General features: G+C 34.8%; 2 protein-coding genes across 2 annotated transcripts; one reads left to right on the forward strand and one right to left on the reverse strand.

Moving 5' to 3' along the window:
• Positions 1 to 38,177: 38,177 nt before the first annotated feature.
• On the forward strand, positions 38,178 to 48,387 carry LOC132289058 (putative 1-phosphatidylinositol-3-phosphate 5-kinase FAB1C). Its single transcript, XM_059789901.1, has 11 exons — positions 38,178 to 40,085; positions 40,579 to 41,376; positions 41,510 to 41,663; positions 41,749 to 42,087; positions 43,520 to 44,257; positions 44,349 to 44,680; positions 44,822 to 44,948; positions 45,289 to 45,453; positions 45,663 to 47,159; positions 47,328 to 47,594; positions 47,837 to 48,387. Exons 1-11 carry the CDS (start codon positions 39,595 to 39,597, stop codon positions 48,089 to 48,091), a joined length of 5,163 nt encoding a protein of 1,720 aa, XP_059645884.1. The 5' UTR covers positions 38,178 to 39,594; the 3' UTR covers positions 48,092 to 48,387.
• A 1,667-nt stretch (positions 48,388 to 50,054) lies between these two features.
• LOC132289059 (uncharacterized protein At1g66480-like) lies at positions 50,055 to 50,907 on the reverse strand. Its single transcript, XM_059789902.1, has one exon. It carries the CDS (start codon positions 50,896 to 50,898, stop codon positions 50,251 to 50,253), a length of 648 nt encoding a protein of 215 aa, XP_059645885.1. The 5' UTR covers positions 50,899 to 50,907; the 3' UTR covers positions 50,055 to 50,250.
• Between the last annotated feature and the right edge of the window lie 2,609 nt (positions 50,908 to 53,516).

The raw sequence follows: 53,516 nt of genomic DNA on the forward strand, positions 1-53,516 counted from the left end.
TCTCTTTTGGGTGCAAAGATCTTTCAAGAATTTGGCATACGCCAGAATTTGTCTAATTATATCCAAGAGGGGAAGATTGATCTTCACTTGCCTAAATACTTCAATTATTTCATTCGCTTTGATCTTTTGCTTTTTAAGAAAATTGGATCATTTTAAGGCATCCGGAAATGGAGCCTTTGGCTCAAAAACTTTTTCAAAGTCTTATTTCACAACATTTTAAACACAAGGATTTTTCAAATCATTTTTCACCACTTTCTCAACAGAATGATCATGCACATGCAATGAAAGAGGAATAAAATGTGAAACGGGACGGGTGTCAACTTTTGGTTGCACTGGTTCAATCATTTCATTTTGGACACCAACTTGATTATCCACAATTTTTTCACTTCTCAAGGTTGTCACTGCATTAATATGTTCAATTGTGTGACCTTCCGATGAGGGGTTAGTCTCCATAAAAAATTGTTGCTTTGGTGGGGTATTTAAAGGCATCTTCCCTTTTTCTCTAGCATTCAAAGTACTAGCTATTTGCCAAACTTGGGTTTCTAACTTAGCAATAGATTGGGAATGGGAATGAAGTAATTGAGTGTTTGCCTCTAAAGTGCCCAAAGTGGTCAACACTTTTTCCTCAAAAGCAAGACTCCCAAATTTTCCTTGAGAGTAAGATGATTGATTAAGAAAATGAAAATTTGAAAATTGGTTTGCATGTGACGATTGAAAAGATAATCTATAACCTTGGGAACCTTAGCTTTGCATTGGAGGTGGAATATACTTGCCTTGAAAACCACCTTAGGGAGGGTTCAAGCCTTCCCCTTGGCTTTTCCAAGAGAAGTTTGGATGGTTCCTCTACCCAGCATTATGATGTGTGCCATAGGGATTATTCCCTTGGTTAACAAATGCAACATTTACTTGTTCATGGTTCTCACTTTGCACATGCCCATGTGGACAATTGGAAGTAAAATGTAAGACACTAGAGCAAGTCATGCAGGATTCATTTGGTGGATAATGAACATGATTAGAGGAGGAAGACACTTGATTCACTGAATTTTAGTTGATCAAAAATTGATCAAACCTTTGAGATAAAGACTTGACTTCGGCGGCTATGTCATTGGAATTGTCAACTTGATATAAGCCGACATTCTTCCTTCCACCTAGAATTCTACCATTTTTTGATAACAAAGACCGATGCATGGAATTTTCACTCATACTTTCATACAATTGCTAAACATCTTCTTCATGCTTATCAAAATAAGAACCTCCCATGGATGCATCTACCATTCCTTTGTGGTTATCCGGCAAACTTTCAAAAACATATTGGACTAATTGCCACTTAGGAATGTCATGATGTGGACACTTCCTAAGCAAATCATTAAATCTTTCCAATGCCTCATGAAACAATTCCCCATCCCCTTGAGAAAATTCACGAATGGAAGTTCTCATAGCATTGGTCTTTGATACCGGATAGTACTTTTTCAAGAACTCTTGTTGCATTTCTGCCCAAAAGGTTATTGAAAAAGGCTTTAGATTGTTGAACCAATATTTTGCTTTATCTTTTAGGGTAAAAGGAAAGAGTTTGAGTCTCAAAACCTCTTCCGATATGTCTGTGTATTTCACGGTGGAACACACTTCAAGAAACTCATCAAGATCCTTGTAAGGTTCTTCACTTGGAAGTCCATGATAATTAGGAAGCATTTGAATAGTTTGCGGTTTAATTTCATAATAATGAGCTCTAAATGGGGGTAATTGAATGCACGTCGGTGCATTGTATTCATTTGGAACATAATGATCACGCAAAGCAATGGAGGGTTTCGCAACCGGTAGTGCTAAACGAGCACCATGATTAACTTCAACTATAGGAGGTGGACCAAAAATTGGCCAAGGCATTCCCAATGGAACTTGGCCTTGTTGTTGTGGTGGAATGAATGGTCTTGGCATGCCTAATGGGACTTGAATGTTGTCATGATGCACATTAGGGTGGAGGATGCTTTGTTGGTCTATGTGACCAAGGTCCTCCACATGGTCCTCATTTTGCTCATCCATTAATAAAATGGAGTCGTTCAATTTACCTTTTCCCCTACAAATAATGGATTCAAATCAAGTAGGACAAGAGTAGGATTTAATAATTTACGACCATGCATGCACTAACAAAACAAATAATAAGTAACCAAGCAAATAGCAATCACTTCGCCTCCACAACAAATCTACCAACAAATCTCCACATACGATGTTCCCATACTCCCATGCTTTCAACAAGATGCAAGCAAAATAAAAATTGCCTCCACGCGGGCTCATGATCTATCTAAGAAATTAAAGACTTGCCTCCACGCAGGCTCACGATTTAACTAGAGATTGAGTTAAAAAAAGGCTCACAAATGGTACTTAAGCAACTTCAAATTATTTTCCAATTTTTGCTTTGCCCTATTTTGCTTTGCAATTTTTTATATTTTTGAGCTTTTTATGCTCTTGCTTAGCTTCACTTGGTTTTCTCCTTTGCTTTAACTCCTTCTGCTTCACTTCACTTGGCTCAATGCACCTAGCCAATCAAGAACAAACACAATAAGTAACCAAAATAAAAATAAAGTAAAGACATGATCAAAAGAGTACTAATTCCTAATTATTTCCAAAGTATGGCATTACCTAATCCCCGGCAACGGCGCCAAAACTTAGTGTCATCTCAAACCAAAGCATGCAAAAGTGTAGTGTGCCAAGTTTAAATTTATGAAATGCCACTACCACTTCTAACTAAAAATATAGTTAGGGTGAGTAGGGATCATCCTAATGGATTGGAAGTGTACTTTTGCTTGGAAACAAGGTCGGATTAGTAGGTCGAGTGATCAAAAGGTGGTTTAATTGGTTAATTAAACTACAATTTTAACTAAGTGAAAGCAATGTGAAACAACTAAATTAAGTAAAGTGTAGAAATTAAGAGAGATGTCTTAGGACCTAGAGTTCACCACTAAGCACCACCTTCCTAGACATCTAATGTTTATTGGATAAAGGGGAAACATGTGTTGTAAATGAAATTGTGTGCAATTGATTAAAATAATAGCTTGAATGGCTAAGTAAACATACATTGTCTAACCAATCTAGTGAATAGCACAACATATCAAGTTAAGCCATTATTCCTTCATTTAAGCCCTCAATCAATACACACCCACAATTTAGAGAAATATACTGCTTGCATTCATAAGTATGGAACATTAAACAATAAGTATGGATTATCCTCTCATCTAAGAAAGTAAAGCAACTACACTACAACTAAGCTAGGGACATGAAAACTAAACTAAGTAAACTAAAGAAGAGGCAAAATCCATCAAGAAATGAGTATGAACCATCAAACAAACCACAAGAGTATTCCATTTAAGCACCATACCTTAATCATCACTAGATTCATAGCATCAACACACACAGACATGCATCAATATCATAAAACCTAGAGATAAATACATGAACATCTATTCTAACATGCATAGACATATGAATAGAATGAAATGATCAATTGGAAGTATTAAACTACACAAATCATGGTAGAAACAAGATTTATATATATCAAAGGTCAAGACAAGAATTACAACACTAATCCCCATTAATTACAAAACATCAAAGTCTAAGAGGCATGCTTAGGGCTAGCTCTAGCCCCAAGAAGATGTTTAGCCACCATTGATGTTGTCATCCAACCCTCAAGGGCTTTCTCCATGCTAGAAAATCTTCTTCCTCCTTGGTGGAAACCTAGAAGAGAGGAAGAACTTTCCCAATTTGTGTATTCTCTCTCTAGTCTCTAGCCAAGTCTCTCTCTCACTAATCTCCCTTTTACTTAAAATAACCAAAATCTTTATATAGAAGGCTCAAATGTCACACCCAATGGTCAACCCTCGTGCACTAGGACCTCCAAATGATTGTACCACGAACACACCTTTTATTTGGCTTGAAATCAACTTTTTCACTATTTTGAGGATGTTCGATCAATCTCAAGGTTAGTTCAATCGATCGAACTATATTGGTGCCTTTTTAGAATAAGACAAGGCTGAGATATTTTTGGGATATTTTGGGAAAAAGACAAAAGTGGTAGGTGGGGATAAGATCAAGGGTGTTCGATTGATCAAAGAATTGTTGGATCGATCGAAGAAGGTATTGTGGTGAGGAAAATGAAAAAAGGCTCGATCTATCTCAGCCTTGCTGGAATGATCACTGCGTGATTGATCGAAGCTTGGTATGATCGATCGAAGAATGTTGTTTTCCACCTCTTTGCTTCCACTTTGCTCCTTTCTTCCATTGAGCTGGAGATTGCATCTTTTATGCTCTAATTCAGCTGGATTAACTTATTTTGGGGATAAGTGCCTGAAAAGGGCAATAACATGAAATTAGTATAAAACGGGAAAATAAAATAGATAAAGGACCTAGAATACTTGAGCTTAAGGGGTTTAAATGCGCACTTTTTAGTGCTCATCAAGCCCTAAGCCAAGTAACTTGTAGTTTTACTTTTAATTTTTGGGATTTCCTAAGTGTATTTATTGTATAATCTTATGTATTGACTTGGTTGTACCAAATTGAGCTTTAATTTTATAATTGATCTTCTTTTATTCTTTGTCTTGTCTTGGATATTGATTATTGTGGATTGATCTCAACATCCTCACTTTTTATAAATGTGATGATGTTGATTATACAACGGTGCTTTATGGATATGATTTTAATCAACTAGATATTCCATGCCTAGTGAAGAGGAATTATGCTAAAAATTTATATTAAAAGTGCTAAGATAGATTATACATGTTAATGCCAATTGTAGTTATTGCTTGAACACAATTGTGTGCTTGTAGCCATAATTCATAAATACATATTTGAATTCTTCAAGATTGTTGGCAATGCTATGGTTACAAGGCTAAGGGTGGATTTCATGCCCTAATTCTCTCCTCATTATCTTCTTTTGCTCATTGTTATCTCATTTTACCTGCATTCTTACTTATTTTTATTTTAGTTGTTAATTAGGAACAATTCAACCATTCTCTTATATCAATTATTCATTGAGTTTGAATTTAATCAAGCCATGGTCCTTGCGAATGATACCCTACCATGCTATACAACCCGTTTTATTATGGAAATAGTGGTCCTACAAATATTAAAATTGAGTTAAACCATGGACTACACACACCACACGTCAACTTTTTAATGCCGTTGCCGGGGATCATGTTTTAATTGATTTAATTCAAAAGTAATGATCATTTGATTCTTAGTTTAGGCATTGTTTATATCATTTTCTTATTGTTAATTTTTGTACAATTGTAGGTACTTGATCGAGAGAGGAGCAAGCTTGGTGATCATACCTTTGGCTTGAGACCTTTGTAAGCTTTTTTTAAAATTTAGAACTTATACTCGTGCATTTTGTAGCTTAGTTGTATTTTAATTTTGGATAGCCCTTGTTGAGGCTATCATTGCTCTTTGTTTTTCTTGTTGAAGCGTAAGCGTATATCGAGGCCATTTCTTTTAATTTTCTTAAACTGAGAAGGAAGGAAACATCGTATGTGGATGAATATTTGTGGAGTTATTATTCATGTTGTTGATGTTGTTATTGTTGTTGCTGTGAATTGTTTTGTTGTGGTGTATGTTTGGTAGGTGATCCTTACACAATCCTCTTATTCCCATTGACCTTGAAATTGAATCTACTCTTAGAGAGGTTATAAGGCGTGTTAGGAAACCTCAACTTTCGAGCGATCACATTCCTACTCCAATGGTGGAAAACAAAATTTCACAACCACATCCTTTACCTCAACCTCCACCTAGGGCTCTTAGAGACTACTACACTCCAAACAAATATAATTCACCCGCATGTTATCAAATGCTAAATATGCAAGCCAATCATTATGAAATTAAGTCCGACATCATTCATATGTTACCATCTTGGTATAGTAATCCAATTAAGGATCCTTATAGGCATCTAGATGACTTCTTGGAAGTGTGCTTAGCCGTTAAAATTAATAACTTCCCAAAAGAGGTCTTGAAAATGAAACTTTTTCCCTCCTCAGTTAAAGATAAGATAAAACATTGGTTTAACACCTTAGCAGTGAATACCATCACTTCATGAACTCACATACACCAAGAATTTCTTAAGAAATATTTCCCTATAGGCAAGACCAATCAAATAAGACGTGTTATAATGAATTTCTCCCAAAATAAGGGAGAACAATTCTTTGAAGCGTGGGACAAGCTCAGTGAGTTGCTTAAAAATGATCCTTATCATGAAGTACCAAAATGGAAATTGGTAAAATATTTCTATGATAGCTTATCCGAATCCCATAGACAAATGGTGGATGCTTCATGTGGAGGTACTTTATGCTTAAAAATGAAGATGAGGCGTGGACGTTGTTTAACAATTTGAGTGAACACTCCATGCATCATACCTTATCTACTAGGTCGGGAAGGATACCTATGGTAGGAGGGAAGAAAGTGGAAAAAATTTTTGAAGTACTAAACTCCCTAGATGTGTCCATTAAGGTTTATGTTTTAACCAGAAGACCTGATCAATTCATGGCCATAGGGACCCCTCTGGTGTCTTAAATGTCCCCTACTCCTCTAATGTCAAATGAAGTTTGCATGATTTGTTCCAATCCATTTCAATTTACTCGGGATTATCCCATGGGAGGACTAATTTTCGATGATCCCCAAGAGTAAGTTCGTGTTACATTCTTTAGACCCGGTAACAACCCTTTTTCCAATACCTATAATCCCCAGTGGAGAAATCATTATAATTTCTTGTGGCGAAATCAAGGCCCGAACAACTCTACTCCTTTTCAAGGGCAACATGTGCCCTCTCATCATCATCAAGCCTTTAATCAAAATCCTAATCCTCAACCATATCATCAATCATATCAACCTCAACACTTTCATCAACATTTTGGTTATTCTTCCAAACAATATCATCAATCATCCCCCGCATTTAATCCTTATCCCCACTCTTCTCAAGGTCCTCCCAAAAATTTAGCTTTTGAGGACAAAGTATTGGCCGCCTTAGGTAATCTCGAGGCTAATACACAATTATTGCATTCCCATTCCCAGTTAATTTCAAAGCTTGAGTCCCAATTAGGGCAACTAGCTAATTTATTGAGTGCTAGGGAAAAAGGTAAACTTCCGAGTCAACCCGAGACCAATCCAAAAACTCAATACATGGTGGAGGGACATACCTCATCAGGACCCTCCCACCATAAGCAAGTGCAAGTCATCACCACTTTAAGAAGTGGGCGAATCATTGACAACAAGGTCCAAGAGAGACTTATTGAAGAGAATGACCCAATGAGATCACATGAGTATCCATTGCCCATTCCAAATTTCATTTCTAATCCATCCAAAGAGAGTGAGCATGATAAGAAAGGAAGTACATCATCTTTTTCTCCTCAATTAGAGAAACCATATGAGCCTAGGGCTCCATTTCCTCAAGCTTTAAAGGGCTTTTTTCCTTTGGGAAAGTATAAGGGGAAAATAAATGATATGATGGAATTTTTCCAACAAGTAAAAAATCAATCTCCCTCTTCTTGCTATAATTAGGCAGATAGTACCGTATACCAAGTTTTTTAAAGATTTATGTACTCAAAAGCGGAAATCTAAGAGTCAAGTGCCTAAGAAAGTTGTTTTTACCGAGTAAGTATGCTCAATTATTCAGCATAACACCTCTCCAAAGTTCAAAGATCCTGATGCTCCCACCATCTCATGTATTATTGGTGAACACGAAATTCAAAACGCTCTTTTAGACTTAGGAGCGAGCTTACTCAGTGTATCTCCAATTAGGTTTGGGTGAGTTGAAACCCATGTCAGTTGTCCTACAACTTGTCGATAAGTTCATTAAATAACCACGGGGGATCGTTGAAGATATTCTCATCAAGGTGGGAAAGTTCTACTTTTCGGTAGACTTCTTAGTGCTTGATACGGAACCAGTCCACAACCTTCAGAGTTACATTCCCGTCATCCTAGGCCGTCTCTTCCTAGCCACCGCTAATGCTACCATCAATTGTAGGTCGGGGTTTATGGATATCTCATTTAGCAATATGATGGTGAAGTTAAACATTTCCAATACAAGACTACACCCAATGGATGAAGGAAGTTGCTTCCTTATGGACTTGGTTGATGACATAGTCGAAGAGTCTCTTCTTTCCATCCTTTCCAAAGATCCTCTACAGGCATACTTAGCTCATTTTAACGTGGACGACTTTGATATTGATCATTCAATTCATGAAGTTAATGTCTTATTGAAAACTGTTGCAATGATCGATTGCACCATGTGGAAGACTCTAAGTACCCTCCTCCTCTAATCTTTAGTACTCCTCATATTCCATCCCTAGAACCCCCACATTCCCTTGAGCTCAAGCCACTCCCCGCCAAACTCAAGTATGCATTTTTAGGTCCAAAAGACACTCTCCCGGTTATCATAGCTGCCGATCTTTCTAAAGACCAAGAGAGTAGTTTATTGAATGTGCTTAAAGAACACATGGAAGCCATATGGTAGAGTGTGGCTGATTTGAATGGGATTGACCCTTCCATTTGTATGTATTACATTCATTTAGAAGAGGGTGTCAAGCCATCTCAAGATGCCCATGATTAAATCCAAACATGAAGGAAGTCGTTATGAAGGAAGTGGTTAAGCTACTAGATGTTTGGATCATTTACCATATCTCTGATAATGAATGGGTGAGTCCTACCCAAGTACTACCAAATAAATCGGGGATCACTGTAGTTGAGAATTCCAAGGGCGAATTGATTTCTCAACGCACCACCACTACGTGGTATGTGTGCATAGATTATAGGAAACTCAACTCCGCTACTAAGAAAGACTATTTCCCTTTGCCATTCATTGATCAAATCTTAGAGCGGTTAGCTGGCCAGAGTTATAATTATTTCTTGATGGATATTTTGGCTATAATCAAGTGGCCATTGACCCCGATGACCAAGAAAAATTACTTTCACTCGTCCTTTCGGCGCATTTGCATATAGACGGATGCCTTTTGGGCTATGTAATGCCCCTAAAACATTCAAATGGTGTATGATATCTATCTTTTCAGACATGGTAGAGAAGTTTATTGAGGTCTTCATGGATGATTTCTCAAGTTTTGGATCCACCTTTGATAGTTGTCTCCATCATTTATCTCTTGTGCTTCAAAGATGTAGGGTAACCAATCTCATTCTTAACTGGGATAAAAGTAATTTCATAGTCCAAGAGGGCATAGTTTTGGGACACATCATGTCCAAACGGTGCATAGAAGTGGCTAGGGCAAAAGCAGAGCTTATTTTCAAACTTCCTCCTCCAACCTCAGTGAGATAAGTTCGCTCTTTTCTTGGGCATGTCGATTTTTTATTCATTAAGAATTTTAGCAAAATCGCTTGACCCTTGTGCAATCTTTTTACCAAGGATGCACCATTTATATTTGATGATTCTTACCTTGAAGCTTTTCACAAGCTTTGTTCTTTTCTCTCTTCTGCCCCAATTATGAAGCCCCCCAATTGGTTTTTATCATTTAAAATCATGTGTGATACCTCTAACTATGCCATGGGAGCAATATTTGGTCAACAGGTAGACCAACTTCCTTATGTCATCTACTACACTAGCAAGACTTTCTCGAATACTCAACTGAATTACACCATAACTGAGAAAGAATTCCTAGCAGTAATATTTGCCCTAGATAAATTTCGATCATATCTTTTAGGCTCTAAGGTGATAGTGTATTCTAAACACGTTGCATTAAGACATCTTTTGTCCAAAAATGAGACCAAACCCCGCTTAATTTGGTGGATACTCTTATTACAAGAGTTTAACTTTGATATTAAAGATAAAAAGGGCTCCAAAAATGTGCGGATCACCTATCCCGCTTAATTGTTGATTCTTCCCCCAATGAAGTGTTGGCCCATGATACATTCCTAGATGAGCAATTGTTTCATGTTTCTAATGGAAACTTGCCTTGGTTCACGAATATCATGAACTATTTAGCCATTGGCAAGATCCCTATAAATTGGTCCAAACAAGAAAAGGATCGATTCTTTGCTAATACAATCTTGTTCAAGTATTCTGCCAATAAAGTCATTTGTAGGTGCACTCTAAAAAGTGAGGTCCCGAGTGTCTTAGTCTTTTGTCACACTCGTGTATGTAGCAGACATTTTAGTGTTAATAATACCACCTTCAAGGTTTGACAATGTGGACTATTTTGACCCACGATCCATAGGGATGCCAATAAATTTGCAAGGCTGATGTGTCAATTTTTCAATCATAAAATACCACTCGCAATACTATGAATCATTTGTAGAATGGGGCTACTTGGAGGGTTCTGAACCTCAGGGACTATGGTGGTCTATCGTGTTTTCAATTACTTACTATTTTAATTTAAAAGGAATTTTGATTTGTTTTGTTGTGATTCAATAACATGAACAAAAAATTAAGCAAAATAAATAGATTGAGATCAAAGAGAGAAGATCTTAGGGCTTGACTTCACTACGAACCTCATACTATGGTCAATTGTCTCAACCTTAGGATTTTAATACTTATGTATAACTCGGAATTAAAATCAATAACATTCATTTAATTCAATTTAAAGAAAGATAAATCATAAATGTTTATTAATAATAACCTATCTTCGGTTGGCACGAATTATCTACCTACCTACTTCTAACTAATTTTGCAGTATAATCTGTCTTCCCTAAGCATAGATTATGAAAACATTCATTCACAAAAACAGTTTACGCACCATTGCATGATCTCTATTTTTATTGTCATGAGAAGCCCTTAGCCGCCAATCTCAAACAATAAGAATAGGTTGATTTTGATTTTAAAAGAATTAAATCTAAGATAAGGTATTAATTTATCAAAAATTAATTTGTTTAATTAAAATCATAATTGCTTAGAAGATCTAAGTCAATTGCTCAAAATCATGCAATCAATTACACATTAATACTGAAAATCCCAAAGTATAGAACAATCAAACCATAGTAATCGGATTCGGGTTACATCTATGCCCTATGAATGGATTTAGTTATACTCATAATGATAGAAGATATCATCTTGGTTGGTGTACAACTCATCATCATGGACTGCACTTCTCTTCTATGGATCTTCGTCTTCAGCTCTTTAGAGAAATTCCTAAAAACCCTAAAATCTGCCACTAGATCTAGAATTATTTGCCAGAGAGAAGAACTTCTTTTCTATGGCCTTATACATCCTTTTATAGAAGCAACTGACTTATATCCACGGTTGGATGGGCTTTAGGTCTTCTAGGTTATCTGGGCCCTTCTGGGACTTATTGGGACTTAATTATAATTAATCCCGCACTTAAAAAGCTGCCTGAAGAGAAAATGCTCGAGCAGAGAATCTTGTGCTCGAGCTTTTCTACTTGTGCTCAAGCTTCTTGGAAAAGGCTCAAGCAGGAATTCCATACTTAGCCAAATTTCTTCAATTAATTTTCAAAGCATCTTTTTTATGAACACTTAGAATATTTTAAGACTTTTTCATCATGGTGCTCGATCCTTGGTTGGAGTGCTCGAGCAGAGAATCTTCTACTTGAGCTTTTTGGGTATTATGCTCGAGCTTTTGGGAAAATACTCGAGCATTTTGGTCTCGGACTTCCGACGTAACTTTTCAACTTCCCAAGTGAGTTGGTGCTCGAGCACTATGAGAATTGCTCGAGCTGTGGCAGCTAGAATTTCCAAAACGTCTTTTTATCTTCCCAGGGGAGTTTATGCTCGAGCTCTTTGGAAAAGGCTTGAGCACCTTAGTCTTCTACTCGAGCAGAGAATATATTCTATGCTCAAGCATTTTTTCCTTAGTGACTTTTCTTGCTTCATTCCACTTTGTGCTCGAGCTAGGAAATTTTTGCTCGAGTTTTTGCACTTGAACTTCTCCAGAATCACTTGTTAGGCTCCAAAATTGCTTCAGATGGTCAAGGACCACTCGATAAGCCTCGGTAACAGTCTTTAAGTCTCCAAAATCACGATTTTATCCATTTTTTTTCTTTTTTTTTTGGGAAAGTACCTACAAAAACAAATAAACTAAATTCAGTCTAAAACTGGATAGAAGAATCACTTAAGGTCTTAACATACGCACGTTTAGGGGCTCGAATATGTGATATTCAATACTTATCACAACCCCAAACTTACATATTGCTAGTACCAAAATAGAATTTTTTCTAAGTGTTAAACCTTATAGTTCAATACTGGCCATCTTGAACCGGTTCAAGCTTCTTAGAACCGGTTCAAGAATCAAATGCTTTCTTTGAAAAAAAAACTCTGGTCATCTTGAACCGGTTCAGCTTTCCTTGAACCGATTCAAGTCTTTCAGCAGGTTTAGTTTCCTATTCTGATTACTCTTCCTAATTGGTTTAGAATTCTTCCAACAGTCCTCTGCACGAAAAATACCTTTCCCTATGCATGTCTAAGTCTTTGAAAATTCTATATAAACCTTTATTCACATCTAGGTTAATACGGCTTTTGCATTACATCTTCAGATTTCTTAAAAGCATATTAGAGAGAGATTTTGCAGAAAATCAAATCTGATTTTTCTATTTTTCTTTCTAGAACACACACATAAACACAAGAATGAGTTTAGACTGTTGTTCAAATCCTGATCATGATCAAAGTATTATTGGATATTGCGTCTACAATGATCAGAGAAAGCAGATCTACTTCTTCTACATCAAATTCAGATCATGAAGAACAAGAGTGAGGCAATCACAATTTGAAAGGGTTAAAGCATTCGAGGAGTGTTGTTTAATCTAACAGCAATCATTCTACAGAGATCAAGAGTAAGTCTGAGGTCAAGAGCTATTGGATGGGACGTCGTAAAGCTAGAAGATTGTCAGCGATTGGTGTTTAATTGGTAGAACGATATGGTGTGAGTCTGAGTCAAAGTCTATTATACTTTGTTTCAAACATAGTGGATCAGTTTACTTTGGACTACACAGTCCATGAGGTTTTTCCCACAAGAGTTGGTTTATTCTACCAATTGGAGTTTCCTCACTAAAAATCATCATGTTATCCCTAACTCTATTTACTTTACTTTATTTTATCTTGCATGAGATTGATTGATTAATTGCTAAAATAAATAAAGTTTATTAAAATAGAAAAGACATAGATCTGTTTTTAAAATCAAAATCTTTTCACACAAGTAATCTTCCGCTACACAACTCACAAATTGGTATCAGAGCCAATCTCTACACATTGAGTTGATTCTTATGGAAAGTTTTGATTGTTTTCAAAAATTTATTTCATCATGTCTTATGCGTTGAAAGAAGGTGGATCTAATCAACGTGGTCCTTTATTTGAATGAAACAATTATAATTTTTGGAAATCTAAGATGAGAGCCTATTTGCAAAATTCAGGAGGTAAAGTTTGTGTTGTAGTTGAAAAAGGTTATACACCACCTACAGAAGAAAAAATTGTGGATGGTAAAGTAACTCAAGTTTTGAAAGATGTTTTTAGTTTTACTACAATTGAAACTGAGCATAATGATGCTAATAGAAAAGCCTCATATGCAATTATAAATTAGGTTGTTCCATTTGAATATGCTAGAATTTCTGATTGTAAAACTGCTAAAGATGCTTGGGATATTTTGCAGGCTACTCATGAAGGGACTTCAAAAGTGAAGTTGTACAAAATCCAAAAGCTCTCTTATAACTTTAGGAACATTATGATGAAAAAAGATGAATCATTTTCTGATTTTTATTCTAGTCTTCTTGAAATTATTTCTGAACTACGTCACTTAAGCAAAAGAGTTAGTGATAAGAAAATTTGTGAGAAAATCTTAAGGTCTTTACCTAAAAGATTTTATATAAGAGTAGAAACTATCATTGAATACTGGGAGTTATCTAGTTCTAAATTATATGAAGTTGTATGTTCATTGAAAATTTTTGAGATGCAGAATTTTGATTTAAATCAGAAAGAAAAGAATCTTGATTTATAATCAACTCAGGTTAACAATTTTATCAATGAAAATTCTGATGAAGATGCTGTCTTTATCACAAGACAATTTAATCAGTTTTTGCAAAGACAATAGAGGAGAAGGAATGACAATGGGGCCAATCCTAGAAATTTTGACAATGGGTCAAAATTGAGGATAAATGGAAAAAAAAAAAAAAAAAAAAAAAAAAAAAAAAAATAGAACAGTCAAAAGAAACTGAATTCACTTGCTATAATTGTGGTGGCTAAGGTCCCGCGGCAAATATTTGTCCTAGTCCAAAAAAAGATCAAAATGATATGAATAAAGGAAAAGGAATGAAAGTTTCTATTTCTAAAAGTTATGCTTCTAGTAATAATGAATTTCCTAATGATGATTGCAATGATTTTTCTTTTGTAACTTTTCTTGATAAAGGTCCTCATGTTATTTCTTTGTCTGATTCTAACATTTCAGATGATAAAGCCAATGAAGTTCTTGATGAACATGTTCAAAAGGATGAAAAGGATGAAAAAAGATTGAAGAAGATGTTCGAATAAATTATTGAAGTCAAATTGACTGTCAATAAGTTAGCAAATGAGCTTATTTAAGCAAAAGAAAGTAATGAAGATCTAAGAAACCAGATTGATGAAGGAAAAAGAAAGGCTTTTGAAAGCGATTCAATCATCTCTGATCTAAATAGAAAAATCATCATTCTTGAAGATAAGGTAAGCAGTGCAAACTCCTTAAAAGAATATCTTGCTCTGAGAATTGAATATAGTGAACTTGAATTAAAAAAGACATAGGATAGACTGATAGGTTTCACTGCTGGTCAAGTGAAATTGAATAAGATGATCAACATGGGTAAGAATGTGAATGATAAAACTGGATTAGGTTTTATTAAAGGCTTATCTAGTAATCAAGATAAACAGTTTTTGTAAAACCTGTTGATCACATTGTGCCTAATCCTAGTTTGGTTAATGAATTGCATTCTGATATGTCATATGTGCCTAAATTGTTGCATTGCACTTTTTGTGGTAAAAATTGACATAACTATCATTCATGTTTTCACAAGAAAAAGAAATATTTTTCTAAAATTCATTCTCATGATGTTCATGCTAAGAAAAAGGTGCATTCTAAAAAGAAAAAGAATTTTGATTCACATAAAAATTCTAAAGCTGAAAATTTTCCTAAGAAATAGGTAAAATCTAAAAAAGCTTTTTCAGGAAGTGAGAGTGAAAACTATGTGGATCAAAAAGGATGATTTGATTAATTATGTATGTAATGACCCGGTCATTTTCCTTCCCTTCCTTTTTCTCAGATTTTCACGGATATTTTTTTATATATATATTTTTTTCCTGTTGATCTTTTCTTTCTAAGTTTGGTTTCTCGTTACTTAGTGTCGTCTCGAATGCTCTGGAATGGTTTTCGAGACTTTTTTTTCTTTGGATTGACAACTTCCTTTGAGGATTGCATCAATTCAACATTTTCATTTTATCGACACTATTCACTTTTCGTCTTTTTCCCGTTTATCGTTTTTCTTTGCATAACCTCACTTTTTGTGCTCGAATTTGATTACAGCTTTACATGCATCCAAGATATTTGATTTCCATGATATTAGTATTTTTACTTTTGTAGAAAAGCATGCTAGTTGCTTTTATTTTTCGTGAAGGGCATGGATGCATAACTTTTTAGAAATATTCTTGATTTTTGGGGTTTTAGTGTAATTATGAAAAATAATTACTTTTCGTCTTAGGGACCTTTTTGCAATTTAATTTGTAAGATATTTATAAATAAATAAAAAAAGACTTTTTTGTAATTTTTGAAAAATGTGACAAGTGTCACATTCTCATAGTACCACTTGTTGGCATTGGGGTGAAGTGACTTGGATGCATCATTTTGTGACATTTGGAGGGTGGAGATTCACCCACTTGTTAACCTAGGATTGGTGCACTTGTTGGCTTAGATGGTTGACATGTGTAAGTTTAGGATTAAGCCTAGGAAGGAGCCTTAGATTTGTGACAAGTGTAGACACTAAAATAAGTCTTGCATTAGTGTGTGTGTGTGAGAGGTAGTGTAAGAGCATATAGTGAGTGGAGGAATACTAGATCCTCCACTCACCATTTTCATTTCATCTTTTTTATTACACTTGTTCTTCAAACCCTAACCTAGCCACCATTGGAGGAAAGCTTGGTTAATAGCTTATTTCTTCATTTTGGCTTCCTTCCATTCATCTTAGACCATCAACCTTGGGAGACAAAAGTTTCATCTCACTCCCCTCTTCAAAACCCTTGTTTTGTTTTCCATTTTTGAGCTTGGTTGCTTGGGATTATAGAGATTCAATTCTCTATTGAGGCAGGGGGTATTATAGTTTATTTTTCCAAGTATTTTACTTGTTTTTGTATGAAATATAAGTTGTATGCATGTCTTTTATTAATTTCAGAAATTAATGATTTATCATAGCTTGCATATAACTCATTTTCGACTTGGTATATGGCATGGCCATTACATAATCTTTGATATATATTAAATTGAGATGATTTAAATGAGTTTTCAAATCTAGAGAATTAATGAATTTAATTTGATTTAAATTCTACTTAATTGTGTTTTGCTTGTATTCCATTTTAGACTTAATACATGGTATGATCATGACTTAGTGCTTGATATATATTAATTTGAGAACATTTGAACAACTTTTGAAATCTAGAGATTTAATTGATTTAAATTAATTAAATTTTATTTGATGATATCTTGCTCATTTTGCACTTTTGACTTGATAAATGTAATGAGCATGCTATGTTGTTTAACATATATTAATTATAGATTATTTGAATTTGATTTGAAATCTAGAGAATTTAATTATTTTTGTTTAATTAAATTCTATCTAATGGCTCCATGGATCTATTTGTGTTTTAGAAATTGTTTCTATATTCAAATCATGGACTTGGACTTATCGTGTATTCACTTGGTTGTGTTTTGAGCATTGGATAATATTGTTGTTATATTTATATTCATGAGAACATGTTTTCTTTATGGAATATATTGTTGCCTTGTGTAATGAATTGCACACTTTGTGATTGACATTATATATGCCATTTTAAAACTTAAACTTTAAGGCATGGATTGTGTGGTTTCAACCTACTTGTGCATGGAAGGTGGTTTCGTGCATTATATAAATTATGTATAAGTTGTGAACTTATTTATTTATTTTGGATTCTCTTGGGACATTGTTACATGTGACATGGCTAGAGTTTGGCTCTAGTACAGAAGATAGAGAGCTCCTTATATTATAGCGCGCACTTAGGGTGGTATTCCCAGCGGGTTAATGCCCGGAATAACCATAAGTCTCGGCTTTATCTGAGATTTGATGTCCAAGTCTTCCACTATTTGATTTCGCATCCAATTCCAAGTTGACAGTCATGTTTAATTGTGACTTGTGGTTTTGGTTATTGGCGATTTTAATGTTGTTAAGTACATCTATACTTTATGATTTTAATGAATTATTGTAAAATTTTGATGTTGTCAAGTACATCTATGCTTTATGATTTTAACGAATCATTGTAAAATTTTGATGTTGTTAAGTACATCTATGTTAAATATTCAAATGTAGCTTAGGAATGATCCTATAGGTTCATTTGGAACATAGACGTTACGTTGCATGTTCCACTTTAGTGGTTTTCATATTTTAGATTTCAAGTTGATAACTTTGAGAATTTATAACTTGTTGCTTTGTATAGCATGCTCTTATGTTATTTGGAATTGCATGAAGAATGTGATTTATGCTAGAAATGTTTTAAGGTAGCTTAGGATGCTCCCTGAGTCTAACATTTGACATAGACATTAGGTGGCATGACCCTTTTGAATTGTTTCATGTTAATGTAAAAATCTGTAAGAAATCGAATCGTTCAAGTACAGGATTCAAGATTTGGAGATTTGCATTTGCCTTGGGTGGTTTGGAGATTTAAAGCTTCGTTTAAAGTGTTCTTGTTAACATGCATGTGTTTAGCATGCTTTACTTTTGAATGATATATTTTGTATACCATGGATGTATGGTATTTTAGAAGCTAAGATGGCTTCTTTCTTGTAATGTGTATCTACGTATATTTGGAAGTCTTCATTTTACATGTACGACATGAGGCCAAGAGCCATTAACTTTAAAGATTACAAGTATGCTTTCCTTAAAACTCAAATATTGCCATTGTAGCTTATTTGTGAGAATTTAGGGCTTAGTATGCCAAAACTTGTAAATGTATTGTGATGAGGCCATGGGTCATTGTACCACATCTATTTTATCATATTACATACACTTGCATGCTCACTTTGGCAAACAATACCCTTCTTGATGGAACAAAAACTTAAGGTTGCATTTTTTTGAGTTTTTACCATATTCTGTTCCAGGGGCATTTTGGGTATTTTATAATATGTTTTTTTCATTTTTACGCAAGTTTCCAAGTAGAAAACTCGATTTCAGAGGGGGTTTCTTCTTTGTGTTTTTCCAGAAAACGTCATCTTGGCCCTCAAAAACCTATATTTTTCTGAAAAATCCTTGCTGCCAGGTTTTTTGCTGATTTTTTATACAAGTGTACTTAGTACTATTCATCGACTTTTTTTTTAAAAGTGTGACGACCGATCCGAAACTTCTGGGTATTTTAAGATTGTATTTTCAATTTAGGCAATTTAAAAACCTCCCGAAGCCCCATTTCCTTTCCTTGGGCAGTAGCTCGGAATGATTTTTACCCTCTTGACCTGATTTTCTTGGGGACATTCTGGGCATTTTGCAATGCATTTTTTTTGTTTCCGTTTGTGTTTCCGTGTAGAAAACTTGATTTTAGGAAGGGTTTATTCTTTGAGGTTTTCCAAAAAAATCCGTTTAGATGCCCGTTTTTACTCTCAGTTGCAACAGCAGTGGGCTACCTCGTCAAGCCGCTGCGACATCATTTTTGTTTTTGACCTTTCTCCCCCGTCCGGACTCCAAATCTAGTAAAAAAAAGTTTGAACTTGACTAATTTGTCGTCATCTATCCAACAGTGTGCTCGGCCACACCCGAATAATTCTAAATAATTACCAGTTTACCCTTTTTGCTTTATATGTTCGTTTTTCTTTGTTTTGCCGTTTCTCCTTCGTCCGGACTCCAAATAATGTGATTATTGAGTCCATCATAATTAGTTTTTCATTGTATTTCTAGCAGTGTGCTCAATAGCACCTGAATCCATTTTTACAAAATGACTATTTTGCCCCTGGGGGCTTCTTTGTCATATATTTTATCTTTTGCTTCCGCATCTGGATCCGTTACTGGGTCAACTTTCGGTTCATCACTAACGCACCGGGTTAAAAAACTTGGGCCGTCACAATGTACCAATTGAGTCCTTAGAACTAGTTTCCAAAAGGACTTTGGATGCAAAACCTTTAAACTAAGTCCTAGGGAGATTAGTGATCATGGATTGTGTTTAATTGACGTATCTTTTACCATTGGATCACTTTTTAGGGTTAGGGTTTGGTTAAGGTTTTGAGTCGTTAATCATGTTTTTCATGATAATATATGTGAAAATTCTTTCAGTTGAATTTATGATCTATCTGTGAATTACAAATTGAAACACGTGATGATTTAATAAAAATAGATTCTTGGATTGTAATCTATACAATGAAAAACAATTTGCATTGATTAGGAGATTTTTAGATTTGAATCTCTTAAGTTCATAATTTTTGTGCACTAGTCCGTCTTTGAGAAAATTGATTGAAAATCATTGAATTGTTGACTAGGTTATATTGATCACAAAATTTATAAAGGTTATTGTCTAAAAAAAAAAAAAAAAGAATAAATATATATATATATTAAAAATAAAAAACAATATTCAACATGAAAAGAAAAGAAAATTTGAAAATTTGCTAAATTCTTTGTTAAGGAAAATGCTACCTATTGAGTTTGGGTTAAAATCTCTCATTAGACTTTGAAGTGATTAAAAAGAAAGGTGGAGACAAGTTGAACTGGGAAATTGTTGTCTGCTTTTTAGAATGAAACTCACCTTACTTTAAAAAATTGCTCAAAAAAATACCAACAAGCCTATGACTTTGCGGTACAAAGCTCCTACTTCCCAAAGGGAGGCCAGGGGTTCGAACCTCAGTGGAGGCAGTATATATGAGTACCAACTAGGAAGAAAAAAAAATTGCTCAAAACAATCTTATCTTGATATTTTTCGATCTATATAATTTAGACAATAATTTGATGAATTTGATTGAAAATTGATGAGAATGGATCCCACACACACATGAACTTGCTAGATTAACTTCTAAATTTTTCGGTAAATTTTGCAAGTTGAATTTCATGTTGTGATTTTGAAATTAATTGAAGATTCTGTGGAATCAAAAATTCGTGTTCATAAATATCTTATAAAATTCTCTGAAAAATTTGGATTATGTGTGGACTTGAAGATTATTATGCTCAATGATATGTTTCTTGCTTTAAAAACAAATTAAAAAAAAAAATGAAAAAAATTTTAAAAATTCAAAAAGATTTTTTGTTTCTAGGTTTTAGAATTTTTTTGATCATTGAGTGTTTGAAATAATCTGGAAAAAAAAAAAAAAAAAATTTGAAATTTTTTAGTCTATGGATTCAAGTCTGGAGTACTTGAACCACTTCCACATTCCTTGAACCGGTTCAAAAATGAAAGGTTTCAATAAAATTGAAACTATCTGACTTGAACCGGTTCCAAAATTACTGAACCGGTTCAAGATGTTTTTCGTTCCTTCCAAAAGGAATTACCAGACTTGAACCGGTTCCACATTTCTTGAACCGGTTCAAGCCTGCGCTCATGGACACTTAAGGTCTACCTTTTGAGCGCCGAAGGGTCATTCTTAACCCTCACTTGTTGCGATTTTTGCCTCTCCTCTCTCATATACTCTCATATATTCATATATATCATCATATATCACTTCATACATTATTTGTTCATCATTCCATCTCTATAATTGTTCAATTGCATGATTGGAATTTTGAAATCATTGAAGATTGAAAACAAAGATTTGAAATTGTGAAGTCGAAATTGAATTGGGAGTTTGGGATTTGAAAACTTAGAGGATTGGTTAATTGATTGATTATTGGGTTGTTGAAGATAATTGAAGCTTCTAGTTGTGATTAAGGTTACAATCTTGCACTATTGTTGATTTTTGTGCAGTTTTAAAGATTAAAATAAAGCCTTCTCAAGAACACTTTTTGGGTTGCACACCAAGTGTTTGATAAAATTCCTCAAAGAAGTTTGAAGCCTCAAACCAAAATTTTCTGTGATTCAAATGGCACCGAGAATATCTAAAGAAGCTAAGGGTAAAGGAATTGAAGTTCCGAAATCTCCTAAGAGATCTAGAACTGGAATTGTCATTCGAGAACCCCAGGGAGGTTCTAATGCTCTAGTGGACACATCTTCTACTCCTATGGCGACTGATTCTCCATCATAAGCAATACCAGCTGGGTATCCTTCAGTTTCTGCTACTGGGAAGGTCAAGTTTATAGAAGATCACTTCTATAATGCTCTTGCTTGGAAAGCGTATAATGATGTCTACAAAGCCGGTCCCATTAAAATCGAGTGGAATGTGAATCTGAAAAAGCTTCGAAACAGTGTTGGGAAGAAGCTTGTTACCTACATTGAGACAAACAAGTGGATGTTCTTCACAAAGCTTAAGGGTGCTTTTTCTCTGGATATAGTTCATTACTTCTATTCCAATATCTGAGAACTCTTTGAGATGCATTTTATCGTGTCTATTTTTGGGACAGACTACATGGTTGATGAAAAAGAAATACAAGCAAACTTGCATATCCCGGATAGAGATCCAATTCCTAGAAAGGTTTTACCTTTGGAAGGTTTGGGTCCGGAATTGCCTCAAATTGCTAATGCACCTTGTGTTCCTAGATCTTCAAGGAATGATCACTATATTCCTGCTCGTTTTCTCATAGATGAAGCGGCATTTTTTAATCTGTTTGCGATGGCTAATCTGGGCTACTTTGGGAAGAATGATGAGATCACCTTAGAGCTAGCACAAGTGCTATATTTTTTTTTGCTACAAGTGAACACATTCAGCTTGCACCATCTATTGTGCAATTGATGATGGTTCACTACAAGAAAAACTTTCATCGTTATTCATCTCCGTTTCCCATTATCATTATGAATTTCTATAAGAAACATAAGATCTTGATTCCTCCCAGGGCTTACCATCAGACTATCATGACTGAACTGGATCTCCGTGCTCTAAACAAGTCCAAGAAAGAGAGAATACTAGGAAAGCACAGAGAGGATCCGAAGAGACATCGTCACAGATTCCAAATATTACACAGCTATTCCTCCCAAAGGAAATTTTACTAGAGAAGATGCAAACCTAATGTACTCTTTTCTTCTTCAAAATCAGAATACCTTGTTTGATAAAATGATGAATGAGATACGAGATCTCAAAATTGAGATGAGGCAGATTAGAGGTTAGTAGACAAGTGGTTCTTTAAAGGATGTCTACAGACCTACTCCTTCATATCCATCTTTGGTGGCTGAGGAAGATGATGAGAAGTATGATGATGATGGTGATGATGGTGGTGATAAGGATAATGGTGGAGATTATTGATGTTCTTCTGACTTTATTTCTGGGAGATGTTGATGCTTGATATTTTGTCTCTAATCATGCATTCATGACATCATATTTTGTTAACATTGTCATTATTCTTTGGATATTATTATTTTTTGGATGAATGACATGTTTAACTGCATTGATTATTTCTCTCTATTTTCTCTACTCTGAAATTCATAGCTTTTTCAAGTTGTACCAAAAAAGGGGGAGAAAACTGGATAAATTCTTAAGGGGGAGTCAGGGGGAGTTTTATAAATTGTAATATATTAAACTTTCACTAGTAGTTTTGCTTGATCTTTGTGCAAGAAATCAGGTAAAATATTTTATCCAATAAGTGAAGAAAACAGAGAATAAGAAATTCTGGAAATTCCATGTCCTTTGACAAAATTGTAATTTATTTTTTCTGCTTGAATAGATTACATATTGTTTTTAGGGTTTTGTCACGAAATTGCCAAAGGGGGAGATTGTGAGATAAATTTTTTGTAATTAGCTAATTTCGATGTCAAAACAAGTCTGATCGAGTTGTAATTTCAAGTTCAAAATTCAAGATCGAAATCGACTGCGGAATTGAAAAGTTATTCTAATTTGATATACTGAGATCTACGAAAAAGGAATGAACGATACTTTAGGAAGATTAGTTTTGAGGTTAGGACACTTTTTATACTTGGTAACTTATTCCAACTTACCAAAACAGAATTTTTACCAAGTGTCAAGCCTTATAGTTCAAGACTAGCCATCTTGAACCGATTCAAGCTTTTTGGAACCGGTTCAAGAATCAAATGCTTTCTTCGATAAAACTTTAGCCACACATAAACACAAGAGTGAGTTTGGACAGTTGTTCAAATCCTGATCGTGATTAAAGTATTATTGAATATTGCATCTACAACGATCAGAGAAAGCAAATTTACTTCTTCTACATCAAATTAAGATCTTGAAGAATAGGGGTGAAGGGATCACACTTTAAAAGGGTCAAAACATTCGAGGAGTGTTATTTGGTCTATCAGCAATTCTTCTACAGAAATTAAGAGTAAGCCTGAGGTCAAGAGCTGTTGGACGGGACATCGCAAAGCCAAAAGATTGTCAGCGATTGGTGTTTGGTAACGATAGGGTGTAAGTCTGAGCCAAAGTCCATTGTACTTTATTTCAAAAATAGTAAATCGATTTAATTTGAACTGCACAGTTCACGAGGTTTTTCCCGCAACAGTTGGTCTATTCTACCAAATGGGATTTCCTCGCTAAAAATCATGGTGTCATCATTAACTCTATTTACTTTACTTTGTTTTATCTTGCATGAGATTGATTGATTAATTGCTAAAATAAGTAAAGTTTATTAAAATAGAAAAGACACGGATCTGTTTTTTAAATCTAAAACTTTTCACACAAGTAATCTTCCGCTGCACAACTCACAATGTAACTTTGCTCATTTTTGCTTCATTGAAGACATTCTTGAACATGTGATCATATCTAGCACATTATACAATATAGATATTAGTGCCTAAATACCATTAATGATTTGTAATTATGAAAATTATTAGATTGCCCTTAGGTTAAAATCTTTAGGTCGACAACCATGTTAATGCTAAGCATGAGTGAGTTTATTGTGCACTAAGTATATAACAAACTACTCGAAGATGCAACACCCATGCAACACTTTTTCATCATTGTTACATCATCAATTTAATGTTGGAGTTGCATTAATCTCGATTTATTTAAGTGTAAGTAAAGTACAATTGACAAATATATATTGAGAGGATCTGGTTCCATTGGCAAATGAACTGAAACATCTTTGTCCTAAGTTATGGGAATACTCTCGCTCTCTCATTGTATTGAATCTTTAATGTGAAGACACATACTACTAGACGATCCATCACAATTTAGGTAGTTTTGGATTAAAAAAAATATTAAAACAAGTGAAGGATTGAAATGTCATTTACATGAACTGTTAAGGGCTTCAAATGGAATAACCTGACATGAAATGTCTGTGTTATTACTAAAATGAGAGGAAATGTTCTTGTTATTTAAGTAGAAGATGTCATTGAAAAAAAAAAAAAAAAAAAAGTTACGAAAATATTTTTAAAACCCCCAGGCAAAAAGATAGGAGAACCTTTCCAAAACACAAGTGCATTCCTCACTCTTTATTCATTCAAACTTTCCTTCATTATTGTACTTTGTCGTGCGTTTAAATTGAAAATGTAATAATATTACATTCAGACGGTAATATATTACATTAAAATGGAATGATATTACATTGAGACTGTAATATATTACATTAAAAATAGAATGTAGAATGTCAATGTAATATTTACATAACACATGTACATTCATGATACATCATATTAATGCAATAATTTTGTTAGGAAAATAGGAAGAAAAAAAAAATTAAAATTTGTTTGGTTCTCAATTTAAGGATAATAATTCATGGAGGATCTAGGATTCCTCCTATTATAGCTTTTAGTCTATCAATAGGAAGTAAAATCAATGACTTAACCTTGAGAGGATCTATGATACCCTCCCATTACGGCCTTTTTAGTCTATAAATAGGTAGTAAAATCAATGACTTAACCTCATCTTGGTCTATTCAAACCCACTCATTAGATCCTTTAGTAAATCACATGTGCATTCTTCAAAACTTTGTCACTCTTTATCCATTCAAACTTTCTTTTATTATTGTACTTTGTTGTGCGTTTAAATTGAAAATGCAATAGTATTACGTTGAGGATGTAATATATTACATTAAAGATATAATGTCAGTGTAATATTGATATAACACATATATGTACTTCAATGATACATGCACCATATTTATCTTGTGATGGAAAAATTTTGTGATGAAAATAAGAAGGAAAAAATAAATAAAAAAAATTGTTTGGTTCTCAATTTAAGCTACACATCAGAGTAGAATATATAAATTTTGGAGGATCTATGATTCCTCCTATTTTATATTCCTTCTGTCCCATTTTAAATGTCGATTTCGAAAAATTACTTCCTCCGTCTCATTTTAGATGTCAATTTCAAAAAATATTACTCACAAAATTATGAATCACATTTTTCGAAATCGACGCCTAAAATGAAACGAAGGTAATAACCTTTAGTCTCTGAATAAGAATTAAAATCAATGACTTAACCTTGACAGGATCTATGAATAGGCAGCAAAATCAATGACTTAAACCTTATCTTTGTCTATTCAAACCCTCTGATTAGAGCCTTGAGTAAATCTATGATATAATTGATAAATACAACTAATCCACGCCTTGCATCTGCACTTCCATCACAGCGATTGAGAGATTTACCGACTAATTAGAGAGAAAATTACAAAAGTTGACATGACACTAACGTTAATGGGATTCCATGCCAAAGTCACATCAGTAGCACACAAATATATATATATATATATATATATATATATATATCCTTAAAAGTCCTTAATAGAAACAAGATTCTGTTGGATTCATCCTCTCTTTTATTGGATTAAATAAATTTTTAACAAAAAAATTCACATTATCTAAATAGATGACCGGATCAGTATTGCAATCAAAGATTATAGTAAACATTTCACTTATTCTAAGTAATCTTGTTCAGAATAAGAGATGCTAATTACAATTGCAAATTCTACCATCTCAGTCTTTAATATATGAATTTCACTGTGAGAATCGCAAGATTCAAAGGTTGAACTTGAATAATATATGAATTTAATATTTTTTTTTTTTAAATTGAAAAAATAATCATGATTAATATTTGTTCTAGGGATGAAATAAGTGTGTGTTTAAAAACATTTGCGTTCAAATAAGCAAAATTCAACCGACTAATCCCAAGCATATTGGTTGGACAGTGTCAAGTAATTTTAATGAATTCTCTTTTCTCTTTTCTTTTTCTTTTTTTTCTTTTTAATTTATTTGGACATAATTTAAAATTAATGATTTGTTAGGGTGTAAAATATTTTGAAAAAAATATTTTTTTTATTTTTTGATATTTGGTTGTCCTAAAATATTTAATAAGAAAAAAAAATAAAACTTAATAAAAATAATTTACTCATTAATTTTTGACAAGTTATTTTACATGTCCCACTCAATCTCAATTTCGACTTAAATCTTTACTAAATACCAAAAAATAAAAATAAAATATATATATTTTATCTAAAAATAATAATAATTTTAAATATATATATTTTATGTTTGAAACAAACGATGCCTTAAATGTGGTTGCAATAGCATAATCACCAATTGCAACAAAACATGCATAGGATTCCAATCTTAATCATGCACAAAATAGTTCATTAATTACTAGATAGCTGTTGCATTATGCATGGTGGTATTAAGATCAAGTTGAACAAACTATCAATGACATATTTTAAAGGACAAAATGAGAAAAACACCCATAATATTTAAATTTAAGACAAATATCACTTCTAATGTTATTTTGGGATATATAAGTGTGTTATGTTTAAAAAAAATTATCAAAGAAAGATTTGAAGTCTCAATTTTGTTACAAATTTAGTTGTGCATGTTGCCGACGGTAAAGAAGAAGGAAAAAAAATAAAACACTTTAGTCATATCAAAATTAATTTTTTTATTACCTTTTTTTTTCTATTCGATCAGTTGTAGAAAGACATTGTAGTCTTTTAAGCATTTAAGTTCTCGTCCGCTCTCAAAAACGTAAATGTTGAGAATGTTTTAAAATGTATAAGAGTTATACATTCTATAAGCATGCTATAGAAATTGGACAAAAAATCAAATAAAAACAATTAATGAGAAATTAAAGTAAAAGAATGATAACAAGTAATTACTTAATTAAAACATTTGTATATTACATGCACACTTGCAGATGCTAACAAAATAATCCAGACCTGAAAAGTGGACTTTACAAACTTGTGCAGAGAACCTTTGGCCTTTTGTCCTTGTTTGCTGTAGGATCAATAATTTTTTCCATTTTTCCTTTCTTTTTTTTATTTTTTTTTTGCAAGTTTTGAGTACATAAAAATGATATTGAATTGTAGTTGCCGACAAAAGATTCATAGTGAATTTACCTAAAAAAAAAAGATTCATAGTGATGATTTATAGATTCATTGTGATGATTTATAGGTTGAATAATATGGACTATGGAGTTGCCTTTAATTTCTTAATCATTCCTATAGATATTTCTAAGATTCAAAACAATTTTTATTTTTTATTTATTTGAGATTTATTCATCCTAAGAAGAAATTTGCAGGAATAGAATAAAATGAAATATCCATTCTAACTATTTATTTATTTGGTATACAATTTAAAATAGGAATGGTTATTCCATTGGAATAAAAATCCATTTCACAACTAAACCTATAGAATGACTATTTCATTCCAAAGCAATTTTTTTTTTAAAAAAAAAAAAAAAAATCAACTTCCCCAAAAAAAACTCGCATGTTCAAAGTCCAAGAACCACCACCACCATTGCCATCAACTCCATTGCATTCCACCACCTTTCACCACAACCACCATTGCCACTGCCACTTCCACTATCGCCACCACTGCCATTATCACCTTCGACCATCACCACCACCACCACCATCACCATTACCACCACCACCATCATCACACCCTCTACCTTCCACCACCACCATCATCACCACCACTACCTTCCACCACCACCACTACCTATACCAATACCACCTTCAACCACTTCCACCATCGTCACTGTCATCGCCACCACTGTCACTGTTTTTTACCACCACCAAACTGCCACCACCTCCACTAGCTTCCACCACCACCTCCATCGCCACCGTCATTACCACCTCCGCTGCCTTCCACCACTGCCACTACCACTAACTTCTGCCACCGCCACGACCACCACCCCTGCCAATGACTTTCGCCACCGCCTTCAACCACCACCACTTCCGTCACTGACTTTCTCCACCGCCATCGCCTTCCACCACCAGTACCACCTCTACTGTTTTCCACCCCCACCATCATCGCCAGCTCCAATACCTTCCACCACTGCTACTGATTTTCACCACTCTCTCCGCCTTCCACCACCACCACCTTCTACTACCATCACCTTCCACCACCACCCGTCACCAATGACTTTCACCATCGCCACCGCCTTCTACCACCAACACCACCTCCACTACCTTCCACTACCACCACCACCGCCACCACCGAATTTCACCATTGTTATCGCCTTCCACCACCACTACCATTGCCACCACCACTACCATTGCCACCACCGACTTTCACCACCACCTTAATTCCATCACCACCATCGCCACCTCCACTACCTTCTACCACCTACACCACTATCTCCTTCCATCACCACCACCACATTACGCCACTACCTTCCACCATTATCACCTACACTATTGCTTCCATCATCACCACCACCACTACCGCATTCCGCCACCACCACCACCGCCTTCCAACACCACCACTTACAACATTGCCGTTTTCCACCTCTACCACCATTATCACCGCCACCCACCATTGCCGCCATTTGTTTTTTAAAAAATATAGAATAACCGCTTTTCACCAACACCACCACCACCTCCACTACCTTCCACATAACCACACCTACACCACTATCTCTTTCTACCACCATATTACTACCACTGCCACTGCCTTCCACCATTATCACCTACATCATTTGTAATACCCCGTAATTTATTAAAGAGTTTAGTTATTTAAATTCAATTATGTGTGGATTCCTTTACCTATTATTGTGCATACTGCATTGTTATATTAAGTTCATTTAATGGTGCATGTAAATTAATTGTGTATGTTAAAATAATAAATTTATTCATTTAATTGTGCATGTATTATTATAATTAATTTTATTTGTTGATTATGTTTAATTAAGCATTATTAGTTAATTAAAGTATTATATTTGTGTTATAAAGTATTATGATGATATAATGTATTCTTATGTAAAATTATAATTATAATAATAATAGTTTAATAATATAATAATAATATTAATATAATAATAATAATTATAAAAGTTTATTAATAATAATATTAGTAATAATAATAATAATAGTTATAATAATAATAATAGTATTAAACCAATGTCATGATGAAATTAGAGATTAGGATAGGATTGCATCAATGTTTATGGATGGAATTGAAGCCTTATGGTTGGGAAGATGGTTAGTAGATGAAAAAAATTAGATATTTGTAATATTTATATTATATATTTTGTATATAAATTAACTAGCTTACCTTAGAAGAAAAGAAAGGGAGTTAGAAGCAAAGTATAAATTCTAGTGAGCTATTTTATAAGAGTGAAAGGAAAAGAGAAAGAGAAAGAAGCTTGGACCGGTGTAGGCGATTTTACCCGACTACGCGCAGACCGACGGATTTATTTTAAATCCAAAAAGGCAAGTTATTATCTATTTTTCCCCTTTGAATTAATAAATTAATTGTTTAGTTTATTGATATTATTTTAGAGCATAGAGACCATGTAAGGAGTTAAATAAATTAGGGATTTTAGTTTATTAAATTAATGAAATTTTAATTATATAGGATGGTATATATTTATTTAATATCCTATGAAATTAATAATGGCCGAAAATAATTAAATAAGGCTTTAGGGATTTTTCTAGAATTTTCTAGATTTTTCCGGGGCTTTTCTGCAATTTCCGGCGAACCTCCGGCGAGGATTCCGGCCACCGACAGTGAAGAAGATGACCGGAGTGATCCGGTGTGATGCGGCGCATGGTAGGTTAGTGCGTGCGTGCATCCTGGCCATTGGTAGGGTCTGATTGATCCGGTGCATCGCGGTCCATGCTACCGCGGTACACCCGAATCTATGAGCACAGGATTGAGTGATGAGAGGGTGAGATGATTCAGTGTAGCGCACCCATAGTAGGATGATGCAACCACCGAATCAGGAGCCGCCGCGTCAGCAAGGTACCATTGGTGCGCGCGTGGCAGCGCATGCGCGCGCGTGGAACTCTCCAGACGCGCGTGGGAGCGCGTGCGCGCGCGTGGCTGATGCCAGACGCGCGTGGAGGCGCGTGGGAGAGTGGGGAAGGTTGGGCTGCGCGTGGGGAGGCTCTGGGAGGTGCGTGAGGGCGCGTGTGGGGTCTCTACAGCTACTGGAAATTACCAGAATACCCCTAGGGCCTGTTTTGTAAATTCCAGAACCTTAAACTTGGATTTTTAGGTACTGAGTTGGTATTTACGGGTTTAACGGGCCACGAAATTATTATTTTAATACCCGTTACTTATTCTTATGGCCGATTAATCTTTTCTAAGCATTTATTGGCTCGTTCACAGTACAGTTACTAATGTGATTTATTTAACGACATTGTTAAATATAAATAGTGTTATTATCTTATTAAATGGTATCAACCATTACTGATAAATTAAATAAGGCCATGGTTGTAGTCAGATAAATTATCCATGATATCTTATGGGATGTTTATACTGTTAATTGATATATAAACCATGATCATTATGCTGTGTGCATTTCAGGAAATAAATGGACTGTTTAATTATGTCGCATTTATATTATATGGATGTGTTGCCATATAGAACCATATGAGCTGGCTAATAAGTTTAGACTTATTTATACCTTATGTATTCGTTGCGATAGACAGATGTGTGGCTGTCGGGGTATGTGGTTTAATATTATTGGCATGTGTTGCCTAATTGACATACTCGGTATATTTATTAATATTGTTGGCATGTGTTGCCTAATTTATATGCTCAGTATATTCATCAGTACTTTGCGAGGTGTTATCACTGTGTAGTTCGTTATAGTCTGTGTTGTCAGTACCGTGCACCATGTATAATAGCTGATTTCCCGGGTAGGGAAAAGCGACACTTAACCACCTAGTGTGAGTCTAAGTGATCACCGTCTATTCTGGTTGAGGTCATGTTATACATCGGATAGTTCGCGTAGGATGTATACAGATATAGTACTCATCCGATTCATAATGATTAATTTATTTGATTCTCTGATTTTGGTCATAGTAGAGAGGACTTGCTCGTGGGGTTGACCCACCATTGTTGTTATTTCAGGATACGGTCAGTATCCGTTTCAAGGTTGAGGTTAGCAGTGTGGGACCACCATCCGAACTCATCTACTGTTACGATCCAGTCCAGGGTAGAAGTTTTACGTATTACTTCAGTTTCAGTTTTTATTTACTTTTGACGTCGAACTCTCAGGTTTATATTTAGGGATCCTTGACATAGGATTTCCAAGTTGTAATGGAGGACTGTATTTAAATAAAGGATGGATGGATGTTATATTATTTAATGTTTCTTTCCTGTCTAAATTCTTTTATTTCCATCATTTTGTATTCCATGCTTGTATATTGCCAATTGTTTTTTGATATCCCTCGTTTTTCGTGTATAAGCCTGATCAACTTATGCGTGGAAAATGTTGGGGGTGTTACATCATTGCTTCCACCATCGCCACTGCCTTCTACCATCGCCACTACCTTCTACCTTCTGTTTTCTGCCACCACCACTGTCGCATTCCGCCATCGTTGCCTTCCAACACTACTACCACTTTCCACCTCTACCACCATTATCACCGCCATCCACCATTGCTGCCATTTATTTTTTAAAAATTATAGAAAAATGTTATTTTTTTAATTTAATTAATTTATCAATAAGAAGGGTATTTCGGATAATTCAATTTGAAATTCATTCCACTCTAAAATTTAAATTGATCCAACCAAACACTAGAATGTTATTATCATTTCATTCCAACACATTTCATATTTGCAACTAAACAATAGAATGAGAATAACTATTCCATTATATTCTCATTCTCATTCTATTCCCACTTGCATTTCAATCCATTCCAACATATCAAACACAACATTAAACCATCTACTTTTCACTTTCGGAGGTGAAAAAGTACCTAGGCTACTGCCTTAATGTAATAGTAGTTCAAAACATATTTTGATATTAGAACTACTAGAATTATGATTTATTTCCAATTTTTCAATTTTGTGGTTGTTCAAAACGTATTTTGATATTAGAACTACGATAATTATGATTTATTTCCAAATTTTTTATTTTAACATCCTTGTAGAGAGAATTTATTTTCACCTAAATGAGAAAGACAAATTAGAAAAATAAGGAATTCATATATCTATATATTATTATTAAAAGTGTAAATACTTAAATTTTATGATGGTCTAATCACCGTCTGAGCAGTCAAGAAGTCAAACACTCTTAGTCAATTAAATTCCATGAATACGGGTCTTATATGGAGATGTGTCAAAATCCTTGAGGTTCAATTCTTTAAAGAAAGTGCGAGAAATTCAAATTTTATTTTCATATAAAAAAAGACATAATTTTCTCTTTTTATAAGAATTAGCACAATTAATGGAGTGTTTCCAAATGAAACACCCCCCTCTTTGGTATATAAATACGAGGTGTTATCCTACACATTCAACACACACACGGAGAAATGAACATAATACCAAAGCTCTGTCAAATCTCTAACTCGACAAATACTCTGAAGTTTCTGAAGACGAAGGGCAACAAGCATGTCACACCTACGTTGTTCTTCTTCGAAGGCCTTTAACTCACTGTTCGAGATCAAGTCTCAGCGGCCTTTGTTCGGAAATCTATTTGAGTATTCTTCAACCTTAAAGAACTCAAAATTTATTTGAGTATTCTATTTGAGTATTTGAGTATTCTATATTGTACCTCTTTTTTATATTTAATAAAATTTAATTTGTTGCTCATTTTTGTTCCTAAATTTTCGAAGACGAAATTTGTGTGTACAAAAAGTACAAAGAGTTTTAATACATTGTTGTGTGTTTTAGTACATTATTTTATAATAAAACTATAATAAAAGGAAATACTAATAACAATAATGTAGTAGTAGGAAATAATAAAATTACATAAAAAAATATCTAATTAAAGAAGAAAATATATAATATTAAAAAATTAAACTATTGAAATTCAATAAAATAAAATCTAATTCGAGAAGAAAATATATAATTTTAAAGAACTTATTTATTTAATTCAATAAAAGGAAATCTAATTATAAAAGAAAATATATTATATTAAAGAATTACACTACTGAAATTCAATAAAAGGAAATATAATTCGAAAAGAAAATATATAATATTAAAATACTTATTTATTTAATTCAATAAAATGAAATCTAACTAGATCGAGAATGAAATACTACTAACAATAATAATATAGTAGTAGAAAATATTAAAATTCAATAAGTGAAAATCTAATTAGAGAAGAAAATATATAATATTTAAAAACTTATCTAATAATATAGTAGTAGAAAATAATAATAATAATATTATACTAGTAGAAAATCTAATTAGAGAAAAAATATATAATATTAAAAAACTTATTTAATAATATAGTAGTAGAAAATATTAATAATAATATAGCAGTAGAAAATTTAATTAGAAAAGAAAATATATAATATTTAAAAACTAAATTACTAAAATTCAATAATAAAAAAAATTATTATATATATATGTATATATAATAACACATGCATCGCAGGTGTGCTTTACTGCTACTAGTTTGGTTAAAAGGAGGAAGAGGAAGAGGAAGGGGATGAAGAACAAGATGAAAGGCAAAAAGAAGAGACCGTTGGAAACTTCGGGGGGTTTTGAATGGGTAAAATGAAAATTCAATGACCATATATTGGGAAGTTGGATTTTTAAAATGGGTAAAAAGAAAATCCAAGGGTGGGGGTTTTAGTAGGGTTTGGATAGGGGTTTTATGAGGGGGCATTGAAAGGATGCACATGTAGGCCCCATTGTAACCCCAAAATTAAACAAATATCACTTGTGAAATGAAAGGGTGAGGAATGGATTCCTCAAAACACACACACACACACAAAATAAAATAATAATAATAATAAAAATATATATATATTGTCACATGGATATGAGTCATGAATGATGATGAAGGAGAAATATGGTATTGGGGCGGCTCACAAAACACTAATACTCTTATCCCATTGTGACTAGATGTGTGAAGAAAATGATGTAACCTTTACTAAAGTGGGTTACATATTGGACTAAATAAGAAATTCCAATTAGTGGGTCACATAGAATTTTCAGAAATTAAGAGACATTGAGACATTTTGTATAGTTGTTAAACCAAAGAAGAAGCCAAGAAGATAAAAGTATACGGCAGGTTTCAATTGGAAATATATATATATGGAGAAAGAAAGAAATAAATAAAGTTATTGTGTCTTTCGGCATACTCTTGGCAGCACACGCATATTGAAAGATGTTGCCCTTCCACCAAACTCAAAACCAAACTATAGAAAGAAAAAAAAAAAAAAAAAGCTACCAAACATTCTCCCTCTCACCTATTCATCCATGAACAAGGGCCAATCACAGTCCATTTCTATAGAATAGAATTCAACTACTTGGGTCCATTGTTTTTGGATACAACTATGTTGAAAAAGTCTCAAATAGTGATCATTCTTTTTATTTTTTATAGAGTCAAAAGATTATTCGAAAATGATTGGGTTTGAACTCGTTAAAATATTTATGAACCTAGAAACAATATTAAGGGTGCACAATCTTAAGGGATTGGCTCAAATAGATAAATAATTTGACCCTGGTATTTTGTAAAGAATTAGGTCTAAAGTTCAGTACGAAAATGGAGAAAGAATGGTTCAGTTTGGTTCTGATTAATTGTTCGCTTTTGATAATATTGTTGAAACAATTTGTTTAATTTTTAAATATATATATAGGGAAACAAACTCGCTTCAATCACGGTTCTCTTCATTAATATTATAATCATATGTTTGTTTTATGTCTGATTTGGTCTTAATGGATTAGAACCGAAACGGTAAAATAACAGTTTCTAATTTTGGAATCGGAACTGAATTATAAAAGAATTGAAATGAAGCTTGGATCGATACCGATTTGTTGGTTCTAACAGTTTCTTGTGTACCCCTAAACAATATGGCTTCTCATTATTCTTGATAATTAGTTACACTTTCATCCTTACTTAACCAATGAATTTGCAAAAAAAATTCTCTTTTTACCTTTGCAGTTCGATGATCAATTTCAGGTTGAGGATCATTCTCCCTAATATGGTCAATTAGGTATTAAAAATATATATATATATATATCTTGGTGAATTGATACTTAAGGCCCTATATGTGGCAAATACATATAGTCATAGACCCACCCGAATAAAAACCCGAATAATTCGGGCGTGGGTAATGCTCGCCCGAGAGTAGAGACGAGGTCTGATGGAATTCACGCTCACCTTACCTCCAAATGAAGCTCACGTAGCGCGTATATCACGGGCTCTGCCTACGCGTGGTTTAAATTTTACCACAAGAGTACTTTTTCTCTTACTTTTCTTTTTTTTTTTTCTTTTTTTTTTTTTTAATAATAAAAAAGAGCAGAACTATCATGCGTGCAACCTCATGTAAACCATCCATTAGGCTCTCTTGTGATGTACACATATCTGAACACTATAGATGATCTTGTAAATGATAAAAAATGGCTAAAATTCAATGAATAGTTGATACACATTATTCTCATATTTATTATTTTCTCATGGGATGTGATAAATGATAGACATTATTATTCTTAATTCAATTAATGAGAATCAAGTATAAAAGATTTGTATTATTTATTTCAAGAATAAGAAAAAAAAATAAAAAATAAATTGAGTGCATTTATCACCTCCATTTTCCCATTGAAGTGATGACAACAACTATAATCTCTCACTTGTTCAATGAAGTAAATCCGATTGTGATGAGACTTAAACCATTTAATTACTAGTAATTGTTTAATTTAATATAACAATTAATTTAATATACTCCAATTATCACATCTCAGTCATTAAATGACCCAAATCCATGGTTATTATGTCATTCATAAATCATGGAGATTGTCATCTCTCAGGCTTTAAATGATGTAAGTGTGTTATTAGATTATGAAAATTAATATAGGATTATCAAAATTAATACAAAAGTTAAGTTGACCTACTATGGCAAGTCAACTAAGCTGCAATACTCATGTGTTACAAAATTCTTGTCTATTTTTCTATTCTAGGATGTCTCAAAATATACATTTCATTCTAAATTTTTTATAATATTTTCAAAGTACCCTTTTAACATTGACTTGGTTAAACGAGTGCACTAATTACAAAGTACTCATTTGTGACAAAGGTGTATAATTTTTGAATAAGTAATACTATTAAGAAGTGCACTAATTACAAAGTACTCATTTGTGACAAAGGTGTATAATTTTTGAATAAGTAATACTATTAAGAAAACGTCCCGTGATAAGAGCCACCAGCTCTCATATTTTATCACTGTATTGAAAAAATATATTAAATGATTCATTTAACTTTCTACAATTTTTTTTCATAAAATAATTGGTTACCCATTCTTATTCTCTAGTTTTTATAAGAGAGTAAGTACTAGGCACAAGCTAATTCAGCTTACCTAACATAGTTTTTGGACAAGTAAATTAAATAGAGGTATTAAATAGTTCATTTGACTTTTGATTGGTCTCAAGAATATTGACTCTCTTAGTAACATTACTCATTCTGGACCAACATTATCTTTGAAATTGCATCTGCAAAGAGTTCATGGAAACTATAATAAGGTCTAACAAGTTAGAGTTTACTCTTGAAAAAGCTCGTGCCTATAAAATCCTTTGCTAATTCGGAATCCATGGGTGCTGAGTGATATCAAATTTCGCTAAAACTAATTATCATATCTCAGACTTTGAATGATATATCATTATTAGATTACAAAAATTAATGCATGATTACAAAAATTAATATACAACTTGAATTAATCGATAACTCTCTAATTACCGTCTAATGCTCTATTTGATAGGAAAGAAGAAAATTGAATGAAAGGGAGGGAAGAAAAGATTAATGAGACATTTTTAAAGAAGATATTGCATCATTCCCTCTTTAATTAACTATCACAGAGATTATCATATCTCAAACTTTGAAGGATATATCAGTTTTAGATTACGAAAATTAATGCATGGTTACAAAAATTAATATACAACTTGAATTAACCTAAGATAACTCTCTAAGTACCGTCTAATGCTTCATTTGGTAGAAAAGAAGAAAAATGAATAGAAGGGAGAGAAGAAGAGATGAATGAGACATCGAATATATTGTATTATTCCTTCTCTTTGTTTGGTTGAATGAAAGAGAAAAATATGTAATAATACTTTATTTTGTTTGTTAGGAGAGAAGAGAAGAGAGAAGAGAGTGTTAATTATAAAATAAAATTTGTAATTTAAAAACTTTTATAGCAACCTTATCTTTCTTCCTTCGCGTTTTCGGACCATATTTGAAGGGATAAAAATTTGTAAAAAGGGAATGATGACTCATCGATTATATTTTCTTTTCTCTTCTTACATTATTTTTACCAAACGATGAAAGTTTGATTTTTTCTTCCTTTCTATCAAACGGAGTATAAGAGAATAGACACAAGGGGACTCCACTTACCCAACAAAAAATTTTCTTAGCCAACATAACTTTTGAGATTAACAAGTGGATTCCATCATTTCATTTAACGGCTGAAAATCTCGTGGATACGCTATTTTGGGGGTATTGTAGACTTTCTATGTCCCCAGAGAAGTTTCATGGGAAACTACAATAAGGTCTAACGCATGTTAGACTTTACTCCTGAAAAAACTCGTGCCTCCGAATCCCATACCAATTCCATATATCCATGGGTGCTGACTGAGCCGCAGCCAAAAATACTTTATTCCACACCCAGATTGTGACCAATAGCTTAAAACCTCTGTTAGAAAATTCAGAAAAAAAACGAAAAGAAAAGTAAAAAGAATAAAATAGACTAATTATTAATTAATTAATCTAACTAAATTAAACACTGGTATTGTATAAAAGAGAATCATCAAAATTAAAATACTACTATCTTCAATTCAAGAGAAAGGAAAAGAAACTCCCTCATGACTCATGACTCATGACATAAAACCCTACTTCTAGAGAGAGAAAGGAAGACAGAAAAAAAAAAAAACGGAAAAGTAAAAAGAAAGTTAGAGAGAGAGAGAGAGAGAGAGAGAGAGAAGCAAGCTAGAGAGAGAGAGAAGATTTTAATATAGCTAGAGAGAGAGAGGGGAGGGGTGAAAATGAAAGCATTGCCGGCAAAGACGGGAAAGAGTGAGAAGGTGGTGGTGTTGTGTTTGAAGAAGAAGGAAGTGGTGTCTATGGAGATGCGAGCCACTGAGTCCAATAGGGAAGGAACCTTCTCTGTACTCTTCCTTTTCCTCCTTTACATTCTCATTCTCTTCGTTCTTTGATTTCCTTCTCTATACACATACATATATATATAGACAGAAACACAAACTTATATATTTAATCAGTGAATTTCGTTGATCTAGGGTTTTTCTGTAACCATTTTCCGGTTTAATTTGTCCCAAATCGGACAATTAGTTGTTCTTGTTGGTGGTGGTACTGGGTTTTAGGGTTTCGTTTGCTGTTAGAGCTTGTACTGTTTGATTTGAGGTGAATCGTATCAGAACTGGGTTTAGTTGTTGGTGTTCTTCTAGGTTTCAAACTCTGGATCTTGTTTTTCTGATGCTCGAATCGACCTTGGGATCTAAATTAGCTGATGTTGATGATTCTGGGATCGGTTAGCTGGGTTTAGGGTTTGAGAGTCTCGAGCTGTTTTTTAATTGCTGTGATAGATTCATCAGGGAAAAAAGGGAAAAAAAATACACTGTTCCTTTATTGTTGTTGTTTAGATTCATTGTGTTTCCATGTCTTTTTATAATTATACGATTCTATGTAAATAAAATCCATTTTGTGCGTAATTTTAGTGGTAGCAATCGGTTTCCTTTTTTTGCCATAGTTTGTATTGGAGGAGGAATTTCATTTCCTGTTTTATTTGTTTACCAAAAAGAAAAAAAAAAGAGGGAAAAAAAAGAAAAACCAAGCTCAAAATCACCCGTTTGAGTTTCGAATCCGAGACCCACCATTTTTCTTGTGGGTTTTGTAATTTCAATTTTTTTAATTGGGTCTTTGAATACCAGCAAGTCGGAGAATTTCAAAGCAGTAGTTTTTTGTTATTTTAGTTATAATTAGGAGGAGAAGAAGATTGACAAAATTTTTGTGTTGAGGAGAAGGAATTTGGTGGTTTAACTTGGTGGGTCATTGCTTTCTATGGGAATACCTGATAGGTCACTCATAGATTTGATTGAAAGAGTTTGGTCTTGGATTTATTGGGGAGCAAGCGATCTGTCTTCTTTGTCTGAGAAACTCCATATGGATGACAACATTTGCAAAGCGTGTTGTGAGTGTGAGATGAACTTTACAGTTACTTGCCTCAGGTATTACTGCCAAAGCTGTGGTCGAATGTTGTGTAGGAATTGTGCGAGGGGCTATGGCTCTTCGGTGATCGATGCATCAGGAGATATGGGAAGCATGACAGAGATTGGGATTCGTATAAAGTCTTGCCGGTTTTGTTCCCTTGGGAAGAAATATAGTGATAAAATCTACCCATCTGAGTCTCCCCGACAAAGCCCCGAACCACCCTCTTCGAGTTTCAGTGGCGAAAGATTTGATAGTTACTCTCCCCATGCTACCAGAAGCGGTATTACCTCATTTGCAGTTCACCCTTCTCCAGTATCGTCGATCCACTGCTCTTTCAACAGGTATGTAGTAAGGTAGTTTGGAGTTATGATTTCCCTAGGTTGCTAGATCTCTATCTTTTATACAATAGAATGATAGTATGAAGCTGTTAGTTACTGAATTCTTGTGTCTTTATCTTCATTCAAGTGTTCAGAAATCATATGAAAGTGAAACCATTCTGGTTTGCGTGCATTTGAATTAAATTCTGTTTTGTTTTGGTTTATTTTTGGCATTTAGATTTACTAAATTCTTTTCAGTTCGATTAAGTAACTTCATTTTTATCTTCTTAATGTCGCTGGGGTGATTTTGGAGACTGTTATATCATTGTTCATAAATCACCTATTTGTTTCTTCCACCTCGTTTGAGCTCACAAGTTAGAATCATTTCCATACCGGTTCCAACTTAGAGGAATCTTTTAATTTTCACATGATCTGGAAAAGCTCCATTAGTGTAACGAGAACCTGTTTTCTTGAGTGGATGAGGCACTAACAACTAACAATATGTTTACATTTGTAGGAGTGATGAGGAAGATGGAGAGGATTCCATGAAGCACTTTTTCAGCCCATCTAGTGAATACTGTCATGACACTTCAGATATAGATTCCAGTAGTGTTAGTGCTAGACATGAGTTCTATAGTTTTAAGTCAGTTGGATCAAGTCCTTCAGACAGCCCCTCTAGGATTCATATTACTTCCAATAGAGTTGGGCATTCTGTACAGAAGGAGCAAGGGGGAAGACCGATATCTCCGAACGATGGTCCCTTTGATCAAGAAGCTATGGCTGTTTTTAGAAGGCCAGAGATAGGGACTGAGGATCCAGATACTACTGATGATTGCGCTGATGATTTGTCAATATTTCGGGATCATTGTGATAAGTTGCAAAAGCCATTGGATTTTGAAAACAATGGGCTCATTTGGTTTCCTCCACCACCTGGTGATGAAGATGATGAAATAGAAAGCAATTTCTTTGCATCCGATGATGAGGATGATGATATTGGAGAGTCATGTTCAATGTTTTCTTCCAGTATCAGCCTTCCAAGCATCTTCCCTGCAAAGGAGAAACAGAGTGAGGGGCACAAGGAACCGCTGAGAGCTGTGGTGCAGGGCCATTTTAGGGCTCTTGTATCACAGCTGCTGCAAGGGGAGGGTATAAAGGTGGGTAAAGAAAACAGTGTGGAAGAATGGCTTGACATAATTACAACAATAGCTTGGCAAGCTGCCAATTTTGTGAAACCAGATACTAGCAGAGGAGGTAGCATGGATCCTGGTGATTATGTAAAGATCAAGTGTATAGCATCAGGCAATCCTAGTGAGAGGTACAATATGTTCAATTTCCCCCTTTATTGAGGTGCTCCATATTCATTTATACCATGTTTCTTTCTTGTGTACTGTATGCTACTATGCTTCCATATCACAAGTCTTAAAGTTGGGTGTTTGTTGTGTTTGCAGCACACTCATAAAAGGAGTAGTTTGTACAAAGAATATAAAACACAAGCGCATGACATCACAATACAAAAACCCTAGATTACTTCTGTTAGGAGGAGCACTCGAGTACCAGAGAGTTCCTAATCAGCTGTCATCTTTTGATACATTACTGCAGCAGGTTTCTTTTTAACTGTTTTACTTGTTCATCTTTATTATAAAATCAGATTGGTGGAATGAGTTTCTGAATTCTGCTTCCTGAACAGGAAATAGATCATCTGAAGATGATTGTGTCAAAGATAGAAACCCACCACACAAACGTGCTGCTAGTAGAAAAAAGTGTATCTTCATATGCCCAAGAGTATCTATTGGCAAAAGAGATCTCTTTAGTGTTGAATGTTAAGAGGCCATTATTGGAACGTATAGCCAGGTGCACTGGTGCTCTTATAACTCCATCAATTGATCATATTTCTACGACACGGCTGGGGCACTGTGAGCTCTTCCGCTTAGAGAGAATGACTGAAGACCTTGAGACTCAGTGCAAGAAGAAGCCATCCAAAACCTTGATGTTTTTTGAAGGTTGCCCCAGACGTTTGGGTTGCACGGTAATGCTTTTTTCTTTTCTTTCTTTTATTTTTTATTATTTATTTATTTATTAATTATTATTATTATTTATCTTCTTCGTATTCTTTAATAACCTATTATTTATTCCGGTTGTATTTGAAATTGAATATATCTGAGGTTCTGAAAAGTATGTTCCACAAGGATTGATGACATGGTTGCCATGCATCCATCATGTTTGATGCTTGCATTGGAATTGACTTCTTTGGTCTTTTGTAGAATTTCCTTTAACAAGGATGTATAAGTGGACATTTAGATATGTCTGGAGCCTTTGCCATAGAAATGTAGAGCAGGATGTTGTTAATGTTATGGATAAACCAAATAATATATTTTGGTTGGTTTTGGCCATTCTGCAATTCATAGGCATTCATATAATCATTACTTGTGATTCCCATACGTTTAAGCTATTATCTTTCTCCAGTTTCTCATCCCAGATAATATGCTCACCGTTTAAATTGGATAAATCTATTAATGGCATTCTCATGCCTGTGGCCTGTTTATTTACCACTCTTATGATATGTGCCTTCATTCATTGCTGCACCCATTTTATTTGCTATATGCTGCACTCATTGATCTTCTTCATACAAGTCTATAATCTATGATGTTGGTGCATCATATTTTATGAAATCTGAAATCCTTTCATTTCTTTTTTGAAGTATTTTCTAGTTATTGTTTCAGTTCTCCATGCAGAATCTGTTATCTGTCTTGAAGGCCATTTGGGTGTTAATCATGTCATTCTAGTGGGCTATACTAAATTGCCCAGGACACAAACATTTTACCTAATAAATGTATATGTTATGTTATATATCCTTTTTGGAAGTGTTACAAAAAATGAGAGCAGTATATTTTAGACCTTTCTTTGTCTACGTATTGGTTGATTTTGGTCAAATTTTGATGCTATGTTCTCATAATGGTTTTTGTCTAATTACAAACTGACTGCTGATTTGTTTGCTTGCGTATTTTTTTCCCCCTTTCCTTCTTAAACTCATGGCATTTTTCATTCTTATCTTTGGATACTCGATGTGTGCTTCCCCTTTCCCAAAGAAAGAGAAGATCATTGTCAAGAATTATTATCATACTTGTCATTTATCTACAAAGTTTGTTAACAATGTGAAGGGATTGTCAATATCTTTTAATGATGCGAACCCCCCTCCCAAAAAAAGAAAGAAAGAAAAAGGAAGTAAATAAAAAAAGGAAAAAGGTTAGTTTCTATGAGTATCTGTTTTAGAACTACAGCCGGTTATTGGGTTCTAGATAGTGTTGTGTTTTTTTAATCTTAATTGCATGGTGTTTTCGTTTATTATTTGGGTTTCTTTACCTATTGCATTATTGTCAACATACTTTAATGTATCCTGGAGAAACCCTAGAGGCTAGAAGACATCTAAAGAAACTTTTATTGGTCTGATCTTTTTGTAGGTCCTGCTGAAGGGCTCATGTCGTGAAGAACTAAAGAAAGTTAAACATGTTGTTCAATATGCAGTGTTTGCAGCCCATCATTTATCCCTGGAGACATCTTTCCTCGCCGATGAGGGTGCTAGTCTTCCTAAAATGAAAGTGAAACCTTCAATTGCTATACCAGAGAGAACAGCTGGTTGTGATGCCATTTCAGTTATCCTTGGTTCTGTTTCTCCCAACAATTACCAAGCAGCAGGTTACATGTCGGATATTAACGAAGGACCTGCGGTGTTCAATTTAAAACTTGGTGAACAGGAATCATTGTGTGATTATCAGAATCCTGGTCATTGTTCTTCTCATGACTCAATGAAGTATAGAGGTGAAAATGTACTCTCTGATGCATCATACAATGATCATTTAGTAGCTAATCTGGCTCTAGAGGATTTAAGTGTATCCACTGTACTTCATTCTGAGATAAGCAATGAATCCCAGCATGAAGTGCGGGAAACCCTGGGTCAAGAAGAGAGGCTACCAGGGGAAAGTTATACAAAAATAAAGCCTGAAAGGATTGATGAAATGGAAGCATCCAGTGAATATTATTCAGCTACGGACAGTCACCAGAGCATATTGGTATCCTTTTCTAGCCGTTGTGTGCTAAATGGATCTGTATGTGAACGCTCTCGTCTTCTGCGCATCAAGTTTTATGGCAGTTTTGATAAGCCACTCGGGAGGTATCTTCGCGATGACCTGTTTGATGAGGTAACTTCTTTTGGTTTTCTTTTGTTCTGTTCTTTAGATTGCTTTTATAGAAAATGGGTTTGATGAATTTAATTGCATGTTATATTGCCAGACATCTTCTTGTCGGTCTTGTAAAGAGCCAGCTGAAGCCCATGTCCTATGCTATACCCACCAGCAGGGAAATCTCACAATAAATGTTAGACGCATTCCCTCGGTGAAACTACCTGGGGAGCGTGATGGAAAGATCTGGATGTGGCACCGATGCCTCAGGTGTGCGCATATAGATGGAGTTCCTCCAGCAACCCGTAGAGTAGTCATGTCTGATGCTGCTTGGGGACTTTCTTTTGGAAAGTTTTTGGAACTTAGTTTTTCAAATCATGCAACTGCTAATCGTGTTGCAAGTTGTGGCCATTCTCTGCAAAGGGATTGTCTCCGTTATTATGGGTACATGCTATTCTTGGGATCTTCTTTCAATTTCTTATTGTTGCATGCAATAATGATGATTAATTGAAAAAATTCTAACTATGAATTGTGACGATGGCGATCATTGTGTGTGTGTGTGTGTGTGTGTATTTGCCTTAACAGGTTTGGGAGTATGGTTGCGTTCTTCCGCTATTCTCCCATTGAGATTCTTTCTGTTCATTTGCCTCCTTCGGTGCTCGAGTTCAATGGCCATCTTCAACAGAAGTGGATAAGAAAAGAGGCATCAGAGGTACTATATAATATTTAAAATTGCCATTCTCTGCAATCTTGGATTCATGTTTAGCACAGATTATCCTTATATATATATATACAGAATTGTTCTCTTGCTCCCTGGTGTGCAAGAAAATGTATGCACACCTGAAGTAGTAACCGTTAGATTCTATTTGGCAGTTAAAAAGGTAGTTTATGTTTTTATATCCAACGGTGATGATTTAATTCGTGTATAAATTCCTTGCACACCAGTGAGTAGGTCAACAGTCCTATATATATATATATATATATATATTTATATAAATTATCTAGATAACTTCTGCGAATAACCATGTAGTAACGTTCTACCTTTCACTCAGCTGCTGACTAAGACGGAGGCCTTGTATGCGGAGATATCAGATGTACTAGATGGCATTGAACAGAAATGTACATCTTTTGGCCATGAACCATCTGATACAAGTGAGTTACATAGCCACATTGTGGAGTTGAAAGACCTGCTTGTAAAAGAGAGAAATGATTACAATGTAAGCCTCAACTTGATACTCGAGCCGATTTCCATATTTAATTGTTTGAATACAGTTCTTGATTGGTATGGCACATTGTACTTATAATTTTTTATCTTTAATTTTCCGAAAAAATAGTGATATATTTTTTTAGAAGGTTGTGTTTTTGTTATCATTTTTTCAAGTAATGCGTCCATATAGTTCTGAACAATTTCCATCATTTTGAACAGGATTTGCTTCAACCAGGTAGGGAAGAGAGACCACAATTGGGTCAGACAGCAGTCGACATTCTTGAACTTAATCGCTTGAGACACTCCCTACTAATAGGTTCGCATGTTTGGGATCGTCGCATTTATTCATTGGACTCTCTCCTCAAAACAAGCTGTTCTAATTCCAAGTTTACGCCGGTTGCTTTATCTGATGCTGAGCTGAAAGAGTGGAAAAGTGATCCATTACTTAAGGATGGCAGCTTTGACTTCAGTCACGAGTTTCCCAGGAATGATATGCAATTAGAGCAGAAGGAGAACCCTAACTTGTCACCTTCCGAGTCTGTTGTTCCGGAAGACTCCATGTTAACCTTAAGCCATCGTTCCAGAGAGGAGGAATTATACTCTGATGGGGATATTACAGTCAACAAGACATCCTTGGAAAGGATCCCCTCTGCTGCATCCAATCTGTCAGATAAAATAGATTCTGCGTGGACAGGTACTAATCAACCTTCCTTGAAGGCTCAGTTTCTTCGAAAACTGCAGTTGGATGGACCTGAAGCTGGTTCTGGAAGAGAAATGAATCAAAATGATAGTCCACCTTTTAAAAGGCTACTGTCACCGACTAGAGTGTATTCCTTCGATTCTGCAGTAAGACTTCAGGAAAGAATTAAGAAAGGATTGCCCCCCTCTTCCTTGCATTTATCGACTCTCAGATCTTTTCATGCTTCTGGAGACTACAGGAGCATGGTTAGAGATCCAGTACAGAGGTCTTATTCTCAAATGTCGACATGTGAGGCTCAAAAATTAAATTTTTCGCTCAATTCACCGTCATTTATCTCCTCTGCATCTCTTGTGCCTGAAGGGGCACGATTGCTGCTTCCACAGGCAGGTCAAAATAGTTTGGTCATTGCTGTTTATGACAGTGAACCCACCAGCATTATATCTTATGCCCTAAGTTGCAAGGAATACGAGGAGTACGTTACTGGTAAGCTCAGTAGGCATGGAGGCTGGAATGCTGGTGCCAACAAAGGCTCTTCTGTAGCTTCTAGCTTTTCATCATGTCAGTCTTTTGGGTCCATGGACTTGGATTATGTCCACTACAGAAGTTATGGATATGAAGATGCTTCTTCAACAACTGGAACAGTGTTTGCAGATCCCAAGAACTCTCCTCATCCAAGAATAACTTTTGAAGATGACTCATCAACTGCTGGGAGCAAAGTGAAGTTGTCTGTCACCTGTTATTTTGCAAAGCACTTTGATGCACTTAGAAAGAAATGCTGCCCTAGCAAAGTGGATTTTGTATGTTCCTTAAGCCGTTGCCGGAGATGGAGTGCACAAGGTGGAAAGAGCAATGTGTATTTTGCCAAGTCATTGGATGAGAGATTCATTATAAAACAAGTGACAAAGACTGAGTTGGAATCTTTTGAGGAATTTGCACCTGAGTACTTCAAATATTTGACAGATTCACTTGGTTCAGGAAGTCCAACGTGTCTTGCTAAAATTCTCGGTATTTATCAGGTTAGAGCTCTTTTATACAGCCTTGTGTGTAATGCCTTTTTTGTATGCGTCAGCGAATGTGTTGAATGAAAATATATTTTGGCTGGGGAGGGATAAGGTGTCGAATGTTGAATGAAAATATAATGTATTCTTGTGATCTTGTCTAATAATATATTGGTTAATTGTCAGGTCACTGTCAAGCACCTGAAAGGTGGCAAGGAAACAAAAATGGATTTGATGATCATGGAGAATCTATTCTTCAAAAGAAATATCTCAAGGGTTTATGATCTTAAGGGCTCTTCACGATCTCGCTACAACTCGGATACTACAGGGGCAAACAAAGTACTGCTTGATATGAATCTTTTAGAAGCACTACGAACAGATCCCATATTTCTTGGAAGCAAGGCAAAGAGAAGCCTAGAGAGAGCTGTTTGGAATGATACATCCTTTTTAGCAGTAAGTTGTTTTAGCAATCTAATCATTGCATCAAGATTTTGAATCCAACTTCATTCCTGAAAGCCCAAACCCACTTAGGAGGTCTTAAGGGCTAGCCCAGTGCACGAGGCTCCCCCCACTTAGTAGACCTACAAAATTTATTACTCTGTATTTTTGTATTTGATAAATTTACGTAGGATTGCCGAGGACTGTGGTCTTCTGATTCTTAATGATCACTGTTAATCTTTCTTGCTTTTGTGCAGTCTGTTGATGTAATGGACTATTCTTTGTTGGTCGGGGTGGATGAGGAGCGCAAGGAGCTAGTGTTGGGGATCATTGATTTCATGAGACAATACACTTGGGACAAGCATTTGGAGACATGGGTGAAGGCTTCTGGCATACTTGGCGGTCGGAAGAATGCTCCCCCAACCATTATTTCTCCAAAACAATACAAGAGAAGATTCCGAAAAGCGATGACAACCTATTTTCTTACGGTACCCGATCAATGGACATTTTGAACCTGCATTGTTGCATTTTTTTCCCCGAACATTGTTAATTAATAAGGAAAAGGGAGGAAAATATAGAAGAGAGAAATGGGGAGCTATATAAGATATCCCTTTCTCAATTATTTTGTACATGGTTATTGGGGGAGAAGAGGTTTATATAAAAAGGAGGGAACGAAGTTCCTTGGGAAATTCCTTTGTACTTTTTGTACATGTACACAAGCTTTCCTTGGAAAGAAGTAGTTTCTTTGAGTCGCTTGGACTACAAATAGACATTTACTATTATTAATATTAATTTTATTTTTCTTCTCCATTAAGGTTACTATTAAATTATATATATATATATATATATATATATATATATATATATATATATATATATTGTTGTGAAGAGGAGAAAGTATAAATAAAAGGGAGGTTGCTTTAAGGGGGAAAAAGGACACTATCCAAATCATGGGAAGGTGAAATGAACTCTTATTTTTTATTTTGAAGGATGAAAAAGGAATTGTTGCACATTTATTGTTCTCTGGGTTCAACCTAGCTCTATTTCTACTACATGTACAAATGTGACTAAAAGCACATCAATTGCTAAGAACTAATTCAATATGGTAAAATGTAGAGAGTGACTGAGTGAGAACTTGATTTCTCTATTTGCTGTTATGAGGCCAAAGCTAACTGGATCTCTCCATCGTTGGTTGGTAGAAAATCCCCTCGCTTCTGCATATAATAAAATCAACAAAAGAAAGAAAATCAAAGTAAATTTATAATACTAAAAGAAACTACATTTATTGTGTAAGACACTTTTGTCTTACGAAAATTTTACAAGAGTTTGTTTTTAAAAATTTATCTCAGAGTCATTGATTCGAAATAAAGAAATCGATTTTTTACATGCACAGAAAATACTGCGTGCATTTTATTATCTCTAAATTACGTCGCAATGACGGATTCTGTGCACTAGGTTTGCCTTCTCTGTATATAAAAGTGGATAGTGAGGTAGGAGAGGTCTTTGACGGAGGATGTACACAATAGGTACTGGGAATTGCACTGCAATATCTGTTCTAAAGTCAAAAGCTTCGTCTAGTCTAATTGGGTTAGGTGTTTGGATTCAGGAACAAATCAATCCTAACAGGACCAATCAATCTTTTTTATTATTTTTTTAAAAGGAAAAGAATAAAAAAAAAAAGTAATTTTTAAAAGCCGGTCCGCCTTAAGAAAGGAAGCCAATTCAATAACCTCTGCTTCATGAGGCGTGTTCTCCACTATATATATATATTTTTAATTGGTACTTACACACTGTCTCCATTGAAGTTCGAATTTCTAATTTTCTTTTAAAAAATAAAAGCCTTGTACCGTTAGGCCACTTGCCTATCTGTAACCCTCCACTATATTATTTTATATCTCACGCTTCAAATTTTTTTTTTTTTTTAAAGGATATTCCATAATAAATATCCCCATATTGTACAAGTTTTCCACAACTAAACTGCACTCGTAGTATTCACGAGTACTTACGCTTTATTAAAAGTCAATGTTAGATTCATTAAAGCTACCCATTTTTCAGCCCACCAACTTACCGCAATGTCTGCTACCCATTTTTTGGTCCACCAACGTACCGCAATGTCTTCCATCCACATTATTATTAAAATAATAATAATAAAAAAAGGAAAAATTACATATAAATGGAGTCAAAGTTCCATATTTACTTAGAGACTGAGTCAAAGTTCCATATTTCTCTAAAATGGATTACTGAGGTGGCACATGGTTTTTTACTGTTTAGAAAATTGTGGTGCCTAAAATGCCCTTCTCTAACAAAAAAGTAGTACCTTCAGTGCAAAAAAGTAGTACCTTCAGTTCAAAAAAATAGTATCTTCGGAGAAAAAGTAGTACCTTCGCGGGTGTTTAAAAAACATGGTACCTGGATACCAAAAAGTAGTACTTTCAGTTCAAAAAAGTAGTACCTTCGAAGAAAAAATAATACCTTCGCGGAAGGGTATTTTAGGCACCACAATTTCTAAACAGTAAAAAACTATGTGCCACCTCAGTAATCCATTTTAGAGAAATATGAAACTTTGACTCAGCCTCTAAGTAAATATGAAATTTTGACTCCATTTATATGTAATTTTCTCAAAAAAAAAAGTCAAACTCACGAGACATGGCACAAAAATTGGATGAGTGTCTCACAAGAAAGAATTACATACCTCACGCGCCTTAAAACCATCCCTAACCCCTCCATGACCAGCCTTCCAACGCACTTGTTGGTGCAACAACGAGCCCAACTCACCACCATCGGGTGGTGCACCACCACTCACACCCCCAGCCGCCGCCGCCCTCCTATTCGCCACACAAAGCTCCATAATCTTCTCGGCTGCCTCGCCCTCGTCTTTGCTCTGCATCATTAACTTAGCCACCTCCGCCTTCGGCAGTCTCATTTTCACCCTCGTCGCCCTCTCTTTCGACTCCCCCACCACAATGCCGCTCGGTCTCATGACCGAGAGGTCCGAAGCCGATCTCCGAGACAGCATCAGGCTCTCGAGCCGGTCCTTGGCGCTCATATTTATCCCGGACCGGACTCTTCTTGGAGCCTTCTCCTCCGGAAACTTTGGCAGCTCCACCAAGAAATAGAGCCTTTTGGGCTTGAGCTCTTGGTGAGCCTCTAATGGCATTGCCCTAACACCAAAATGCTTAACTGCCTCTGATTCTAACAGGACGTGGCCCGGGTAGTCCTTCACCACCTCCCCGGCTTGGACGGGAGTCTTCAACTTGAACGTCTCGCCGGTTATCTTCATCACTTTTGCACTCTTTTTCCCTCCTAAAGTGTTGCCCATTAGGGTTTCTTGTGCTGTATTTTGGCAAGAAACAAAATGATCTCTTCTTGGTTAATATTCAGTATGAGTTCACATGACATGGTAGGTACAAGTTCAATTAGAGATACAGTTTATGGGTAGTTGTTGTTTGGGGTCAAAGAAAGACTGTGAATTTGAAAATTGGCTCCCTCTTTGACAAAAGAGAAAAGTATGTGACCCTAGCTCTCTCATTATCAATCTAAACAAAATTTTTGTTTTTTATTTATTATTATTTTTTAAAAAAACAAGAGAGGGTTGTTGCATTTATTCTAAAAAATAAATTATTATCTTTATTTATTACTTTTCAAATTTTGTAATTACGAACTATTTTTGTATTTGTGATTAGACCATATCAGTAGTCAATACAGATGACATACTCACGGGTAGGGATGACAATTTGTCCCATGGGGACGGGTACTCGTCCCGGGTTTGGGAATGAGGTGAAAAGATCTACCGTTTAAACAATTTTGAGCGTGAACGGGGCGGGGGTTTCTAAACGTTTGTGGGGATAGAGGAGTTGTCTTTTTTGTTTTGTTTTTCTTTTGCCATATCAATCTAAACTAACCAAACCTGTTGTTTTTCTTCAATTTTTGACATATTGTGTTGTTAAGGTGGGGACCATGATTGTTTCAAGCTCTTCAAAGTTTTGTGATATGTGAGAGGCATGATTACATTAATCAGATTAAATTACTTGTCTGTATTTTCTATATATGAAAATGACATGCGATAATCACGGTGTGAATTCAAAACTTGTGAACACATATATTCCATTCACGATCACGTGGGAGATTTGACTTTGACGTTAAAATTGGAAATGATCAGATTTCACGGTGACATGAAAATTATTTTTGATATGCCAAATAGTTTATAAAGTTTTATGTTGCGATTGACTTGCATGAATATAACCGAATGAAATAATTATTTTAATTATTTTTTTTTTTGTTTGGTATGCAATTTTAAGTTGAGATGGCTATTTCATTAGAAAGAAAATTTATTTCAAAGAATAAAAATCCATTTCACAAGTAAATGTATGAAATTACCATTTGATTCCCAAATAAATTTTTTTTTTTAATTTCTTTTAATAAAAATTAAGTTTTTAAAAAATCCTTATGTTTCAAGTTCAAAAACCACCACCGCCATCTCCATTACCTTCTGCAACCGTCATTGCCATTCCTAGCACTGTTGCCGCCTTCAACCACCACACCGTCGTCGCCTCCACCACCACCGTCTTCCATCACTGCCATTGTTTTTCACCACTGCCACCTTCGACCATTGCCACCTCTACGGCCTTACACCACCGTAATTGCCACCACCACCGTCTTCATTTCCGCCATCACCACCGTTTTCATTTCCGCCACCACCATAGCTTTCCACCTTCATTGCCTTCCACCACTGCCACTTCCACCACCACCCTTGTCACTGCCACCGCCACCACTATCGCGGCCTTCCACCACCACACCACTACAGCCGCCTTCTATTGTCTTCCACTACCACCATTGTCATCTCCACCGCCACTGCCACTGCCACTGCCACTGCCACTGCCACTGCCACTGTCACCACCACCGAGTTACAAAAAAGGCTGCACATATTCCACTTCACATTCTACTGCAATACAAACTGTGATATGGATTCCCATTTGCTCTGCTCATATTTTCGGGAAGATTCTTTCCTGTTGAAGATGATCATTTTTTCTGGAAAACTCATTCCCTTTCTCCAAGCAACCCTATCTTGTAACCAAGTTAAGAACACATTGAAAATTTTTGGAACTAACGCTCCTGTTTGTTTCGATGTAAAATAATTTTTTTGGAATTTTTTTTCCTTTTTTAGGTAAAAATATTTTTTTATTTTTACTTTTTCCGTATTTAGCAAAGGTCAAGGTTGAGGTTGAGGTTGAGGTTGAGGTAGAGGTCGAGTTTATTAGGCAGAACGTGCAAAAATAACTTGTCGAAAATTGATGGGTAAGCTATTTTTGTTAGATTTTAATATATATATTTTTGTAAATATTTTATAACAATCAAACGATAGAAAATAAAAAATATTTTATATCCAAACAAACACATCATGGTTTCGGGTTGTGATTGTCATGGTGTTTCCTTGAAACAGCTTCTCTTTTCTTTCTTTTCACAAATCGGACTGCACTAACTTGCGACACTGCTTACCAACCAAGTTTCTGTATTAGCTTGGCTGAGTTTCAATGGGAAATTTTGTTTTGAGCATGCAAAATTCACAAAGCAATGGAAAGTAAGTACTTAAACCTATGAAAATTGAAAGAAAAGGTTGAAGTTATAATGTTAATCTGTACGTTCGGGTGACCCAGTCGTTAAGAGGTTTCAGAGGGCGAATCGTAAACTCGAATGTCCTGAGTTCGATTCACATTATACAAATGATATATATAATCGACGAGTAATTGCATGTATCCAAAATTTATTACTTTACAATCTTAAGTCCAAAAATTTCGTAGTTAGAAGGCTCCGTTTTCAAAAAATTAATTATAATTCAGTTGGACTGATCAGTCAATAGTGGCATGAACCTTGAGGTCATGTCTTATACATTGATCAACACCAAATTAAAGGGACATATTCTAGACGACAAATACCACT

Source organism: Cornus florida, unplaced genomic scaffold (assembly GCF_030987335.1).
Source record: "Cornus florida cultivar Cherokee Brave unplaced genomic scaffold, ASM3098733v1 CherokeeBrave_3.0.0_Hap2_scaffold_163, whole genome shotgun sequence".
Classification (NCBI taxonomy): Eukaryota; Viridiplantae; Streptophyta; class Magnoliopsida; order Cornales; family Cornaceae; genus Cornus; species Cornus florida.

Coding starts and splice junctions, on each gene's coding strand:
- LOC132289058 (XM_059789901.1), top strand. CDS start 39,595: ATGGGAATACCTGATAGGTCACTCATAGATTTGATTGAAAGAGTTTGG. Junction 40,086..40,578: donor ATCCACTGCTCTTTCAACAG/GTATGTAGTAAG, acceptor TTACATTTGTAG/GAGTGATGAGGAAGATGGAG. Junction 42,088..43,519: donor CCAGACGTTTGGGTTGCACG/GTAATGCTTTTT, acceptor ATCTTTTTGTAG/GTCCTGCTGAAGGGCTCATG.
- LOC132289059 (XM_059789902.1), bottom strand. CDS start 50,898: ATGGGCAACACTTTAGGAGGGAAAAAGAGTGCAAAAGTGATGAAGATA.